Source organism: Platalea leucorodia, assembly GCF_965183815.1.
Source record: "Platalea leucorodia genome assembly, chromosome: 2".
In the NCBI taxonomy this organism is placed as follows: Eukaryota; Metazoa; Chordata; class Aves; order Pelecaniformes; family Threskiornithidae; genus Platalea; species Platalea leucorodia.
In genome coordinates this window covers 27,505,323-27,577,411 of record NC_138824.1, presented here as the reverse complement: position 1 = coordinate 27,577,411, position 72,089 = coordinate 27,505,323, and the positions used below count along the sequence as shown (strand labels likewise).

Sequence of the window (72,089 nt, the reverse complement as noted above, 5' to 3'; positions counted from 1 at the left end):
ATCACAGAAGGCCACTAGGTTGGTCACGAAGGACTTGCCTTTGGTGAAGCCATGCTGGCTGTCTCGAATCACCTCCCTGTCCTCCATGTGCCTTAGCATAGCTTCTAGCAGGATCCGTTCCATGATCTTTCCAGGCACAGAGGTGAGGCTGACAGGTTGGTAGTTCCCAGGGTTGTCCTTTCTACCCTTTTTTAAAAATGGCTGCAATATTTCCCTTTTCCCAGTCAGCAGGGACTTCACCTGACTGCCATGACTTTTCAAATATCATGAAGAGTGCCTTGGCAATTACATCATCCAATTTCCTCAGGACTCTGCGATGCACCTTGTCAGGTCCCATAGACTTACGTATGTCCAGGTTCCTCAGGTGGTCATGAACCTGATCTTATCTTACAGTGGGAGGGACTTTGCTCCCCCAGTCCCCATCTTGTGGTCTATCCACTCAAGAGGCCTGGGAAGAGAGGTTGCCAGCGAAGACTCAGCCAGCGAAGACTCAGCCTTCTCTTTGTCTGTTACCAGTTTTCCAGTCATGTTCATTGCAGGGGTACACTTCCTTTGACCTTCCTTTTCTGGCTGGCATACCTATAGAAGCCCTTCTTATTATTCTCTACGTCCCTTGCCAAGTTCAGTTCTAGCTGTGCCTTGGACTCCCTGACTCCATCCCTACACAAATGGGCAACATCCCTGTACTCTTCCCAGGATACCTGTCCCTGCTTCCGCTGCCTGTGCATTTCCTTCTTGTCCTTTAGTTTGATCAGCTGGTCTCAACTCATTCATGCCAGTCTCTTGCCTTCGTTTCCTGATTTCTTACATGTGGGGATTGACAGCTCTTGCGCTCTATGGAAAGCATCCTTAAAGATCTGCCAGCTCTGTTCTGTTCCCTTGTCCCTGAGGGCAGTTTCTCAGGGGGTCCTGTTAACTAACTTCTTGAACAGCTGGAATTTTGCTTTCCTAAAATTCAGGGCCCTGACTTTACTCTTCATCTGTCCGATATCCCTCGGGACTGCGAACTCGACCAGAGCATGATCGCTGCAGCCCAGGCTGCCTCCAGTCTTGACGTCACCAGTTAGCTCATTTGCATTGGTGACCAGCAGGTCCAGTAACGCATCCCCTCTGGTAGGGCTATTGTCATGGTTTAACCCGACAGGCAGCTAAACACCACACAGCCATTCATTCACTGCCCTTGCAGTGGGATGGGGAGAGAATCGGAAAAAAAATAAAACTCATGGGTTGAGATAAAGACAATTTAATAGGACAGAAAAGGAAGGGAACATAATAATAATGATAAAAGAATATACAAAACAAGTGATGCATAATGCAATTGCTCACCACCCACTGACCAATGCCCAACCAGCTCCCAGGAAGCGACCACACCCCTTCCAGCCAACCTCCCAGTTTTTTGTTAAGCATGCTGTCATATGGCATGGAATATCCCTTTGTCCAGTTTGGGTCAGCTGTCCTGGCTGTGTCTCCTCTCATCTTCTTGTGCAACCCGAGTCTCCTTGCTGGCAGGGCAGTATGATAAGCTGAAAAGTCCCTGATTTAGTGCAAGCACTGCTCAGCAACAACTAAAACATCATTGTGTTATTAACATTATTCTCACACTAAATCCAAAACACAGTGCTATAACCAGCTACTAGGAAGAAAATTAACTCCATCCCAGCCGAAACCAGGACAGCTGTCTATGACCTGGCCTAAGAAGTTATCCTCCATGCACTCCAGGAGTCTCCTGGATTGCCTACAGCTCGCCGTGCTGCTTTTCCAGAACATGTTAGGGCGGTTGAAGTCCCCCAGCAGGAGGAGAGCCTGCAAGCGTGATGCCTCCTGTAGCTGGAGTAAGAAGGCTTCATCAATAGGCTCCCCTTCATCAGGTGGCCTGTCGTAGACACTAACCACAAGGTTCCCTTTGTTGCCTTGGTCTCTAATTCTTACCCACAAGCTTTCAACCTGCTCGTGGCTGTTCTTCAGAGACAGCTCTTTACAATCTATCCATTTCTTGACATAGAGGGCAACCCCTCCACCCCTCCTTCCTTGCCTCTTCCTTCTGAACAGCCTGTAGCCATTGATAGCTGCACTCCAGTCATGGGATTTGTCCCACCAAGTTTCAGTAATGGCAACTAGGTTGTAGCTTTCTAGCAGCATGGTGGCTTCCAGCTCCTCCTGTTTGTTGCCCATGCTACGTGCATTGGTGTAGAGGCACTTCAGCTGGGCTGTCGGCCATGTCACCTTCTCAGAGGAACACCCCTTAATTCCACTGACGTGTTTCACCAGTGTTCCCCTGTTGGCTCCTATTACCTCAGGAGCCCCTGACTCATCTCTGTAAGACTTCAAGTGTGCTGCAGTGTACCCAGCAAGTCTCAGAGCAACAGGCTGAGGGCACTTGCTACTACTCCATCCCTCTAACCTTGGCGTGTCATCTCACAGCTTGTCACAGGTGAGCCTGATATTATCCCCCTCCCCCTTGAAGTCTAGTTTAGAGCTCTGTCAATGAGCCCCGCCAGCTCGTGAGCAAAGACCCTCTTCCCCCTTTGAGAAAGGTGAATCCCATCTGACGTCAGCAGTCCTGGTGCCATGTAGACCATCCCATTATCGAAAAACCCCAAATTCTGGTGTTGACACCAGCCACGGAGCCGTGTATTAATAGACTGGGTCCATCTGTTTCTTGCAGTATCGCTGCCTGCAACTGGAAGGATAGAGGAAAAAATTACCTTTACTCTGGATTCCCTTACCAACCATCCCAAGGCCCTGAAGTCTCTTTCGATTGCCCTTGGACAATGTGTTGCGGCTTCATCGTCACCCACACAGAAGAGCAACAATGAGTAATAGTCCGAGGACCGTACCAGACTAGGAAGTTTCCTAGTGATGTCCTTAACCCAAGTCTCAGGGAGGCAGCAGACTTCCCTAAGAGGCGGGTCTGTCCGGCATATTGGTCTCTCTGTTCTCCTCAGAAGGGAGTCACCTGCAACCATAACTCATCTTTTCTTCCTCGTGGAGGTGGTCATGATACAGGGGGTAGGCCTTTCTGACCTTGACAACACCTCTCGTGTATATGGACCATCATCCGCATCATCCATGGACTGGTTTTCCACATCCAGAACCTCATACCTGTTATACAGAGGTACCTGGGAAGGTGAGGTGGGTAAGGAGGGTGTTCGCTTGCCACCTTGAGCGTAGACTTGCCTCCATTCACTCCTTCCTTTAAGCTACTGCCTTCAGCCTGGCAGGGGGAGGATATTTATCCATAAAAGTGTTGATATAAAATGTAGGAAACATTCTTTAATAAAAACAAATAAAATGAATAGTTGAAGTTTAAATGTGACTAGAGAGTAATTACAAAAAAAGTAAACGGCATATTTGGACCCCCCAGCTTTACAAGGTTCCTTAACAGGCCCTCACACATCTGGGGTGGGGCAGTTCACTAGGCTGGGAAGGGAGGTTCCAAACGGGGGAGAGGGGGAGGGGGGGGATGGGCACAAGCAGATTGGAATGTGCCAGAGGGCCACCAGTCCATCCTAGGAGGCCACCAAGAGTTCCTGTGCAACCCCTGATGCATGCAAAGCAGAGGCCAGTATTTCCCTGCCATGGGGAATCTTCTGGAGTGTTTGAAACTCCCACCTAGTGAGCTCTTGTGAAAATGAGTCCATGGGGAGCTGTGGGATGATGCTGCCTAACTGGTGGTGCTGGGGTGGCTGACCTAGCTCAGAGAAAAGCGACTGGCCAAGGTCTGGGAGCTGGTAACTCTCATCACCTCACTTTTTGCTGAGCCAGTTGAGTTCCTGGGGCCTGGACCATCCCTGCATAGTGGGCCCTGTCCTCTTCTCCTCCTGGTGTCCCCTTTTGATGGAGACAGAGCCTGGGGAGAGAGCCACAGGGGAGACTGTGGGGTCTTCCACTTATTCTACACCTCTTATGTCTCTTTACAGCGCCAAACTAGAGTCGTGCTCAACAGGGTTTTCTTTCCCTGCTGATTCCACCAAGCCTGTTCCCTTGGCTGTAGTTTCATCGGATAGTAAGTAGGGACAGTGGGAATCTTGTTCATCCGTTCATGCACATCACTAATTAGATGACAAGGCATTTGGCTACTTATTGAACATATAATTTACATATTCTTTTTCTGGATTAAGTAAGGTGGCCTGTCTGTCTAGCTAAAGCCAGTTGATTTTTTTCAGCAGGTAAGATGATGCATCATGATTGCCAAGTCCCTTTTAGTCCCTTCCTATTATTCCTCCTACCTCCCTTGCTTCTGATGAGCACCCGTTTCCCTAGGTCTTGACAACCCATAAATGTAATTTATTTTCAGTCAAATTAGTTTTATACAATAGTTTGTGCATGACTTGCAAAGATATGGACAATATCCACAGATGTGAATAAAGCCCTTCTGGAGAAGAGTCAAGCCAGGTTCCTATCAGGTTTTCAAGAGCACAAGGTCAGAGCCCCCTACCCAGGGTCTGGTCTAGCACTCCTGTGTCTCTCTTATGTCTTGTGGGGACAGAGGAAGGGCAGAAGAGAATCACCCTGCTGGGGGCTGAAATACCCATGGAAGATATTTCTGGCAGGAATTTCTCCCCATCTTTATGCTTCAAGTGTCAGGAGCAGAACAATCCTGTGTGGAGTTCCTGTCATTGCAAGAGAGACACAACCAGTGTCAGCATGGGACTGCTGCTGGGCACCCGTCGTGCCTGCGGGATGCCCCAGGAAAGGGCTTGTACATGGACGCAACCTCGATGGCATCATGCATACCTACAGATGGGGAGCACTATCATGTGGTAGGACAGCTTTTACTCCGCGGGCTCCAGGAAAGTAATGTAGGAGGCTTCCCCATCCTGGTGTGCCTGCAGTGTTTATGCTGGGCCATGCTGGTGACCTGGGGTGATGGAGGATGGAAGAGGTGCACAAGGTCAGGAAGTGCTGTTCTCAACAAGGCTCTCCCAAATGGTGTAGAGGCTGACTGCTCCCTGAGCACGGTGCACATGTTCCTCTTTCCATGCTCTTCCTCTGTCCCAAGGGACCAGGCATCAGCCTCAAGGAATAGCCTGGGGCACTCATGCCAAGGTGGGAGCTTGCCTGCAGGGAGGAGCCCTGACAAAGACAGTCATTTTCCAAGCCAGAGCCAGAGATACATCCCAAGCTCCCTGGGAGCCCAGAACAAGTAATTTCCAGGATACTGCTGAGTCTGGAGGGTCCTGCCCAGTTCCAGCAGCCAAAGCAGGGACACCAGGGGCATAAATGAGCCCTCCACATCCTACCTTTGGCTCTGGGAGGTTGCTGGGAGGTGTCACTGTGGGATAGGGCAAGCAGGTTCCTCCTTCACTTGGCCAGCACTGACAGGAGGGGGACAGAGGCACAAGAGGCCCTGCATGAGGGCCATCAGCCCCTACCGGGACTGCCCAAAGAATTGAGAGACAGATCCCTCTTCACAGCCATGGGGGAAGTGGAAGCTGCCTTTGCACCACCTCTCCCAGCAGGTAATGGTGGCCCCTCTCTCAGCACAGACATAGCAGAGCTGGGAAGAGCACAGCAGGCCCCCATCAGAGACATGTTCAGGGGTCCAAAGGCCTGCTCCATACCTTTGGGAAGGATGCATAGATCTGGGCACTGCTGGGTCACATCCTGCAGGTCTGCGCCATGGACTGAGGTTCCTGCTTACGCTGGAACCTCTCTGGAACTCTTGGGAATTTTAAGGTGTTGCCTGGAGCTGACAGAAAACACCAGGTGCTTGGAGAAGGAAGCAACATCCACAGAGCCCTTGGGATGGGATTTCACTGAGGTGCCAGAGGAAAGCAGGGAAACTCACCAGGCAATTCTCATGGGTGCAGAGACTGTCCTTCTGGGTTTTCTGCCCATAAATATTAGGGTCAACACCTGCCTGGCAGCAAAGCATGCATGCAGGACAAAGAAAAGCAAATGCCACAACCACTGAGCCCCTCTCTGAGGCCTGGGAAAGTGTCCTTGAGGGATTCACACCCCTGGACCTGGTTTGTCCTTGCCTTGCTGGGTGATAGGCAGCGCTGGAGCTGCTGGAAGGGGGCTTTGTGGGTTTGGAGAGGAAAGGGGCATTGTAGAAATGTATCCCAGCACATGTTGGGCAGGAGTCATGAGAAAGGCTGGGGAAGGCTATGGCTGGTATCAGAGGTCAGAGTGACTCTCTACTCTGTCCTGTCTGTGTGGTGAGATGTTCTTCATCCAGGGGCTGTGGTTACCTCACCGTCACCGCCAGTCCCACTTCCCGGGATGGGGGGAGATATGGTACCTGTCACCTCTTCAGTCAAGGTGGTCCTTACATTTTTCAGGCCTCATCAAGATCATATTTTCCCCCAAATTGAAAAAAAAAAAAGCAAAATGGCAGAAATTGAATCTAAGATAACTTCTTCCTAAAGTAGTCTTGTTTTTGAAGAGCTGTTTTTGCACTGTACACTTGGCTTCCTATATCACTGTGACAAAGGTTTGACCCTATATAGGGCCATCCTACCTTCCACAAGTTCTCTTCAAGCCTCTGAAAGTGAAACTTTGGTCATGCATACTATCACGTGCTCTAGAGCCGACTTTGAAATATGTCACCTTTTCAAAGGTGCCCTGGGGGCAGACTTCTAAAAGAATTTAAAGTTGGATGGAATTGTAGGTGGAATTCTTCCCATGTGTGAGAATGCATCTTCTAAGTTGCTAAATAACTTTTAGAAAGTTTGCCACTCAGTGATTTACAAATCTGGTATCCATTGAAAGTCAGTAGATTATGTTCATTTTTACTTTGTGCCTTACCAGTTATAACTAGATTCATAAAGTTATTTTTATTTGTATTGGTAGCATCTAGGAAGCTAATCCTTTGCACGCCATTAACACTAATCAATCAAAAGTCTGAGTTTTATATGAACTGTAGCTACTGGTTATTTGCTTGGATAGCCTCAGCGTCAGTCATATAATGTATAAATTTTCTGATATCGATGCTCCACAGCATTCAGCAGCACTGAAGTGAGAAAGTCACAGTCTAGTTATTTAAAGAGGTGATTGCCATGTGTCTAATGGTTTATTAGCTATCATTTTGTTAAAATTCAGCATATTCAGTGGAGTTAAAATGTATTTAATGATCAGCCAGATTTATGCCATCTGTAGTATATTCTTTAGCACTATAATGGCTTCATCTGTACTGCAAAATGTATAAGTTTACCCAGTCACTCCAACAATCTGGTATAAACTTTTATGCGTGACTGAAAAGGAAAAGCTCTCCCTCACAGAAAAAATGCATCCTTTTGCAATACTTATCTCCAAGGAAGATATTTCTGGCATCCAAGATATATAGTACAGTGTTTGGGCTTACACTTCATTATTTTAGGTGATATGAGAAATTATAAAACTTTCTTTTCCAGAGCCAGAAGAATCAAACAGAAATTGTGTTCATCAGCATAACAGTCCAGTAATTTTATATCTTTCCATGAACTTTCAAGAATCTGATTTTTAATTTGCCACACATCTGATTTTCTATGGATATGGATGCTTGTTTTGTTCCATGGTTTTTACTCCTAAAAGCCAATATTACAGTTCAATTCCTATTAATTCAACTCTTCTTCAGCAAGGGTTTATCTGATACTGAAATGCTTGCTTGCAATGAATACTGCCTGTTAAACAAGTAAGCTGTGTCACTTGAAGGTACATCAGGCAGGCTCTGACTTTACCTATTGCACCTACCTCTCATGAGGATGTTGTTTGAAACCAGTGCTAATGCCAACCCACAGCAATATGAGCTGCGTCATGTAACTATAACTTTTAGTATTCTACAAGCACCACAAAATAGGTAGGAATCACACAGAGCCACAGATAAGGTCCTTGTAACATGAAAAGTGACTGCTCAAGTGATTTACTCTTGGTCCTTCGCAATATACTCATGCATTAAGTAGTACAAGTGAGGATGATTTCAAAGGATGGATCTGTAAGTAAGCAATAAGCATATTTTGTGAAGCTATGGGCTGTTCACTGTAGTTATGGGGAAAAAAATGTTTCTGTCATTTTGATTAAACTTGATTCTGAATACAATAACCCCTCCCCCCAGTGATTAAGCTAAATAAAGTATTTCAAAAGCCACTGAGTTGTATTGCTATGGTAACCCACTGAACCACTGAAATAATAATTGTGTGCCTGACATTATACATAAAGATTTCATTTTCCCTCCAAAATACAATACTGATATACTTAATCTTTTCCTCAACCCTTTCCCCACGTCAAGGAGAAAATCAGTTTTCTCTAACTTTGCAGCATTAAATCTACTGATTTGTCAATGTAGATTATATTCTGCATGATTTTGTTTGTGTAATTTTACCTTGGAAGTCATGATCTTTAAACTGAAGAAAATTTCAGTTTAATAATAAAAGCTACAGTAGATGTCACCTCCTATGAAAAGTCACATATTCTAGGAAGGACCAAAAATAAAACTGATGTGCAAATGTTGAACTGCATCCAGACACATATAGTACAGATCAAATTTGATTTTGCATGCCTTGAAAAGTCTAAAATGCAATAAATGTGTTCATACGACCTGCTGAATTAAAATCTAAATCTGAAACTCACATTCATCTACCAGAACAATACTTTTTTGCTGTAAATGTGTTTTAGTGAATCTGTATGGAATCCAGTTAAAGGCTGAAGTTTGATTTCCTTCAAGTTTGTTTACAAGAGCTGCTTTAGAAAGGTGACATTACTCATATTTTCATACCATCTTAGCTCTTCAGAAGACAACTTGTGTATTTTAAGATATTCATGGTGAAGACAGTCTCAAGACTTTTGTCAAAAAGGTATTTATGTTTTGACCCACGTTATCACATTGTATAGGAGAACTGCAGTCTGGCCTCAGAGAGAGACTGAAAATAGATTTTCTATGTCTTTTTCACTGTTCTTTGTTTTGTGCACAAACGTAAACCCAATGAAGGGTTTCACTGGTATGAGACAATGCTTTTGCGCTGAGTTCTTATTAGAAAGGCTATTTATTGGGCTTACTGGGTGAACCCATAATTTTTAAAATTTAAAAACTTGAATACTTCCATTCCTGGAAGAGGTAGTTTGTTTCCTAGAAAAGCTTACACATGCTAAGCTTCTCCAAGGCTCAGACAAACTACCTACTTTTTGGAATGAATGTTTATAAGAAGAAACCCTGATTCAGAACCCATACTGGTTTTTTATTCTACACTTACAATACAGTAGCTTAAAAACACACTGAGAAATCCCTAAAATTTGTGCCACATGCTATAGCTGGTTTTAGGGAAGGGAGACCGAACAATTGCATTGTATTCAGAAATTATAGAACCCCAACAGGATAGACAGGAATGTAAATGGGAAGAAGGAACGCAATGTATCTTGTCATGTCTGGTAGTAGTTCCCTGAATTTAATTTCAGCTCAGGGCAGTGAACACAAACTTGAATGTCAGACAAAGAGAGATGCCTGATATTTCACACCGTGTGGGAATCCAGGGTTAATCCCTCCCTGCTCAGTTTCAGTGGAAGCTATGGATATCCAGTAACTCTTAAAACTCAAGAGTTTAATCTGTGTTTTATCATCAACTTGTAAATAGAATTATATTAATTTTCATTAATTTTTGAGATATGTTCTTCACTGAAAAATATTTTAATCTATTTTTGGTATTTATCACTCCCTTATCAGTGATCAATCTTGCATTCTGTTTATGCAATGACTTCTGAAACCAAGCCACATTGCTTCCAGTTCAAAAAATAATCTGAACTGGAAGTACTTTTAGATCTTGCTAACAGTATTAACAGTTCTATTTCCTGAATTTTTTTGAGAATCTGACAGATAATTCTCAAAAAAATGCATCTACAGACCTAGACCACTTCTCTTTTCCCACTTTCAGTTGACACTACATCCTTTACTGAGCAATAAGACTAAATTTATTTTGCTATGGCATGTGCACTTGAAACTTGAGAAAAAAAAATCATTAATAAACCTGCATTTTAACATCAAATCCATTTCCCTTCCATACATTTCATGACCAGCAGTTCAACTTGAGCAAGTTAAACGTTTAAGTTTCACTGCACCTCAGTTTTGGTAATCCTTATTTTCACATCTTCCAGAAAGCCACTTTTCCCTGTGTTTAACATCACCACCTTATAAAAGCTGAAACTTTTTGTTTCATTTGGAGCCACTCCTTAAGTGTCTCTAAATTACAATCAGTGCAAAGCAATACCAGTTCTTTTATTATTATAGTCTTCTTGATGTGATCAAAAGCCTAACTTAAAAGATCTGTTTCATCTTAAATGCTGATTATTCCCATTCTTTTCTTGATTTCTTATGCAAAGCTTTCTCAGTGACCACACGCCATCCCCCCACATAAATACCAGTATCTTTCTTACTATATTCTAGGTCACAAAGCCAGGCTGTAACAGGAAGGACTACTGGTAGTCAGGATTGTAAAGTCTATAAATAACAAGAAGCTTAGGATTTTACCTTAAGTTGGCAGTAATCATCAGAAAATTCAAAACAGATGAAACAGTTACCATTTTTGTAATATATATCTTCGACACCCCTCCGTAGTGCTCCTGACAATGCAGACACTACAATAAATGACCTTTTGATTACGTAAAAGCATGGTAACTTTTACCTGCACTGGAGTAGATTAAATGACCTTTGAAATCTGTAAAAGCTTTCCAGCAGAGTAAATAAGCATTTAATTGGGCCATTTAGAATGCATATTACTGACAATTTGCTGTCATTTCAACCTCAACCAAAAAAAACTATTTGCAAGAAGGCATGTTAACTAACTAAATGAACTGGATGGTACTGGCTGACTCGTAGGATTTTTTTGTTTGTTTGTTTATTTGTTTCTTTCCTTTAAGCAGTAAAGAATAGAGATTCTGGGTGCACAGTGTAGTTCACTATCATAATGTCTAATGCCAGGGCAACCTTGAAATATTAGTGGGCAACAGTACAAGCACCCTTGATATAGGCTTTTGCTGCTTCCTCGGGACCATGTACTACATTCCACTGCTGCCAGAATAGCTTATTAACTCCTATTGATTGGTTCACTCAGCTCTTATCTCAGTGTTGCACTGATGCTTACTATGTGCTGTATAAGCACAAGAACTCAGTAATATTTTGGATCTTATCTCAGGCTGCATTATCAGATGATGTGCTCATTCTCTAAGGAAGACGAGAGCTGTTTGCCTGTAGCAACAGCATCACCTGCTGTTGCATGAGGAATCAACATGCCCATTTCCTGAGGAGTTTGCCTAATGCTTATTTTATTTTTCAGGGTAACTGGGTTGAACATGCAGATCAAGATTGAGGAATAAGACCATATAACTTATACTGAACTGTCATTTTTTATAAAATATTTCCATACACACATAACTTTGTCAGTAAATAACAATTCATATGTTGGGATGTCCAGAGTCACTTTGACATAGGAAAAGCAGAATATTTTGATGTTTGGGGCTGTAGATTTTTCCCAAAATACATAAAAAGGCTCAGTCAGTGCTACAAAAAGCTTGTGAGAGATTTATTAGAAATAATCCTTCCCTGGGTTTGTAAGTGAACATTAAAGATGCTTTCCTAAAGGAAAAAAAAAATGGCATATTAGATACTAATAATCTTAGTTTAGAATCACATCTAGGAACATTACATTTTAAATTTAATCATTATGCATAAAAATTATAGAATAATTTTGTAATAAACAAAAACTGTAGTATGTACCATGATATTTTAAAATTTAGCAATATCTCTTCTTCCATCAGAATATGGCTATAAAATAACAATTTCTAAGGGGTCAGATTGATTTTACATGTTTTGTTGTTTGTCTAAAAATTAGACACCTATAGCTTCCAAGGATATCCAAGGATGGGTGTTTCCTTACATATTGCAGGAGCCAAAGTATTGATTGGTATCTACAGCTCTGAGTCACAATAATGACAACTTTGAGTCTTCTCCTTCCCTTGTCTCCCAAATTGAAATGGCTTAGAGCTGTCTGTGTTTCTCCATCTAGCAATGCTTTCTGTGATTTAATCCCCATATACATATACATGCTATGTCATGCATTCATTGGGGGATGTGATGGTGAAGAATAATACAAAATTACTTCGCTAAACATCTTAATTAATATGTTGATTAAGCTTGTGAAGGCAGATTAATGTATAGAAAAAGCTTAGTGAAAAACAGTGGAAATATGAGGAGAAAAACCATTTGCAGAGGTGTCCCAAATGAAATTTAAATTTTAAAACAAAAATAATTGGTATTTAGGAGATGAGTCCTTTGTTTAAGTCCTGCAGTAAATGACCAGAGAGAAATGAATCCAGAATTAGTACTGGCTTCTTTTGAACCATAATACAATCATGTTGAGATTTGTTTTCACTTTTGTATATCTTGTTGGCTGAGAGATTTTTGACAAGGGAGGCTAGGTTCAGACAAGAGCAATGTAATGATAAGAAGAATTGTGTAATAGGGAAACATAAGAAGATTCAAATTGTGTAGCTTGGCAATGAGAAACCTAATGAGATTTATGAGAAGACTCTAAAAGCATTTGAATAAATAAACCCAACAGTAGGTGGAAAATTAATTAGCTCCTGCAGGTGTGGTGTAGCTATGCTTAATAGGACGCCCTTAATAAAAGTGAAAATTTAGGCAGAATACCAGCAAGAGGCCCTGTGGGGCTAGTCATTAGGCTGGGAAATAGCAGAGGCAAAAAGTAATAACCCAGCTGATCACCAGAAAACATATGGTATTGTAAAGTAATCTTATTCAACATAGTATATTTATAAGTGTCTATTCCCTGAGAAACAAACCATCCAAGAAAGGATCCAAAGGGTGGGATTCTTCTCACGTGACATTAGGCTGTCTAAATGTTAGGAGTCAGTTCAAACTAGTCACCTCGCCTGCTCTGCTGTTAAAGGAGAGAGGCACTTACAGAACACAAATCATCTGCACCTAAAATCTGAATTGCCCTCTCTCCATCTGGGATAAAAGGGGAGCCAAGATAACTAGCTTTGACTTTAAGATAGCTAAAGTTAGGTGATATGAACCCTGGTTTGAAAAGTGATCACATAAAGAAATCATCAGTTGAGCAGGGTCATGATGTTTCAGAAGTGGAATATACTTTCAGAAGTGGAATATACTTGAGGATACCTCAAAGTAAAACTCTGATGTGACAGAAAATAAGCAGGTAACTTAAGAGGGTTTATTAGCATCTAAGTACTGGTCATAGTGGAGTAAAAAATTAGGAGCCTTCTTGGACTATTTTATTTTAATTTCCCAACAAGACTGACTGTGACTATCAACCCATGCACTCATGATCATCCTCTTCACAGGACCCACCATCAAGTCTTTTCTGGTTTCTTCCTTGAAGTTTATTTCCATTTCTCATTTGTGGTCATAGTTGTATATGGATTCTTCTTCACTAAAATAGGTATGGAAAGGAAAGACACAGCTGACAGCAGCAAAGTTTTGCCAGGGAGTTATGTCAGAAATCCTGCAATGAATGTTTTGTTGATAATCCATCCCCTTGGAAGCACACAATGTTTTCGATCTTGCTTTCAGTCAAACCAAGCTTGATTTTATTCCTTTACAAACTTCTCCTTAAGATATTATTGTTATTGCTATTGCTATTGCTATTGCTATTGCTATTGTTATTGTTGTTATTGTTATTATTGTTATTGTTGCTATTATCACCATCACTATCACTATTATTATTATATTATTAGGTATTTACTTTATAGCTCTTGATTTCTGTGTATCCATGTAAACATCAAGTCCTCTTCCCTCTATTTGATATTTAAAACCCCCAAATTATATGAGTTTGTGGGGAAACCAGGCTGCATCTGGTCTAAGCATTGCTGGGTCCTTCACTACACCAGGGGAACTCCCTTCCCTTGACAGTTTGTGTTGATAGCCAGGCTTACCGTGCTCTGCACTTTTTTTTTTTTAAAAAAAAGTCTGATCTAAATCTCCAGAAGGTACAAATTCTTAATGAATTAAACTGATTATGCTTTACATCTTTATCCCCAGTGGTTCTCTGCTAGATACTCTCAAGGAAACAGAAGCATTTTTACAAGGCTTTTTCATGCTTTTTCATGCTTTTTTGATGGGGTTCCTAAGTGGTGCTGCAGTAAACCACCAGGTGTTAAATAATTTTTTTCCCCTGGCTGCAGCTCCCTTACACCACTCCAAGGCAGATATGCAGAGAAGCCACGTACCCCAGCTGCAACTGGCGCAGATCTCTTTTACAACTAAACCCTTTACTTCTAAAAGGTGTATCACCTTGCACTTACAAAAATCTAGTAATTTCTTATACACGTTACTGTCAGCGTCTTAGTTTGTCCAAAAGGACAACGGATTGCTTGGATTCTTCTAGTACATATGAATGGCATTCCTAAAAACAAACTAGTTTTTAAGAAGCGACACTGTAGGTTACTCCAGATGCAAACTGCTGATCTAAGTAAAGTTAATAACAAAAATCCCAAACTTGCTGAATCAAGGTTTCCAAGGAAACCTAAGGATTTAGGGCTAGGAAGGAGGACTTGGGGAATTACAGAGCATCACTTCTGCACCTGGGAAAATCATGGAACAGATCCTCATGGAAGCAATGTTAAGGCACATGCAAGACAAGGACATGATCCGAGTAAGCCAGCATGGATTCACCAAGGGCAAATCGTGCCTGACCAATCTGGTGGCCTTCTATGATGGAGTCACTGCAACAGTCGACAAGGGAAGACCGATTGATGTCATCTACCTAGACTTCTGTAAAGCCTTTGACAGAGTCCCACACGACATCCTTATTTCTAAATTAAAGATATAGATTTGAAGGGTGGACTATTCAATGGACAAGAAATTGCCTGGATGGTCGCATCCACAGAGTTGCGGTCAATGGCTCTATGCCCAGGTGGAGACCGGTGACGAGTGGTGTCCCTCAGGGCTCTGTCTTGGGACCAGTGCTTTTCAATATCTTTATCAATGACATAGACAGTGGGATAGAGTGCACCCTCACCAAGTTTGCGGATGACACGAAGCCGAGTGGTGCATTTGACACCCCTGAGGGATGGGATGGCATCCAGGGGGATCTGGACAAGCTGGAGAAGCAGGCCCATATGAACCAAATGAGGTTCAACAAAGCCAAGTGTAAAGTCCTGCACCTGGGTTGAGGCAATCCCAGGTATGAGTACAGACTTGGGGAAGAACTCATTCAGAGCAGCCCTGAGGAGAAGGACTTGGGGGTCCTGGTGGATGAAAAGCTGGACATGAGCCAGCAATGTGCACTCACAGCCCAGAAAGCCAGCCGTATCCTGGGCTGCATCAGAAGAGGCATGGCCAGCAGGTCAAGGGAGGTGATTCTCCCCCTCTACTCTGCCCTCGTGAGACCCCACCTGGAGTTACTGCGTCCAGCTCTGGAGCCCTCAACATGAGCAAGATGTGGATCTTTTAGAACAGGTTCAGAGGAAGGCCACTAAGATGATCAGAGGACTGGAACACCTCTGCTATGAAGACAGGCTGAGAGAGCTGGGGTTGTTCAGCCTGGAGAAGAGAAAGCTGCGGGGAGACCTTATGGAGTGGCCTTCCAATACTTAAAGGGGGCTTATATAACAGAGGGGGAGAGACTCTTTTTAAGGGCAGATAGCAATAGGACAAGGGGGAACAGTTTCAAAATGAAAGACGGGAAATTTAGATTACATGTTAGGAAAAAATTCTTTACTCAGAGGGTGGTGAGGCACTGGAAGAGGTTGCCCAGAGAGGCTGTGGAAGCCCCGTCCCTGGCAGTGTTCAAGGCCACGTTCGACAGGGCCCTGAGCAACCTGGTCTAGTGGGTGGCGTCCCTGCCCATGGCAGGGGGGCTGGAGTTAGATGATCTTTAAGGTCCCTTCCAGCCCAAGCCATTCTATGATTCTATGATTCAAGCAACAACTGCAGGATAGAGGGAGCCTTTATTTTCATCTTAAATTTTTTTTGCCCATTTGCTCTTTCCACTGAGCACGCACACACTCACGCAACAAAAAGTAAACACATAAAGTAGTTATAAAATAAAGAAGCAGAATATGTATAGCACATGACCTACATTGTAAATGATCTGAAACATCTGCAGGTTTTAACTGGGAAGACAGTATTTGAAAAACCTTTAATTTCCTTCCATTCTTATTTGCTAAATTTCTGCACATCATCTGTAGAATTAGCCACAAGTGACAAATATGTAGATGCTTCTGTTACTTCAATTTGATGTAAAGGCACTCATTCAACCCCCTAAATATTTTAATACAAAGATTTTTGCATCATATAATTAAACTAATCTTTTTTAGGAATAATAAAACAAATTGCTTTATCATACAATAAATTCTTAGTGTAAACACTTAACACAGCTCTGAGAAAATTACTTTTACAGAGTTCTCTCCACTAGAGGTCTCTAGAGAAATACAAGAAACAATTCAGAATAGCAGAATACCTTAGACTTTTCTTCTTGACACTATTTACATTTCGTGGAAGACGAAAATCAGCACTTATTCTATATTTGTTCCAGGTATTTCTTTGGATATGCTTCTTCTGCTGTTGATAATAAAAAGTCCTTTTACTACAATAATAATTCATATCCATGAGATGTTTTAATGCATTTTATAATTAGATTTTCAGCATTTATAATTAGAATTTCAACATCACATCCCTTAGGAAATATAATATTGCACAAAGTATTTAGCCAAAGGAAGAAAAAATCTAAGGTGGCTACATGGTGGGGTAGCCACCTTGCTAAATAAAGAACAAATTAAAATAAATACTGTAATCATTAGAAAATGGTTACTCTGGTGTGCTGTTCAGCATGCCATTATATCACAGGCAAAACAGAGCCTGGCTTCATTATTTGTTTTTATATCTGGCCTAACATAAACATAAATGAGGAACAGGATTCATGTAGTTTGACTGTTTTTTCTTCTTGATGGTTTTTGCTGTTTTGTTGGTTGGTTGGTTGGTTGGTTGGTTGTTTTTACTGGAAGTTTTTAAATTATAAATTTGTGCAATTTCCATCGGGTTGATGATTTTCAAATAAGTAATTTCCAGTTAAAGATGACCTTTATCCATTTTAGGATTTGTGGATTTTCACACCACTCACCAGAACAACTCATTTAGATTTAGAGATTTTTCAGAAAGTCAAGCTTATGATCATTATGTTTTTCCTCATGCTATTTTATTTCAGTAAACTTTATGTCTGCATTGACTATTTTTTACTAACATTTGCCTCACTAAATACAATGATGTCACCGGGGCTGCTATAAGGTTTAATGTTGATTATCCTTTAATTTGGTTAATTAATATGAATGTCTATTTGCATATTTCTTCATCACCAGTTTCTGTGCTGCCCTATTACCTCTGCCACCATGTTTGATATTAAGTTTGACACATAACAATCCTTCAGATCTTTTCTTCTATACCTCTGAAGGGGAGTTTTATAACATTAATGTATGGAAGTGGGAAGATGAATGGTCTTAGGATCACTATTTGTTCCCATTATGCCCAGCTCCTATCACAATCAAAGACAAGTGGAAACAGAGAAGAGTAAGGTATTATTAATAATAACTACCAGTTTAAGAATTATAGCCTACTGTACTCTATGCAGAGAACAAAGGGGGCTCTCTGAAATTTGAGGTTGGGTCACTAATCAGAAAGCTGGAAAAATCTGGAAATAAAAATACTTGCCCTGCTCAGATTGCTCCTTCTTTTACGGCGGTGGATAGCTCTGTAAACAACAGGAGCTCAGTGCATGCAGCAGCATTAATTTCTACTCATTTTTTAATGCTACTGGTAAGTGTGGAAGAGAAGAACATGAGTTATGCAGAGAATTGAGAGACTCAGGAGGGAGGCACTCCTGAGAAGACAGGTTACTGGGACAGTTCTGGGACTTTCTGAAGTTTGTCAAGTTACTTTAACAGAGTATCCTCTAATTTTTTCATCTGTAGCCTGAGCACTGCAAAGAGTAACCAATGGAGGCCAATCAGCAGCTAGAAATGCCATAGCTAGACATTTAGGAGGTGATACTTCTCACTCTAGAGAGGTGTATTTCTCCCTGCAAAGACCAGAAGGGCACAAAAAGCTCTGAGAGGAATAGAAGGAGCAGAGCAGTGACTTTCTCCTAAAACTTGTAATATTATATCACAGAGTTGACCCGTCACCTCTATGAGCTAATCTGACAGTGGTGGTTTCAGGCATGGAGTTTTACTGAGTTCACACACAGTGAGTCTAGAGATGCTAATACTTCCACAAGCTATCTCAAGTAATTTGCAGGTAGGATGAATATAGGTCGCAGTAGAGAAGAAATCCACCTACCATTTAACCAAATGTCCCTGCTCTTAACCTTAGAAACCATGAAGTGCTATGGTTACGTAAGACATGACCTTAATAATAAAATGTTTATATACCTACACCTAGTTATAGCCTTTACCTATGACGGTATATAGGAAATAGTCATTGTTTCTGCATGCTGCTCCTTGCCCCGTTTGTGTCTGTTCTATAATGAGAGGTTGGTCCCAGGTGTGTCAGTCCAATACTGCATCCATTTCCAGTTACTCACCTCACTACTCTCTCTGGTTTGGAGGAACAAATTACAGCAAAGTACTGCCATTAGAACTCATTTTCACAAAGATCTGAAATGAGCTATAGACTATACCTTGAAATTGTATTCATATGCAAACACTTCTATATATTTTTATATATATATTTGGCAGAATTTTTCCTTGACATGAAAATTGCAAACTCCTGGATTGCAGTCCAAACACCAGCTGTCCCTGGAGACTTAAGACTGTCACTTCACTAGAGGCTTCAGCCTGTTGCTTCACCATTCTGCCTCAGTTCCCTCATTTACAGCTGGGAATTATATTTTCCATTTACTTCACAAGAGGCTCCCAAGGACCAACTAATAAGTATAGAAAGGTATATATTCAAATTTTCAGATACTCAGTGATTTTTATGTGATTACATAAAGCTCTGAATAAAAACATTATGTAATAACAACTGTTATTATTAGAATTAAAATTAATATTTGAGCTAATTATGCATTTGATTGTATAATCACTTCATAATCAGAATGTGTGTTAATAGAGCTTTTTTTTCTCAAGAAAAAAATGCTATTCCAGGTTATTGCCAACAATATTGTTTGGAACTTTCATCAGCTTCACTAGTTAAACAGCTCATAGCTGATAACTGTGAGGACACGGAAAACAAAGGAAAGCAGTGCAGTTCTTATGGGAACAGACAACATCTTCCTCTGGGTTTGAACAAAACCACACGCAATGATCATGACCTCTGGATGCTTCAGTGCTATAAATACCAAATCATAAGTCAAAGTCTAAACTTTTCAAACTTTCTCTGCTGTTGTGTCAGCAGAATAAAATGCTAAGCCTTCTGTAATAAGGAAGAAATTAGTCAATCAGGGATTAAAAAAAAACGGTTTATATGGTTAATGTATGGTACTAATTTAGGTTACTGAAGTTGGCAGCAAATGCTGCTGTTCTAAGGAGGGTGGTATGAAGTTTCAGGTTGATCCTGTGGTTCCCTCCCACCACCTTCCAACATGTATATAAATTGTCAGCTCTCCAGACCCTTTGCCAGTTTTCTCTTCTAGGCTTGCCAGAAGCAACAGAGGACTAAAGATGAAGATCTTTTTCTTATTCACCTTTTCCACTTTTTTGTTGTCTGCTTTTCAACAAGCAGCTGCTTCTGCTCACTATGACAAGATTTTAACTCATAGTCGAATAAGGGCACGCGACCAAGGGTAAGTAACTGGATTTTATTTCTATTTTAAAAGGGGGCTTGTTAATCTTTATTCTCCCCTTTCTTCTCACATTATGTTAAATGTGATATTTCACTACAAATTCTTACTATCATTCAAGTGGAACTTTCTTTCTCAATTAATTTTACAAGAATTGTTCCTAAATAAAAAGCTTTCTGAGAAGTTTCAAAAGGAGACAGAATACTGTTAAACTTCATGAAATGTGGAAAAATCTAAAAACACCACTTCTCAATGAATAAAATACATGCATTTTAGAATCACTGAAGTTAATTACAGTTCACAATTAATGTAATGGGATGTCAGATATGTTTAATATATATTTTCAAATGTTTAAATAGAGTTGACATCTATCGCTCAGTATTTGCTCTCTTTATTCCATCCTAATGAAAATCATGAACTCTATTTAAATGCTTTCTAACATGGGAATATATACTGGGAGCCCTTTGTAAAACTTCTGTTTTACAAAGAGCAATGTGGCAAGCTGCTCGGCAGGGTACCCAAAAGACAATGCTTACAAGCCAGGCTGCTCAGAGACATGGAAATAATTTGAACAGCTGGTGTCAGGGAGACACATGTGTCTAAACATATTTTCCTTCAGTCTTCTTAAGTAAAAAACGTTCTGTGAATAAGAATTGTTTACCATCCTATCTTCCTTTGTTGAATTCCTTCTGCCTGCTACACACACACAACTGAGCTTTTCAAATAAAGAAGTTCACTGGTTTCCCACTGATGTGAAATATATGTTCTAACTTTTGAGCTGATGAATTTTTTTTAATTGTAGAAGTATAAAAATTAGTGACAAAATGCATTTGTTCCATGGAATTTGCCCTTCTTTCTCTTCTGTACACTACCATGCTAAGGAAAAAGTATTCCTCATTTAAAATCTGTGACTCCTTTTATTTACATGCCAATTTACCCTTTGGTCCCCAGTAATTCCCAGAATGTTTACTTAGGTGCCTGCGGTACTCCAAATGGTTGGTAATCAAAATAGCTGATTGATTTACAGAAGAGAAGGTTTCCTTCTACATAAAGAACAAGGCACTTTTCTTCCCCATTTCCGCATGACCTTCAGCTGCACAGATGTGTACAAGACAAAAACCTTAATGAAAAGACCCTGATGGTATTCACAGCTTGGTCCCTGGTGGCTGGTAATTAATTCACTTTGCAGGGGGAAGGGAGAAATGTAAAGCATATTGAGACTTGAGTAGGCACAGCTGGTGATCACTGCCCATCAGAGACAGAGGGTCAAATCAGAATGGAGGGAAATCATCTGTCCCTGCCAGGAGGGTGGGCTTGCCAAGGAACCCAGCTGGGTAGTTCTGGGACCGTGCACTGTGGTTGCTTGAAAACACACCTGCCCTGGGAACTGAATCCAGATGTTCATTTCTTGCTCTTGCTCAATAGAAACGGTATTTGCCACTATTTTATATAAAACTTTTCCAAAGATGTACAGAAACATCTTTCCAAAATGTTTCTCACTCCCACCCATAGCCCGAATGTCTGTGCCCTTCAGCAAGTTATGGGAACAAAAAAGAAATACTTCAGCACCTGCAGAAACTGGTACCAGGGAGCCATCTGTGGAAAGAAAGCGTAAGTATGCTCTGTTTCAAAACTATTCCCCATTCATTGAGATAATATAATGTACAGTTAGTTTGCCTCTGAAAAAAGGAAAGTTTTCTAACTGTTTGTTTCAAATGCAGACACAGGAAGAATTCAGTTCGTAATTTTACAGGGTTACATCTTCTCTTTAGCTGCTTCTAAAACCACCTGGAAAACTGATCCAATAATTGTTGCCAAACATAATCACAAAAGGAGTGGAAAGCCTGAAAATGATGTCATAGTATATAGTTTTTTTAAGTTTAAGAGGCTTCAAAATATTAGTTTCAGCAATGCTTCTCTAAGTATTCATAGCTCTATTTTAAACAAAAAAAGATATGAGGTTAAGTGACCTACCCAAAGCCACAGAGGGACCTAATAGGCCAGTTGTGAAAAGAACTCAACACGACCCAGCAGAGATGTGTGCTTAGACCACACCTCTCCACAAAGAAGAAAAAAATCAAAATATGGTTGTGGATACAGATTAAATCTGGGTGAGTTTGGCATTTTTTTAGAACCTGTGTGTATATTTCAATTATCACTTCTCAGAACACAAGTTATTGACTTCTCTGTGACAAAGTGTCAAAGTCACTACTGCTTTGTCAGCCGTAAACCAGCTTCAGAGTGTGAACACATAAAAACCCCTCAGTCCTGAACTTGATCTGCCCCACTTTTCTCACTTAGAATTAAGTAATTTAACAGACTGACATTGTTTACCCAATGCAATAAACTAATGTTCTTCTCATGTACCACATTTTATCTTGCTGTTATGCAATTACTTGGATAAATTTCTCAGCAGTTGTCACAGGGAATCTTTATTTTTATTTTTCCAGTATTCTCTTACAGGGTCCAAATAGGTCTCAGGTGACATTTTCAGAAAGGCTTGAGTGAACAGGGAGTCCAGTCTTCAATTGCAACTCTGTCTTAGGGTATTAGAAATCTCTTAGTGAAAGCCTATAAAACCCTTCCAAATGCCCAAGTAATATTTAAATACACAACTTGAATACTTGCTGAGAGAATGCATGCCCTAAGACATAAAGATGTTACTTTGTATTGATACACGGTGCAAATTATATGTATGAGGAACTTAAGACCATTTAAAGAAAGATTTGTATTTAAAACTTTCCTAATGAACATCAACCATTGTTTTAGATGTTAATGTAATGTGGAATAGAGATTTTTTTATTTCTGTGCCAAAGGCTTCCTTAACAGGGGTTAATATGGAAGAAAAATATCTACAGTGTTAGCAACATAAACCAGTCAGGATGACTGCCTTTGTAAACAAGCTCTTAAATTCTCTTGAAAATATTTTTCTGATCAACAATAATTCCCTAAATAAACTAGAAAGGAGAGCTTGAACAAGAAGTGACTGATAATTTGCAATTAGTTAGTCATATTTTTATTCTCTTGATTGTCAAAGTCATGAGTAAATAGGATCCACATTTTCCAGTCCATTCTTCAAATTTAAAAAAGTGTTTCTGAATATAGAAACAATGATAAATTGTGGGAAAAAAAATAGATATATTTGGCTTCAAACAGTTACACATGGCTCACATTGAAGCTCAAGTGAGCTTTTACAAACAGGATATTTTTAAGTTAAAACTGCAACTATAAGACTTTGTAAACTTGTATGAAATTCATCGAATGGTTCTTTACAGAAAGTCAAAGAATTCTATGTTGACCAAGAATTAGGTGCAGACACAATCTGGGTTTGTGCTGGGGACTGGGGGGCACAAAAAATGATGCAGATTGTGCATGCATCACTAGCAATGCTAATGTGTCTACAGTCTCTCATGCTCACTTCAGTGCATCTACATATATGAAAATTTCATAATTAAAAAGTATCCTTTTCCTATTTATTTTTTTCATTTTTCTTCAAAGCCAGCTTTACATTTTGTTTCATTTTTCAGCTGGTTCAGCTGGCCTGGCTGACGAACAATTATATTCATAGTTCTTCTTGAGCATAATCCCTATACTTACTAATGTAAAACTGATTAAGACTCCTAAATTATTATTTATGTGAGAGAAATGCCTCCAGTAACAATTTTTGCACTGTTAAAATCAGACATGTAAATCAGATAGTAGTCAGGTAAAGATCTGAAATGGACTTGGACTGTGGTTTCTATTGCTCCTGTTAGGTGTCAGTGGCTCTGCATTTTTTGAGATTCCTGAAAGACGCTGCATGTCATAACACAGTGTTGGAAAGGATCCTTAGGAAAAAGACTGAGCGAAGATGTAGTAGGAGGAAGTTTTTTTCCACTTTCTTTCTGAGAAAATGTTTTCAGTGCCCTGACAGTGTACCATAAATTAATGGAGCTGAGTTATACTTCCGATACAGTGAAACACTGATTCCAATACACAGTCTTGCTTTTCAAGCACTGCAATGGCTTTGAAGTCTCAACTCGAAAGTCCATCTAGACATGAAGAATGATACCATGGCACCACCAGAGCTGAGGAAAAGACCTGATTTTCATGGGCCAAGCTGTCACCCTAAGCTTTCTGCTATTGTAAACTTTATTGGTTACTAATTACTTACATAAGGAGGTTGAAGAAAGTAACAGCTGTAAGTTAGAGTGGACATAGCGCAAATCATAATGAACGTCCTACCCAGACAAGGAATCTGCTTATTCTAAATCCCCAGAAGTTTCTTTGGAACATAATTGACTGTCTGAAATCCTAACCAGTCTCTCCCATTTTGATTTTGGCTTTGTTTTTATAAGCAAATCCAAACAGTTTAGAACTCATTTTTCATACAAATTGCAGATTCGTATGCATTTGATGATGGTAATAATGATCAATTTCCAGTCAGACTAGACTCTGTGTGGTCATTTACCCCACCTCTATCTTCAATTTTTCCAGGACCCATAGGTTTATAGTTTTTATCAGAATCTTTCCTTCTCCTCCAGGTGGCTTTATAATATTGAGTTCCCTTTTCCTTCAATGGATGTGCTACAAGTCATCCAAAATACTTAATCTTTCGTGTGAAGTCTGCCATACCACTTTGGCACTACATTTTATTCCGCTGCAAACACATTAGGAAGAAGGGTACTGCCTGAAAATGACTTAGACTGAAACTTGGATATTCTCAAAGCCAGTCTTGGAAAACATCCTACTCCTGCGGTTTTATTCCTAGATAGATGTCATTTCTTCCCATGAGAGAAAGTCTGCTCTCAGCACAAATCTGACAGAGAATTCATTACTTTGCTGAGCTCCAGAAGCAAAATGAGTTATGCAGTGATAGATACCTTCATGTGTCAGGAAAAACAGTTTGAAGAAATAGGCAGTTTGGACTCATTGAACTAAAATCAGGTAGTGACTTTGTTCTCTTCACTGACTAGAATTTAGAGGAATGTAAGCATTTTACAGAGCCTGTGTAAGGCCCTAAGCAAGAAGCCTGCTACAGCCAACCAGAGGAAGACATTGAGCCGTCAGGCTTGGTGGATTTGGGCATGAAAGTCTACACAAAACTATCACCTCTCTTCTCCCTCCTCTTTTTAACATTCCTACCATTGTACAAGCACTCACAGAGCAAGGCTAGAGGGGGAAAACGGTCTGTATGAGAGTAAGTTAAGTCATAGAACTCTTGAGGGTTTTTTTGTGCCTGTAATAGAGCATCTGTTATAACTTAGTCTTAGCTGTTAATGGGAATTTTATACTCTGTGTGCTCAAAACAGAAACACAGACATGACTAAAGAGGTTACTGTAATAAGAATGCTAATCCAAAGGACAATGGCTCTTCTCATTTTAATATCTCCATGTAAACAAGTCCTCCCTAACTTGTATATATGATCTATAAAACGTTAATTTAAGAATGCTTTTATTATTTACACTTCCTATCCACTGCTGTAAATTTCCAATTGGGATGCAACTTAAAGATTTGCTAAACTCAAAGTCTGTTGGACCAAAAGTCTTTCCACTGTTTCTCTGAAGTATTTTATCTCCATGCCAGCAAGCAGTAGAAACAGATGAGTCATAGAGCTGATCTGAATAAACTGAAAACTGGCCCTGGTAGCCAAGAATAACAAGGACATAAGGTAGTGTTGCTCTGCCCCTTTTTCCTTTAGAATATAGTCTCTAGGTGAGGTCAGAACAACTTTGTGCTAAAAAAACCCCAATAACTAATCAACAAAAAACCTACCCCAAAACAAACAAACAAAAAAACACCTCCAAGAACTCAAGAATGCAGCATTGCTTGTTGTGTGAGTAACTGCTTTCTTCACTTGGGCACCATCTTAAATTGAACTAGTAGGGAGATACATATAAGGATAACTTATAGTGTGAGATGGTACTACCCCTGTGTAATGTGTCTATACAGGAGTGGAGCTGAAGAACTGCATCTTGCATTGCATTTTATCTGGTTCTAACCTTATCTTGGGATCCTCCATACAGACCCCTTTTCTCCTGTTCCATCTTTCTCACTACATTTTGAGCACAGCTGATACATGGACCTTCTAATTGCAGTCAACTGTAAGGGAACATGAATGCTGTAAGTAGGAACTTACAGTAACCCTTGATGACTGAAAAAAGCCTGGGCTGTACATAACAAGTTACATGGTAAAAAAGGCACTGATCTTGTAATATTTGGCTGAAAAAGCATTTTCTTTCTTAACTATGCTCTTCAGCCAATTTTCTGCCTTTCATTAATTGTGTCATTGTTGGATATGGTAAGAAGACTAAACTTGCCATATCTTATTCTATGCTTATAACTCAGCTTCCTCTTTCCTTTTTCCAAAAGCTAATTAAGACTGCAATCTTTCATAGCTGCTTATGGGGTGAGAGGGAGATATTTTCTATTCCATGGAAGGAAAAAATATTTTCTCATGACAAAGTAGTTCACACAGTTGCGAGAACATTCTGACTCCTATTCTGCTACACAGTTTTCTTTAATCGGATTTTTTTTTTTATTAGCTTCTGGCAGGTATGCAACAAGGAGCAAGAGTATACCATTAATTTCCTCATTAGTTAGAAAATCTGTAGCCTAAACTGTATGCTATTCTTGCATTCCCAAGAAATAGCCATTCAGTGAATTGCTTTAAAGAAGGAGATGTATTTAAAAGAACTGTACAAATACTTTAAATATATGGCTTCTCACTTGAAAAGATGCACATGGCAGAAGGGTGAATATGTCAGGTGTGTATATGTACATGAGGGAATGGAGACAAAACATTTTCATAGCACAGGGAAAGGAAAGACTGTTTTTAAAAAATATTCTTTAAACATCACCAGCTCTATCAGATTGCTGTCAATTATGGAATTATAATCCTCACTTTTAAAATCATGCTTTGTTATGCTAATGTTCTTCCATTCTACTTTCATTTTTTAATCTCTTCAAGTAGTTTGGATGTTGAAGGTCTTAAGTCCAACTTTTCATTTGAATAAGCTGTTCATTTTAATGTGCTTGTGGTTAATGTTTTGTCAGCTTTAGTTTATGAAAAATGAGAGAAGTGTACACAGCTGCCACCAAAGAGTCTACAAATTAAAAGCTGGAATGTAGTGGTAAAGACTCAGCAAAAGCCTTCAAGGAGTTACTGTTCAGAACTCTAGCACTGCCAACATCAGCCACACCTATAAAAATAAATCTATTATGTAAAACCGTGATGGCAATTTTTCCTTGTCATTCACAGTGTACCATAATTTGAAAAGTAATATCTGAAGTCTAATGTCTTAAAGTTTATGTTTTAGACTTTGGTAAGATTGTATAATTTGTTGGCATTCCCTCTCCCAAGGAGCCAAAATCAACTCTGTCATAACTTTAGTGAATTTGCACTTTCATGTAAGAGAGGAGTATTTGTCAAGCAGATCTATGGTAGAGCTCTTATTTCTGTCATATTAACTAAAAAGATAATATATCTTATAAGACTATCAGTGCTAAATTGAGTGCTACAGTATAGAATTATCAGTTAGCCCTGGTTTGCTGTTATGTTAGCTTACACATATTCAAGAATGAGAATATTTTATTGATACCATTATATAACAGTTCCTGGTCCCTGGTATTGCTAAATTCTATGTATGCTGTGATGACATACTCTTTTAACTCTGTTGTTGATTTCTTGTAGTCTGGTTTTCATCCTCACTACATTTACTAGTAAACTGGTGTCCATCTATCCAGTCTTTAGTGTCCTCCTTCTCTATAACCTGCCTTATGTCTGTTCTTAACTAGTTCTCTCCCTCATTCCTGAGCTTCTTCAGTCTTCCTTGAAAAACTGAAGCTCTGCCATCCCACTTTCTGTCAGTGTACAATCCACAGGACTTTCTCCTAAATACCTGTTTAATTCCTATATCCAGTACATAGATGACCTCATGTAGTGTTGTCATTTTAAATTCTGTTCAGTTCATTTAATTTTTTTCTTTTTCCTTTACAACCACTAGTTTCTCTCAATGTCCTCACTTTCTTTATTTTTACTTTTCTTCAATCTCATCTAGTCTTTTCAAAATAGACTAGTTAAATTAATTTTCTTCAGCTGCTGTTCTAGTCACATAATCTTTTAATAACTCTACATGAGTTCCACATACCCTCCAATGTTCCTTCCTAGCAACTAAACTTAATGATGGCACTCATTCTGTAAATTCAAAAGCCTTGCATTTAGTAAAATGCAATCAATTTGTAGTCTATACAGAAAAGGTTCAATGATAAAAAAGGGGTGAAGATCTGGAGAGTGTACTTAGGAATGAAAAAGTAATAATAAAAAAAAGAAAAATTAGACTCAGCTAAAATTAGTATACATTTGTCCTGTATGTTATTTAATTATGCTTTTGTCTATATCCCACAGAACTGTCTTATATGAGTGCTGTCCTGGCTATATGAAGATGGATGGTATGAGAGGATGTCCTGCAGGTACAAGCTTATTTTCATATGGATGAGTCAGTATATGAGAAGCATTACAACACAGGAGACTTTCAAAGGTGGTCATCTTGAGAAATGATTGCCTTTTTTTAGGAATTACTGCCTGAGAATACACGGCTTTATTTGCACACAGGCAACACAGTTAAAAATCAGCCAGCACTGAATTTGATCATGCAGTTTCTGTTGAATTTCCCAGCTCCCTCCAGTTGCTGGATGGGAGAGGAACAATAGTGTCTTCAATTCCCAAAGCTGCTAAAGAAGAACTTTTATTCCAATTCCCATCACACCCCAGAATAACCTAAAGCATACCAGTGAGGTCAGAAACCCAGGACATAAGGTGTGGCATATCTAAATTCTGTTTATTCCTTTGCCTGAGAAGACTTGAATCTTATTTACTAGAAGAGTGTTATAGTCTTTAAATAAACTAAGAAGGAGTGAAAATGAAGACAGGAATTCTTGATTTCTCATATTATCTGTGCTATTCTCTTTTGCATAAATAAAATTAATTGCAGCAGGGAAGAGTAATCTGAGAAGGAATGTATTTCACAACTTTAGATCCCTATATCTGAACTAATCCTTTTACATTCAATAATAGTTAGGCATATCTAAGGCAGATTTCAGTTTGTTTAATTAATTAATCAATTAATCTCACTTTAAATGTTTACATTAGGATGAGGTCAGTCACAGTCTAGAATTGCCTGTTCCTCTCCATGACCATAAAAAGAGCCAAGAACAACTAGCTTGCATGCAGATGCCTCACTTCTAGATGCCTAGAATTAGGAGAGATTAATCCTGTTCTCATGTAGCAGCATTTTAACTGTGATACTATGGCCGTTCTTACTATCTTGATGAATCAATATATGCACAAACCACACACTGGAAGAAGAGCAAGAAGCCTCACAAGAAGAATTCTGGTCCATCATGACCAAATCAGACCCACTCCATTGAAATATTTGTGATTATAAGTGGAATTTGCTCCTGTCCTCAATGGATAACCTCCCATTTCAGGTTGGGTTTGCACAAAACAAGACAACTCTTCTAAAGAAAAATTTTAAAATATTCAGTTTTGTTTGATTTAATTTTTCATTAAGCAAACAAACAAACAAAAGGCAGATCTGTTTGGATGGGTTTTGAGTACGTTGGCAATGGAGTTTTAATCCAAGCACATTGTTTTAATATTGATTTAAACAGCTTCAGAAAGACAATACTATTGTCCAACCAAAAGAAACAAAGTAGATTTGATTGTGACAAACTGGATGACTGAAGAGTTTACAGTATTCTTATCTGACGTTTGTTTTAGTTGCTCCTATTGATCATGTATACGGTACACTTGGTATTGTGGGAGCTACCTCCACGCAGCAGTATTCTGACATATCAAAGCTGAGAGAAGAGATTGAGGGACGAGGATCATTCACTTTCTTTGCACCAAGCAATGAAGCCTGGGAGCAATTAAATTCAGTAAGTGTGTGTGTGTGCACACGTGTACATGTGTTGAAGTGTGTTTCTCTTTCAGCTAATGTCATTTTAGCTGCGACAGCTAGTCTATGATAAGGTAGACTAGAAACAGTATCGGTATTTTAAATATAAAAGGGCATTACACAAGTTATAATAAAATAATTTGCATGTTTGACATGCATTGCTGAAGCTAGAGAGTCTGAATTTATTTTCAGGAGTACTAAACAACTCTAAATGTTTCTTATTTAAGTACCTGCATGACAAATATTAATATTGCTAGTGTTATTAGCATAGTTTTAGGGAAACTGACAGGAATTCCAGCAATTGCATGATGTAGAGTATAATTGTACTTTGTCACTGATTCAGGTGTCCTTCTTTTAGTAATGTTTTTAGTTACATAAATATTGAATCAAAGCTCCTCCAATGACTTTGTGATTAGACCTCTTGTCTTCCATTTGTGAGCAAATCAGACTAAAGCATAATTTAAAGTAAGTAGAGCCAGATTGATAGGTATCAAAGCTGTGTCTCCTAACAGGAAATATCCATTGTTGAATATACTGGAAGAATGTTTTGAAGCTTCTAATTAATTAAACTCCTTTCTTGTTCAGGAAATTCACAGGAATTTGGTTGACAATGTAAATATTGAGCTGTATAACGCTCTCCACCACCACATGGTAAACAAGCGCATTTTGACAAAAGATCTTAAAAATGGCATGACTCTGGTGTCTATGTATAATGATCAGAAATTGCTTATTAACCATTATCCTAATGGGGTAAGTCAATTATCTTTTTTTCTCTCTAATATAATTATTCAGTTATAGCCATTACTCTTTCTTTTATTTACTTATATAGCTAAGAAAATAGGCTATAGACACTTTAACATCTAGCAAGTCAGTTGTCACTGACAGAAATAAATCAATTTTCTCTTGAAGAAATATTGTCCACTGTGTAGATTAATCACTAAGAAAGAATAAACAAACGTGCTGTTTGCTGTTTAGAAATCAAAGTTCAAATGAGAATGAAATTTCTTCCTAAAAGACAAAGCTTTTTGTGGCCAGAATATATGATCATAATAAATTCAAGAGCAAAATCTACTATTAATCTTTATGTGTTTACAAAATAATATTAAATCAGATCTTTTATTTGAATTGGAGTGCATGGTAGCAGCATTTAAGATTGTAGGAGACGCGCATCCATTATGTGGCTGGAAAAAAAATCATTTTTATAAATGCTAGAAATCTCCCAGTCAAGTCACTCATCTTTGTTGCCTTAAATGCATCAAAATGTTTATGTTCGACTATAGTTTACATCAGTAAAGACCAATACAATCACCATATTAACCAGATATGGAAAAAAAATGAATATGAGATCAGTGTAGCCTGAATAAATCTGCTGCTAGCTTTCCAGAAGCTTAATCAGCCTTTCAAATCTTACAAGATTTTACTTAAACTATAAAATAAAAACTGAAGGAACAACAGTGAATACATAATGTACAGTGCATACATTGCCAATCTGCAAGCATCAGGTTCCAAGTATATGATCAAATTAATGTTTAATCTTCTACTGTTTGACTTCAAATATAGGTTGTTACTGTTAACTGCGCCAGGGTCATCCATGGCAACCAGATTGCTACCAATGGTGTTGTTCATGTCGTTGATCGTGTCTTGACCGCTATTGGAAATACCATTCAAGATTTCATTGAAGTCGAGGATGATCTTTCATCTCTTAGGGTAAGTGGACAAAAATAAAAAATGATCCTCTAGTCTTTGAGGTTTGTTTTTTTGGGTTTTTTTTTGGTTTTTTTTCCTTTCTTTTCTATTTGTGTATGATACCTGGAATTAAGAAGGGTTAGTTCAGTAAGAGACGGAAATAAATTAAATTAAGAACTCCAGCTAATATTGCAAATCTAGCTATATAAAAAGGCAAAGTATATTTTACATAAGGAGTCTGCTTCTCTTCTTTTGTGGATCAAATAAGACCACATCAATAAAAAGTGTGTCTTCTCTTCAAGCACTGAGGTAATGAAATGTGTGAGCATAAATTACAGTGTCTGGTGCTAGATAAATAAGAATAATTTCAAAATGGACAATAGGAAATGGTAAAAAACCCAAATAAATTCCAGAACCTGACTCATAGCAAGTTTCAGAACACCAGTAGGTACAATTTTTCTTGCACAGAGGAAACAGGGTTTTTTTCTGTCCAAGTTTCTAATTTCTCATTCTCCTAGATGTGTCTGCTTAGTGCAATGGGATTTCATGCTGCACATGTTTAAAAAAAATATGGCATGGTTTTGCAAATAGCTGTTGTCCTTTTTCCTCCTCCATTTCTTCAATAAATACAAAAAATATTTTAAATGCAGAGCCATAGAGGTGGAAAAGATGCTCTGAATCCCTCAAATCCAGTCCATGACAGTTACAGGAAACCACGGCATTTAATCCCTTTAAAAAAATGAATATAAAAGCCAACCCTTTCTAATCTACAGTTGAAAAAGAAGCCCTCTCTATTTCATTTTTTTCCTGTGCATTCTTTCTTGTATCTCTTCTATTTGGGTTTAACTTTTGTGAACTCTAAGCAGACTTTTTCACCTAATCCTAGATAAGGTCTTACCTCTTCCTTTTATATTAACTTGCATACCTCCCTAACCCTGCTTGAAAAAAATTTACTGGTTTCCAGGATACATGCTAGCATCATGCTTGTCTGTCTTTCAGTTGCATCACATTGCACTCTGCCTTTCTGACTTTTCAAAAGGTGAAGTCTCTGTTGATAGCACATACACCTGCTAGTTCCTGTGTGCATGCCTCTGCACTTCATACTGCTTTAATGACTTTGGCTCCAAAAGCAAATGTGTTAATGAAACCATTAAACAAAATCAGCCCCAAGACTCTAATACGACATTTCTTTGAGGATGGTTATTCCCATCTTCCAGTTTGCCAGTTTCATAGGTACTTTATCTTTCTGTCTTAGGTTGAGCTAATAGTATTTCATATTTAACTGAGCAAATTCTTTACTCAAGTCCAGGTGTGTTCAATTTTACATACATTCTTTTTCTAGAAATTCTGTTCATTATTTATATTTGCATACTCTATCATATTACCTTTTTAATCCATCATATATTCTCACAACATCTTTGATTATTTTTCCTGCATTGTTCTTTTTCTTCAGTCTTTGATTCTAATGAGGACAGGTTGCAGCCACCAAAGAAATACATATTATTATAGTATTCTCTTTTAGGATTAATCCAATAATGGAAATGGCCAAATTATGAGGTTGTACAGAGGAGATTTATAAGCAAGTTAAGATGATATATTTAAGGAATAAAAGGGAAAATATATTGTTTTGAAAGATATTGAATTGGGTTTTATTTATTTCAGACTGCTTACCTCTTCTTCATTACTAAAAAGTAGAGAATTTTTCATCAATTGTGTTTAACTTTACTTGTTTGATGTGCAGAGCTGATTAACATTTTAGGGATTAAAAACCTGGAGATAATTTTCCCTGGCTTCAAAGTCTGAGACAGAACAGAACAGAATAGAATAGAATAGAATAGAATATTTCAGTTGGAGGGGATCTACAATGATCATCTAATCCAGCTGCCTGCCCAATTCAGGGCTCACCAGAAATTAAAGCATGTTATTAAGGACATTGTCCAAATGCCTTTTAAATACTGACAGGCTTGAGGCATTAACCACCTCTCTAGGAAGCCTGTTCCAGTGTTTGACCACCCTCTCGGTAAAGAAACGCTTCCTAATGTCCAGTCTAAACCTTCCCTGGTGCAGCTTTGAGCCATTCCCACTCATCCTATCACCTGGGAGAAGAGCTCAGCACCTCCCTCTCCACTTCCCCTCCTCAGGAAGCTGTAGAGAGCAATGAGGTCACCCCTCAGCCTCCTGTTGTGATTCAAAACCTCCTCCTTGTATTTAACCAAACTAGTCATACACCTGTAATACATTCTTTATTATTTCAGGGACAAATTATTAGCTTTGATAGACTATTGCTTTGATCTAATTTGTCAAAACCTATATGTTCACATTTAAAAATTCAGGCCATAATAATAAAAATTTCTGCCCTGTTGTCATGTCTATAAGAATTTATTGATTACTGTGCACTAAATTAAGGAAGTAACTCAGTATATCAAGACACATTTTTCCCACAAAATTAATTTTCTATTCCTTTTTGTCAATTAATTTTTTCATGTTTCTATAACACTGTTCTCAGTCTAGCATTAAAGTACATGGGGACTCTAGGTGAAACTAGACAGATAATGTATTTGGTAATATTTTAAATAACCAGCATTAAAAACCAAATTTATTTTCTAGGCTGCTGCCATCACATCAGATGTTTTGGATATTCTTGGAAGGCCTGGTCATTACACACTCTTTGCTCCTACTAATGAAGCTTTTGAGAGACTTCCAAGGGGAGTCTTAGAAAGGATCATGGGTGACAAGGTGGCTTCTGAAGGTATGTAACTTTTTTTTGCAAATGAGAAATACAGGTGAATAGATCTGGAGGTAGAAACTACATTATCCTAGTAGCTCTGAAATTAAGCAGCTGTACTTTCATACATATAGGAGGAGTTATTTCTTCTGTCTTTGATTTTTCCAGTTACCTAAGGATTCAAATTCACTGAAAACTTAGTTTCCAAAACAGTTTAAAGGAAACTGTGAAAACATAGGCACACTGATGATTCTAATAGGTCAGCTGCATTGTTCTGATAGAGATTCCTGCCTCTAGAAATGCAGGGCTATCTGAATGTGGGACTCTCATATCTTTCTCGTGAACAGCTTTGTCATATAAAAAGGACATGTTCTTGTAAAAGGCCCATTCTGCCCTGCAAGTTGAACTGAATTTATACTATATATTCTGCCAAACTACAACAGTCAGCACACTTATTCTTCTGAGAACCACAATAAAACGAACTAATAACTGAATCAGTCTGTTATGTGCACAGTAATATAATGGACCATTAAGAAATGGAAGGTTACATTTCTATTGTCATTTATGAGCTCCACTGCACTAACCAAGTTCTCTGTCATTTCATTATAGCCTGATTAAGTCACTGTGCAGTATCTCAATGGAGAATGGTGAAAAGAGGGATCTGGGCTAATTTTAATGTGAGGCAATGACTAAAATTGGAATCCTGAAATAACATGGCATTTTTGTTGTGGCTTTTTTATTATTTTTTTTTCAGTTTGCTTTCAGGAATTTTTGGCTGATTCTTTTGGTACCCACAGAGGATAGTACACTGAATCTCACTTATATAGTAAGACCACAAAATATAAATCTGGGGCTGACTTTGCATAGCCTATAGAGTTTTGTACTTAGAGGTCCGTTTGGAGCATATCCTCTGCAGTCACTGAGTTATATACTCTGTTACATGCAGATCACAGCAAAGCCGGTATAGTTTTCATAATATAAGGGATGCCAAAGATTTTTGACCATAGATGTTGTTTAGAGGCCTATAGTATCAATTCTCATATAAATAACTTTCAATAAAGAATCTATGAATGCAAATAGGAAAATATGATAGATAAGCTAGTAAACTATAAAAATAGTGTAGATGTAATAATTTATCCTACAACTATATGTGAATTATATATATATATATATATATATATGAATATATGTGTCCAAACACCTATATGTGGACTTCCTGCTCTTTTCTCCACAGCTCTCGTGAAGTTCCATATTTTAAATACTCTCCAGTGCTCTGAAGCCATCACAGGTGGAGCTGTCTATGAAACCTTGGAAGGAAACACAGTTGAAGTTGGTTGTGATGGTGAAAGTCTGACTGTGAATGGAGTGAAGATGGTGAAACGCAAAGATATCGTGACAAGCAATGGCGTTATCCATCTTATTGATGAAGTGCTAATTCCTGATTCTGGTCAGTGATGTGTATGAAAAACTTCTTACACTGAAGGTGTTTTCTACAATCTTACCTAGATTCCCTCAGATATATCATTATGGATAAGCATGGAGAATTGAAATCTGGAAAAGGAATAAATTGTGTGTTAAAATACCTTTTCTTATTCCTTTATTTGCAGCCAAGCAAGTCATTGAGCTTGGGGGTGCCCAGCAGTCTACTTTTAAAGAGCTGGTGGCACAGCTAGGACTGGCATCTTCTCTAAGACCAGAAGGCCAATACACTCTTCTGGCACCACTGAATGGCGCTTTCTCAGGTTAGTAGCCTTAAAAGATTATGCTCTGAATGTCAAAATAAACAAGAATATATGCTACCCTGACAGTTTTCCAAATAAGCCCCAGTACTTGTTCTAAGTCCCAAGGAAAGAGAGCAATAGAGAAATAGAGATACTTCATCCTTTCAAAATACATACCATACAGAAAGACAAACCAAACCTAACCACCAGGCTGCACAGCTTGTTTTTAGTGGTATCATTTGTTAATGGAAATAGTATCACTAAAATAAGGTACAAAATATGCACAGCCAGATTGTGGGAAAGGAAAGATATTAATGAACTGCCAGTTCCCTTAATATTTGCATTACTTGCACTAGATTCACAACTTATTTATTCTCAAAAAAATTATACAAGAAGGATGGTATTTTCCAGTACATTAAAGCAGGGAGAAACTGTACAAATATACTATAAAACAGGTGTTTGCATATTTGCAGAAGTGACCACATGGGCATCCTGCCCTTCCCCCAAGAATTCAAGGGTTCACTCACCACCACAGAAAAAAATTTGGAAAAAAAAGTTTTTAAGGTGCACATGCAAAAAGGAAAAGTTCTAATAAGAATTTCAGCAGTAATTCAGAAGATGGAGCAGGCTGACCTATAAATCATCTGTCATATTATTTATAGTAATTAATCAGCGCTATGTCAAAAGTTCATGTCTGAATTTAAGGAATGGCAATTTGCAGAAACTACTTAACAATTCATTTTCTGTGTACACAGACCTGCCCAAGACTTACCTCAAGCATTTCAAAGAAAGATTCAGTATTTCCATGGTCTTTTAAGATAACATCCACAGCTAACCTTATTTGAATAAAAATTCACTATATAAATCACTATATCTTAATATCTAAATGGCTTTGTAGATGACACCTTAAGGATGGATCAACGCCTTCTTAAAACGATCCTGCAGAATCACATTATAAAAGTGAAAGTTGGGCTCAATGAACTGTACAATGGACAAGAGCTGGAGACAATTGGAGGAAAACTGCTTAGAGTCTTTGTGTATCGCACAGTAAGTGAACAGGACTTTCTAACAAAATGTATCCCAACTATGAAAATGAAGAGTCATGAAAGAATAAAAGACAAAGCTGAATGAAACCTCCAACATTTACCATTATGAATATCTAGCAAAAATCTTTAAGATTTTAAGCTAGTAAAATGTGAAAATCTGATCTTTATCAATGGGAACTTTGTTTGCATGGAAGACTCTTTGGGAAAACCAAACAAGATTCCAGATTTGGCACTTCATTAATCACAAATTTTTAAAGCTAGATTTTAGAATTAATTAAGGACATTCTCAAAAAAAAACAAAAACAAAAACATCAAGTTTGGAAATATTTACACCATATTACTCCAGATTTTGCTACTTTTGCTTTCTCAAGTGATACCAGATTTCCTGGCAAGAACACACAATTTGACTGTGGGAAATAGATATGAATATTACTTTTAAATTTAGGAGCCTGTTGGGAAGTATGCATCCATCACATTTTCTCAAATATGTTTAAATGTGTACCATTATGTGAATAGCTACACTTTTTTCTCTTTTAATCAGGCTGTTTGTATCGAAAATTCATGCATGGTCAGAGGAAGTAAAGAAGGAAGGAATGGTTTTATTCACATCTTCAGACAGATCATCAATCCAGCAGAAAAGACACTGCATGAAATGCTGAGAAATGATAAGCGTTTTAGGTGAGTAGCAGTTTTGACAGCACTGAGATTTTCCTACAGAGGGTAGCTGTATACACAACACAGCTGGTCTGAGAAATAGTTGTGGACTGTGGGTTGTTGGATTTTTGGGGGGCAGGGAGGGCAGGGAAGGGGTTATTACCTCCTCCAAAAAAAAAAAAAGGAAGGGAGGGAAGAAAAAAGAAAAAATGTTCTCCTCCAGCTCTATGCTGAAAGGGCTCCCAGACTTTATGCTGGAACGGGTGTTTACAGCACATAAGAGTCAGTAAGATACCAGAATGAGAGGAGTAAGAAGACAAAAGGGATTGGATGATACATCCAGAGCTATAAATGCCACAGAGTCTGGAGGTTTAATTAACAAGCAGTACAATTCTATATGGCTGCAGCATGATTGCATACCCTTCCAGTACATATTTCTGTCCCCTTCCTGCAAGTATCTCAATACTCCTAGAGAGAACAACTACCCTTGGCATCCTCCCTTCATCTCTTTGATCTGTGGGGTTTTAGTTGATGAATTCTGCTCTGATGCAGGCTGCCAATATTTTATTTTTTTTTTCAAATCCTTTTTCTTCAGTCTGCTACTCTTAAGACCATCTTTTTTTTTTTTTTTTTTTTTTTCTCATTTTCCTCCTCCACTGTCTTTATTTTTGGGAAATAGAGTGTTTGAAGATTGATACTCTATCAGAAAAAAAAAGGGAACTAAATGCCTGGACCAAGGTATAGTTACTACACTTCAACAGAATGTATTTGTGTTTTGTCTGTTTGTAAACAGCGTTTTCCTCAGTCTGGTGAAAGCTGCAGATTTAGATGATGTTCTGTCACAGCCTGGAGAATGGACTCTGTTTGTTCCAACAAATGATGCCTTTAAGGGTTTGACTGATGACGATAAAGATATATTGATAAGTAAGTAACATAAGAAAACTAGAAATATAAGCAAATGTAAAATTGATAAGAAAGGTGGCTAGTGCATTTCTTACACAAAAGATGTCTGATTGATAAAACAGTTTACCTTTTGCATAGAGCAGGTCATAGGATTTCCCTAAATTAATTCCTTCTTGGGGGATAGAGAAAACACCTTTTTGGAAAAAAACATCCACCCTGAATTTAAATTTAAATTTCAGTCCTTGATATATTATTCCAAGGTGTAATTACCTTCCAATTTATGTAATTTCTTTCCACCTTACACTTTCAAAGTCTGGAGTTATATAGATTTTTCACAAGATTTAAAAGTAGTTTCTTTAATGTCATACTTTATTTCCATAAGAGAAGAAATGCACAGTAAATACTTCAAATCTCCTGCAGAATTTCCTACTGGAGGGGTAGACTGTGGCCACAGCACTATAAATATTTTTAGTTTATTTGAGAGTAATGTAAATGTGCCTGTGCACAAGTGTGGGAGGAGTGGTTGCCTTGAATCCCACATCCAGAACGTCAGTCACATTTTCCGTTCCTGCACTTTTCAGATCAAAGTTTGAAGACATGAAGCCAAATCCCATGAATCCTTAGTGACTTCAAAGAGTCCAGCTCAGAGCATTGATGAGCAGCAACCCCAGCTCTATACATCCTTTAACTCATTAATGAGGCACAGTGAATTTGAATTATCTCTTCAGCCATTTAAAATTCTGATAGTAGTCTGAATTACCTTCTAGTATGATGTGTCTCTAGTGACTAATAATAAATTAACAGATAGCCCAAATGACTAACATTAGATAGCTATAAAATGAAATGAAGCTTGTCTCAAGGCTGTGAACTGAAGTAACTGGATAAATGTCATTGTTCTGTTTTTATTGGACTATATAGTTATTTTACTAACTAAGATTGAGTTTATCAGGTCTATCATTTTTGTTTTCAATTCAAATCTTGACATTGTACCCAAGGCCCATGCCATTTTGGATTATTGCTATAATTAACAATACAATTATATTAGCTGTCCTGCTTTTCAAGGTGCTTTATGTACTGTCTTTTCCTATAATTGTGACTCTGTTTCTGCTTACTTTCCTTGGCAGATGAGATTATAATTTACCCTTGTTATTTTTTTGCAGCAGAATGTCCATTTTTTGTGTCAGATTACTTTCTGGAATTCTATCTTGGCTTTCTTTAAAGATATTATGTTGCTTTCTCCATAAAAATTTAACCATAAAATACATATTTTTTTTGAGGAATATAAAGAAATACTTTGTTTATCTGTAAGACGAACACAAGACAAAGTTTATTTTAACCAGTATCCATTGTGGCATAGAACAAAGGTAACCTGATAGCTTGTGAAAACAGCTTTTGAATGGCCATGTTTAGGCTTTGTATGTAACTTGACACTATCTATGAATGGTCCAGTCACAAAATCTTAGTGCTCATTTTAGTAGGAAAAAAAAAGAGCATTTAATTGCGTTTCAGTAAAGTGAATTGCAGTAATATCAGTGATTAAAGCAAAAAGCAGAAAAAGGAACAGGTTCACTGAAAGAGACACCAGGAAAAATTATAACCAGACAGTAGTTCCATTGCAGTTTCATCAAGGCTGAAACTCCTAATTACAATGAATATCAGCATGTAATGCTAATATGAAACTTCTAACAGAATGGTCACTATTCCATGTAATGGCAAGCAGATGTGTTTTAAAACTACTCTGCGTGGTACCCTGTCTCCTGAGGAGGTTGTGGGTATTCCTACAGCCCATCCTATGACTCTGAACATCCATGGACCCAGAGCACCAGAGCGCCCTGTCAGGACATTCACTTGGGCTCCAGAATCCACTTCCTTTTTAAGACAGTCTTGAAAATGTTGGCTTTTTTTCTTTTTTTTTTTTTTTTTTTTCTTCCCGAATAAGAATGTCAAACTTTGAAATATGGAAATCATCCCTAGAACAGGGGCTTTTTCCCCTTTCCCAGCTTCTCCAAGCTGTGCCTGTTCTCTGTAAGAACAGACAAAAACAGCACTCCAAATGACTCCTTCTTTTCTGTCTGAAGTAAATGGGAAAAGATGTATGTATGTATATAAAGAATTGTGAGTTATCCCCAGTCATCTCAGAAAGGTGTTGCCACAAGAGAATAACTATATTAATCATTAGCTATGGTTCCCTTTAATTACAACAGTGTTAAGGCTGGAGTTTATCTAGTAGCTTGGTGAAATTTGATACTGCCAGCTGCTTAGTCGTCCTGAAATTACTGTGTTTGCAGATGAATTGTGAAGCATGTTTAAGAAAAGGGAGAAAAAATCTGATTAGAGGTGCAAGCAAATAAGAGAAGATAATACAGAAAAACAGGAAAATGCTGGCCACTTTTCTGTTCTTTTGTATAGGACTTCTCATAGCACCTTTATGATTATGTTCTGAGTGTCTTTGTGTCATATGGTTGGTTTTTTTCCTTTTATCATCATTTTAACAGACTCAAATTGTAGGTGTTCATGGTAGTTTCTTTCATACTATGCTTAATTCTGGCTCAAGCCTGTATGAATCCTTAGAATTTCCACAAAGAACTATCCATTACCATTTAATTTTTACTCCCACTTTTCTTTTTAAATAGGAGACAAAAATGCTCTCAGGAATATTCTTCTTTACCACTTGATACAAGGAGTTTTCATTGGAAGTGGCTTTGAGCCTGGCGTGACAAACATTCTTAAAACCATCCAAGGAGGGAAACTCTACTTGAAAACAGTTAAGTGCTGAAAAAGAAGTCTCCCTGACACAGCCTTGTAACAGGGATTTGACATTCCATGTCTATCCACATTACAGAATAGGATGCATTTCTCTGAAGGTTATATTATGGTTTGGGCTTGGTTTTTAATGTCCCTGATAACCTGTGTTTTCCTTTCATCCTTTACCAGGTGAATGATACTCTACTGGTTAATGAACTGAAATCAAGAGAATCTGATCTCATGGCAACCAATGGTGTTATTCATGTTATTGATAAACTCCTGTATCCAGCAGGTGAGTATTAATTCATGGAGTTTATACACACTCTTCTCAATCTGTTTACATGTTATGTAGGTGCGATAACTTAAAAAAAGGAATTACTTTAAAGAGACAAATCCTATGTGGAATAAGAAACAGAAAATTTACCTTACTACTCATTTTGTGGAAGAACCTTGCTTGAAACCCTGGCAACTCTTTGAAATTCTGTGAAAGTCAAGTATAGGGAAGACAAGATGCCATAGGCTATCTTTTCCACCAATATAGAAGAATGTATGTATACAAGTACACACTTGTGTGAGTGTTTGAGAGTGATTACATCTCCTGATCACTGTAAATGAAAGTAAAATGAACACAGACCTATGTTTCCTCTTACATGCTTATTTCTTTTGTCAGATCTGCCTGTTGGAAATGATCAGCTGCTCACAATCCTGAAGAAGTTGATTAAGTACATTCAAATTAAGGTACTCTTTAAATAATGATTCTTTCGTCCTTTTGGCAGGATCTCTGAAACCGTGTACCTTATAATTCGTTAGTGATTCTCTGGTCCCTCTGTTTCTTCAGCAGACAACACGTTCAATAGCTCCCAGTTACCAAAACATAGTCATGAATGATACACTGCACGCAATAGTTAGAATTTATGTTTTTCAACACCAAATAATTGTAGAATATTTGCATTTGGATAACTCCAATGTGAACTGGCCCAAATTTGCTCTTTGGTTAAGGTACACTTTATCACCCCAGCAAAATAAATCACTTCTAAATCCTTGAGGCAATCCATCTTTGAAAGAAATATTGAGTGGATAAATTGCTATGTCATTAAACCCACCAGCCTCAATAGCCTGTGGAGAAAAATAGGCATCCTTACGTATCTCAGCTATACTCTTGAGATTACGTTCTCCCTCAACAATGAATGACAGGACCCAGGCAAATAGCATAGCCTAACTTTTAGATCAATGAAGCAGTGAATCCTACCCACACTCGTTCGGAAAGCAGAAGGCAAGTTCTCTTTCTTTTAAATTTTAAAATTACTTTTTTGTATTTATAGTTTGTTCGTGACAGTACCTTCAAAGAGATTCCACTGACGTTTTACAGTAAGTTAATTTTAAATACTTCCAGATGGGTTTGAGATTGCTTTTTAAATGTTGCCAACTCCAATCTTGAATTGTAGATCTTTTTCTCAATCAAAAAGAAAACAATCTCTGGTAAATTAAGATGTGCCAATGAAGCACAGGAAGAGAAAGACTCAAAGTAGAACATTTCTGGCTTTTGTGCTACTTTTTTTCTCTTTTCAGATGTGTGACAGGGAAGTAACCCTGAAGTAAGCTGTTCAAACTCTTTGGGGTAGGCAAGATACATGTGGAAAAGATTGTTTTTCAGTTTTTAGCCAAGGTTCAGTGCTTGGTGTACAGTAGAGTTGTACTGCCTCTCTCTCTAAGATGTAGCATTGTACTGTGCTGACTCTCCAAGATGCAGCATTGACCAAACTCTGCACTGAGATGCTTTCTTTTTCATAAATACTTCTAGATGGACAGAGTGTACCTGTTCCACCTGTTTCCCATACGTGAAAATATGAAGCTTGTGTGGGAGGCAGTTGTTCTGACCGTTTTCTCTTTAGGGAGTAAATGTAACAAAGGAACCTTTTTTGCTCTCTTGCAGTCTTTCTCAGGGTTTGCATTTAGTTTCTGCATATAAAGTACAATCTGCTGAAGCAAATTGTTAGAAGACGAAGATCCTGCTGAAGCTTTGGCTTGTGAGGGAATATGAATTTAGGCAGATAATTAAATTTCTATAGGATTCTACCCACAATTCTCAGAAGAAATGGAGACCATCACATTAGGCTTTTGAAAATTGAGAATGGTCTCACTGAAGTTAAAAGACTCTTGGAACAAAAAATGGAATAATCTATCTTGATGGCAAGCTGAATATGAGTCAACAGTGTGCCCTGGCATCCAAAAGGGCCAACCGTGTCCTGGGGTACAGGAAGCACAGCATAGCAAGCCAGTTGGGGCAGACGATTGTCCCACTCTACACTGCACTGGTGCAGCCCCACCTCAAGTACTGTGTGCAGTTTTGGGCGCCTCAATATAAGGACATCAAACTATTAGAGTGTGTCCAGAGGAGTGTGACCAAGACGGTGAAAGGTCTTAAGGGCAAGACTTATGAGGAGTGGCTGAGGTCACTTGGTTTGTTCAGCTTGGAGAAGAGAAGTCTGAGGGGTGACCTCATTGCAGTCTACAGCTTCCTCAAGGGGAACAGTGGAGGGGTGGAGGTGCTGATCTCCTCTCTCTGGTGACCAGTGATAGGACACGAGGAAATGGAATGAAGCTGCGTCAGGGGAAGTTCAGATTGGACATTAGGAAAAGGTTCTTCACTGAGAGGGTGGTTGGTCACCGGAACAGGCTCCCCAGGGAAGTGGTCACAGCATCAAGCCTGTCAGAGTTCAAGGAGCATCTGGACAATGCTCTTAGTCATATGGTTTAGTTTTAGGTAGCCCTGTGATGAGAAGGGAGTTGGACTTCATGATCCTTATAGGTCACTTCCAACTGGAGATATTCTGTGATTCTATGATACTATCATCTCCCACGGCCAGTGAGAGCAGCATAAGAAGCAATGCCTGTAAACTGAAGTAAGGGAGGTCAGTGTCAGGCATCAAGAAATTTTTAACTGTTGATTAGTTGAACACAGGAATAAGAAGGCTGGGACTTCTATCAATGAAGGCTTCTCTGCTAGTGAATGGATATGAGTCAAATAATAACAATCTATATCAGAGATGTTCAATGAATACTTGAGTCTGTCTTAGGTGTAGAGGGACAACTTGATCTCCCAAGGGCACCACAGTTGTGCTCTCTGTGATGTTGTACCAAGTGTAAGAACAGTTCTGAATGTCAGAGGGCTTCCTCTGTTTACCAGGTCAGCTCCCTAATGAAAAGAAAAGGGCAAGATTCGAATTTAAGGTACGTCAGGGAATTGTGCAAATCTTTATGCAGGGAATTGTATGAGCCATTATTTTTATGCACCTTGCATTATAATGGGTTTCATGACCAGTGAGTTTCATAATGCACAAACTAAGGCAAATAGCATGCAGGCAGACTCTGTCTGCGGGTGGCTTGTATACATGACCATTTAATAAATAGAGCCAAGATCCATACTTTAGATCCTTTTGAGTTACTTTTCTGTCCATTAATATCTGTGATTTTATCCACATCTTTATGAGCAGACCAAATCTAACTGATCATTACCATCAAGAAACTGTAAGAATGGAATGTGCTTTATATTCCATTTTCTATACTTTCAGAAATTAACATAATTGAAAGCAACGTCCAGCCCATCATCAGAAAGGAAGGTAAATGAGGCCCTTAGAATATATATTTCTGTATATTTTCATATACATATACAGAATATATATTCTATATATTTCTTTAACAGGATGCATTTTTTTCATAACAACCCCAGGACGTTCAGCACTTTGCTGGAAAAGCAAAGATACAAATATTGCAATTAGAACTGGCTGAAATATTTTGTACAAAAAGATTTCCCACAGTTGTTCTCCCCAAATGGATTTTCTCCTTTTTCTATGGGCATTTTTAAAATATTTTTTAAATAATCTTTTTTTCAAACCATTTCTTTTAAGTGCCCCAAATGTTACTATACTTTCAATAAAAACATTTCCTTTTTTAAATTAAAACAGTTATTTTAAAAAATGAAGTAGATTTGTTTCTTATACTTTGAAGAAAAAAAAAAAATCAGTTCATTTTTCTATAGTTTTCAATCAGTTCTAAATACCAATATCTGTCAGACGCCTGGAAAGGACAGTTAGCCAAACTTTCTTTTTCATTTTCTTGAGGCAAACGCATGACTTAAAGATTAGTGGTGGGACTGAAGAGAACAAAAAGTGGGGCTGGGACTGTCAAAATGACTTGCGATCCATAACTTAACTAAAACATCCATTGGTTTCACTAAACCAGGTACACTGCTAGTGAGCTCCATTTTCCCACTGAAATAAAAATGCTCAAAGGGAATCTGGTTGAGCTCAACTGAGGAGAAAGGCAGTTAAAAATGTCTTTTACAAAAATTTTATCCAGAGTGTTTAATCATTGTTTCTGGGGGGACTTCCTCTCAGCAGAAGTGACATGAGCTTGCTTTTTCAGCAGCTGGTCTGTGCTTCATTTAGGATTAGATGCCATCTAGCATATATGCTGATCTTTGTTGCCTAGTCTCCATCATTAAATCAGATCCACAGAGCAATATAAATGGACAGATGATTCTATCTAATTCATCCAAGATATTTTAGAAATCTTCCTATGATGGTGAATCACTCTCTGAAAGTACCTGTTCTTCTATGTTAAATCCAGAGACAGAGCATTTAGTTTAGGTGATTTAAATGATGTTTAGAAGTTGAAAGCTGACTGAAACAAAACCTTCTTTTAAAGAAAAAATGAAATGTCTGAGCACTTCTATAGTCAAATGTACAACAAGTGTTATTCACCAGAGAGAGAAAAAATAACTTCATAAGTTAGTGAGCGTTGAAGAGTTACTCCTTCCCATTGCCAGTACAGTGTTTCTGCTTTGAGATGCACTCCAGGGAATGACCTCTGGCCAATACAGCCTTTCTGCTGATGATTCAGAAATAGACTCAATAAAGCCAATTCTGGCCCTTCTGAGCTTGCTAGTAGTAGCAGTAGCGAGTGTCAGCTCCCATCAAAACTACATAAGCCCACAATTGCCTGTAGAAAAAAGCTGGCAAAGTTGCACGTTAATTTTTGCAGCGTACATCAGGAAGTTCTAGCAGATCATGATGGAAAGGAGATTTCAGTAAAAAAAGAAAAAAACATCCCCTCCCCAAGTTTAGAGGGTGATGTCTGTCCTTTCTTGTTTCAATGTTTTGTACTTGATTTGTGCTTCCACTGTCAATATATAGGCAAGTTAAAAGGATCTAAAGAGTTAAATCTGATAGAAATCCAAATCTTAATGCATTAAATGTCCAAAGGATTGATCCTAGATTAGGCAGTATAGCAAACCATGGCTTTACCTTTTGTTTTGTGTACATCTGCTGTATCAATCACATAGGAAGGTATAGTAATTTAGAACTGTAAAAAAAAAAAAAAAATTATAGGTGTTCATAAATATACCTTTGGCATGTTTTCATTGATATTCATCACTTTTATCAATGTATATTAGTATTTAATGGATTCTAAACATGCAAAAATGCCTCTAAATTTAAAACAGAAGCACGTGAATGAATCTTGTAAGATTGTTTCTTTAAAACATTTATGAATGTTTTTCAGTCAGACTTGTTAGAATATCAAAGAAAAAGCAATGAGTTGTTCAGCTATTTAAAATCCAGATTAGATGAATAGAGCTCTATAATGACTGGGCATCGTTATGATCCTACCATCTCATCTGCAGCAAATAAATGAATTGTTTAGCTCTAAAGTCTGACTTATACAATCATCTTCTGCTGCAAAAGCAAACAAAAATGTATGCTTGGATTTGTTCCTATTGAAGGACACTAGTTAGCCTGAATTGTACTGTTTACAACAGTTAACACCAGGCACACATATTAAAAAGCTATTGTTAAATCCTGATCAGTAACTTTAAAAAAAAAAAAAATCTATGCAGTATTGACTTCTACATAAATTCACATAAAGGAAGATTTGAAAGGATTTTTAAGGAAAGTGAGAGAGGTGGACTGTGTTAAGTTTCTAACTCTGAATGGGGAATAAGGGAAGAGTGTGTTACAGCAGCTTCTTAAGTGGAAGATGTTGCTGTAACACTTGTTACAGAACCATGTTATTCCTGCTAATTGACTGCATCAATAGTATGTTCCTAATTTATTTAGTATCTGCTCCTCCAGCTTGTCAGACAGAGATACATTTGGATCAGCGTGGTCTATAGGGATTGCACAAGATTAAGAGGTTTGTTTTGGCCATTAAAATCAAGATGATCTCTCACATGCAAATCAAAGAATGATAGCCATTAATGCTGACAAATATCCTTACAGCTGTTCCAGTTGATCTCTGAAGTTTTTTTTCTTTTTTCTTTAAGCTGGATCATGACTGGCCAAGTCTTGGTAGCTTAAAAAGGAAAAAAAAAGCAAATAACATCCCCCAAAAACAACAAAATAATAATGAAAAAAAAAAGCAAAACAACATAAGGGAAGTCTGATTAAAAGACCTAGTTTGCTCCTGGATATCTATACAGTTAGTAGGAAATAATATGACAAACATTCCCCTGTCTAGTTCTTTTCTAAGCTTTCACACAATAGCTTGCATGCTGATCACTAGCAGAGCAACAGCTGTAAGATTCCAGCAACGCTGGCAGAGTAGGCTTCTTACCAATATGTATAGAGGAAGACTTCCTTTCAGCTGCTGAGGATCTGGTTTTTTGCCTGAGACGTGTCAACAGATGTTAAAAATATCAGATATACAAAAGTAAAAAAAAAATTGTAAATATTAAGTGCACAATAGGATCTAAATTTAAGATAGCATGGGAGGAAGTGCAAGATTGTACAACATTGCTGCAAATGGCTTCTTAGATTTAAAAAATCCTCCATTACAGTCATCTGGTTTATTTAGGGCAGGGGGGATAATGTTAGCTTCATCTCAGCCCCGTGGAACACCATAAATATTTTTATGACTATTTGTAACGTGTTGTTTTTTTCCTGTATCACAGACCCATCTATCACACAGCTCACTAAATTAATTGAAGGGGAACCTGAGTTCAAAATAGTCAGGGAAGGGGAGACAATAACTAAAGTGATTCATGGAGGTTGGTATGTTTTCAGCAACTCGATTAATTAAAATTTGAAACATTCACTATTCCCAGTCAGTTCCTACTTTATGTAAGTGATTCATGTGATACGTTAGACAACTGTTCTGTTTTTAACAAAACCTTCGGAAGAGTTGTAATTTTATTGCATCATTTCATTCTCGCTTCTCACGTATTTCAGAAAATTGGGTTTTTTCAGAAAAACTGTGTTCCATAGCTACAGTCAAGACAGTGTTAGAAATGCTCTGCATGCTGACATAACATCTGTCTCAGTTAAGAATTATTTGCCATTTGTTGTCCTGCAGTCAAAAATGCAGTATGTGATTCTGTGATAGAAAGGCAATTTTATCAGGTAGAGGTAAACTTTGCCTTCTGCTTTGCTAGGGCCATTGAGAAGTTCACATCTATGCTGCTTTTAAAGGAAAAACAGCATGTGGCCATCCTAACTTTGGAGGAAACTTAGTTCCTGGTCTCCTCTGAACATTTTTATTTTCTGTAAAATATGCTATGGTATTTCCTTATGTGCTCCAGTAAGTTTCAACATCTCAAAAACAGCACTTGTAACACTGTTCATCACTTGATTTTGTCTTCAATTTAAAAATCCTTGTAGAACCAATTATTAAAACATACACCAAAATCATTGATGGGCGACCTGTGGAAGTGACAGAGAAAAAAGTAACAGAAGAAAGAATTATTCAAGGTAAATTATGCTGAGCTATTTTTACTTAGTAACGTTCACCATTACATACAAAAGTAACATATCTTAAGTTCTGTCCTAATGCCTAAACTGCATTTCCTGGAGAGAAATGCCTAAACTGCATTTCCTAGAGAGATTAATTTTCCCTAGTGCTTCCCACTGCCTATGTAAAGCTCAAATTCTGGCTGTGTGTGCTACACACACATATGCAGAAATGAAAACAATATTTTAACAGCATGAAAAACAATGAAAACAATGAAAACTTTTTTTTTTTTCTGCTTTTGCAAAATTCTTGCTACCATTTCAGGATGAGACTGCTTTTGTTGCATTTTTTTTGATGGCTTTCTTTAAAAAGAAGACCTTTTTTTTGTGTGTGTGTGAACTTTTGGGTTGTATATCTCCAGGTAGGTTTCATTTGACCAAAGGCAGACCTTCAGTGTGTAGATACCTACTTTTGCATGTCATCCCAGGCTCCCTTAACAATCATTTCAGAAAAAGAACTTTTCTGTTTCTCTGTAAGGAGGGGCCTAAATTGATCTGACATCCACAAGTTAGACATTTGTATTCAGCTAATATAAGATAATATTAATATGCATCTGTGTCGTTGATCTTCTCCCACAGTAACTTTCAAACTCTGTGGCCAATTTCAATTATCTTTGACCTACTACAGAGATATTTCTCTAAGAATCTTAGAAACTTCCCAGAAATTGAAAAGTGGAGTGAGGCGTATTTAAGCAGTCACAAATTCTCTGCTAAGATATTTTGATCCCCTTGGTTAAATACCAGTTTGAATACAGACATTAAAATTCTGTCTGCCAGAGCAGTTGTAAGGGAAAGACAGTGTTATAGGAACATATTGACTTAGCAGAAATCTTAATATTCAGTTTATTTAGAAAATCTTAAAATTCAATTTAAGAAGTCATTCAAGCAAGAGAGAAATAAAGAACCAGGCTTAAATTATTCTCATACATCTATTTACTACAATGAAAATAACTGAATGAAAAACATTGGTGGTTTCTGAATAAACCTGGGACTATTTTTCAACACAAAATTTCTGGGGGAGAAAATAAAATACGATTTTCTCATTTCTCAAATTCAAGTTTCACTAATATCCCACATAAAATTGTCAATATAATGTAAAAAGCCAGTGTTTCAGGCCTAATATTTCCTTCTCTTCATTCTGTAGTAGAAACTGATAAAGAATTTCAAATGTTAAGCTCTCAAATGATTCATAGCAGTAATAGAAGCAACAACGTTTATTTACAACCATGGATCCAGACCCTTTTTGCACTTAGGAAATATCTGATCTATGACCTAATACAACAAAGTGTTTAAAAGTGTGTCTTACTTTAAGAATCTGAGTGGATATTTACTATGTTAACTTTATCTAAGTACTTTCCTGAATAGCTCTAAATACTATTTGTAACCCTCTGTCAGTTTAATTTGGGACACAGTGAAAGATAAAATGATCATAAAAGCAGATTAAAGCATGTTAACCATGGAGCCATCCTAAGTGTTAAATAGGAAAAAATAACTTAAAAGGCAATCCTGTAATATCTGATTAAAGTCACTGTCTTACACATCTTTTTTCCAGGTCCTGAAATAAAATATACCAGAATTACTGCAGGTGGTTCAGACAATGAAGAAAAATTAAAGAAATTGCTTGAAGAAGGTTAGTATCCTTGTTTTCTTTCCTTCCTTAAAAAAAAATATATATATATATATATATCTTAAGTAATTACAGAATGGATACTCCATGTTTTCAGCAAATATTGCAAAATCATACCCAGAGATTAAACCTCAGTTAATCTGAGAAATGTCCAGATCTAATGTTCTAGTTTAAGTCTGTGATCTTCACATTTCAGTCAGATCCAGAGTTGAGGCTGCCTGGGTCTAATATATAGTATGCTATGTTTGTCATAAAATATGGTGTTTTCAGTGTTCACATGGAATTTGATATTGCGACAGATGAATTTTGTAGTTCAGCAAAATGTTATGACAGGATTAATTCAGTAATATGTTGTTAGAGGATTGTCAAATGTTTTCTGTAAATCAATTTTTTGCCATAACCTGTATCCTATCAGAGGTTACCAAGGTGACCAAATTTATTGAAGGTGATGGTCATTTACTTGAAGACGAAGAAATTAAAAGACTTCTGCAGGGAGGTAATTCAGTGTATTATAACTAACCTTTTTGCAACAGGTTATGATAACTGAAACCCCTCTCAGATATGTTGATATCAACATTTTAAAGACTGACCTAGCGGAAGTGTAATTTTAATGGGAGAAAAAATAGAATGCCATATATGAAGTGCCAGATGCCTGTGAAATGGAAATAAGTACAAAAGTTTGATTAATCAATTTTTTTTTTATATATTGATCATGGAAAAAAAAATTATTTGGTTTTTTTTCAGTCTTTAAAAAGTTACCTAATTAAAACTCAGGGGAGCAATGAAGATTTATTCCACTAGCTGTGAACTCCAGCAAATTTAAATCTGTGAAAAACTTATGAAGTGGAAAGTATTGTAACAGGCCAAATTCATCTTACTTATCAGTTCTTCAGAAATGAATATTCATTGCCCTCAAGTTAATAATTAAAGGCATGTTTAGCATCCTTCTTTCAATGCTTACAGGTGATGGATATCAAGGCTTTAACTTTAATTCTCTTCAAATATAGCATTCCAAGGAATGGTTTTCTTTCCTTCTTGCTCTCTTACTTCTAACAGTTTTGGCAATATATAACCAGTAGCTGTAGAAAACTGGTAAAAAAACCTGTGCTTATGAAATTAATCTTTATCTATGAATTTGGAATGTTCTCTGCTTAATGTAGATTAGAAAAACTATCTATAATAGCAATGTGGAATAAAAAAAGAGAATTCAAGTGTTCTGTTTTTAGTCCATGTCTGTGTAAACCTGATTCAGAAGCTCAAAAACATGTATGGATGTTTCTCTTGGCATAAATTAGCTGAGTCCACTTTATTTTATGTTCATTTTTTAATAAGTTACAAACGTGAATACCAGTGAAGTAGCTCACAGCCAGCTGTGTTTTCACTGAACTAAATTTTGTAGTCCTTCAAAAGCACTATTTTGTGGATGTGACTTAAACTTCAGTCAAGTAAAAAATTTAGTGATAGCTGAACAGCTTTCCACCAAACCATGCTAGATGATAAAACAGCTAGTGTTAGAGAAAAGCCAACATATGGCTATGAATACTGTTGATTGTATTTCTTTCTTCTGTTTTAAACATCTAAATCGTAGTTTTACAGATCTAAGTCAGGATTTGCCTATAATCACTGGAGAGAAAGAGGACCTTCCAGAGGATTTTTCAACTTATCCTATATTAAGTGTACCAGCTATGTGAAAAGAGTTGCTCTCTGGAGATGCCTATTTCAGTGTTGAATATCTAAAAGGAAAGTTGAAAATGAAAGAAATTATAGCAAGAAAATCCCTCCATATACTGGACTATGTCCTGTTGGTGTCAACCAGGCAATAAAGAGCAGGATCAAACTTTATCTGTAGAATTGTTCAAAATTCTGGTGACAGGTCTGATGCCAGAATCTAACAATTACAATTGTAATTGCAATCATCTTCAGTTACAGATGTATACCATTAAATAGATATAATCTGTAGAGATACAACTTACAGTGATCCTATAGGTGTATGGAAAAGAGAGAAATAGTTTCTCTGTAGTAAATTTGGAAAAGACAATATTGTCTCTTGAATTCTTGTTGTTTTTCCTTGCTATTATATGTTAGTTTGCATAAGCATCCTGCTTTACAGAATGGACCAAACAGGCAGATTTGTCTCTTGTTTTAATTTGATTTTTCTCTATCTTTTCCATTATTTATCCAGTCAGCTACCCTTGACTGCCATGATAATACCTTACCATACATTTAGCCAATAAAAGCAGATGCACATGCTGTTTTATGGCTGTTGGTGATAATGGTGATAATTGTTTACGGCCCTCTTGTCTACATCAAATTACTTCTGTTTACTGAAAATTTCCTAAGCATTTAAATCCAAGTCCAGTCACAAACGAATGTGTTACCACTGTCTAAAGTAAAAAAAAAACATTTAATATGGGCTGTAATTCTACTCATACAATATCCAGCACTGCTTATTACAATTGGCAGTCTTTGCTGAAACAAAACTTCAAGCCAAGATTACAATGAATGACTCTCAGCCCTAGAGAAGGAATCACCTGTGGCAGGGCCAAGGATATCAGCAGGACCTTACAGTATGAATAACATGGTGGCCTGCATACACCTACACCCTCAAAATGACATTGTTTCCACTGAAGGTTCCTTGCATATGGAAAAATGCTATGCCAGATTTAACTCATTTGTTTTTGATGCTTATCGTAGCTGGAACTGAGTACACCAAGGTTACTAAAGTAATTGAGGGAGAGCCACAGATTATCGAGAGAGAAATCAAGAAAGTCCATCTGGAAGGTTAGTTTGTCTAAAAATCCAGTATCACTAAGACCTGCTTTGTCTGCAGTGATCATTCCAGGTGGGATTTTATGGTATCTATTCACAAAAATTACCTAGGTCTGAAGACAGTATTTTAGCAAGAAGAGGTTTATAATTGTTTTGGAAAAGAATTCTTTCACTGACGTTTCAGAGAAAAATGTTGAGGTTTACCTTGTGGCTAAAAGTAACTAAAACATTTGGCAAGCATAGTAGACAAGAGGAAATGTCTAACCACTAAGCTTAGGTAAAACATTTGAAGGAACCTGCACCATAAGAATTGCCTTTTCTCTAAGCAGCACATCCAGAAGAAGAACACGTGAGTTGTTTTTAACTTGAGTTATTTCTTGTCAGTGTTAACGTGATCTGTTGATGTGAGGGGTTCTCAGCTTGGTGAAGGGAGGGTAGGGTGGGGGGAATATAACCTCTGGGGCTGAGTAAATATTTCATAGGGTCTTGGAATTTCTCTACCCTTATCCTGTTGTTAAATGGGGAAACTCTTGGGTTTGAAAAAGCTGAATGGTGTCAAGGTCCAAAATGAATCTCTTAAAGGAGCCAAACACAATTCAGCCTGGCTTTGTACCCGGAGTTTGTTCTTCAAGTTTGACAATCATTTTTTAATGATCTTCATTCAAAGTTAAGAAATAGCTTGTTTAGGGTTTCTTTTGTATTTGTATGTATATCCTTTTCCAATTCTAATTCTAATAATGCAGAAGAAGTTATTCTGGCAGCCTTTGAACTAAATTCACAGGAAAAAATATTATGGCTGGTGGAGAATGAAGCTAAATAAATATGTTTCTACTTTTTAAATTTCTAAGCCTATGCTAAATGCTGAAGGTATACCATAGTGTTTGTATAACTTCAATGTTGAGTAGTACAAGGCATGCAGGGAAGTCAGCTCTTGCCTGAAAATGACAGACAGGTGTGATCTTCAACCATGAGGTTTATCTGAAAGCATAGTTTTATGGACAGCGTATAGGTATGGCAAGCATACTTTGGATGGACCGTGTACTGTCCTTGTCAGGGCAGTGTAGAGCTTGAAATTTTCTATCATTTTGGTGCAGACATTCAGTGTTTAGCCTCAGCTGTAATGAGGTGAAGCTTGTGTCTCAGGGCTATGCATTTATATACCCTGTACCTCAGGATGAAAAGACAACTGGCTGCAGCTGGTTAAGTGAAGATGCAAGTACTTCATGGTTGTAAAGAAGGAAAAATACCGCAGTAACATTTCTGTGACAGTAACAGAAGAATTCTCTCTTATGCTTGTGAAATGTTTTTCCTCCCAGTGAGGAGACATCTGGTTTAAAAAATGTCTCAAGGTTTGATGAGAAAGAGGAAAAAGTGTCCATAGTTTCACTAAGTCAGTATTTTGGAAAATAGATATATCTGCTAATGAGGTTGGTACCTATTCAATAGCCCTTGCTCTACTCTGCCCTTTAAAACAGAAGTCTCTGAGAAAATTAACTGAACTCTAAATGTGGAATCATAGTGTGGACTCACAATTCACTTACACATCAAGCCCCAAACACAGCTGGAAATGTGGCCAACATCTTGTGATGGTTGAGTTTCAAGCATAGCACTTATAAATAATTCCTGAAATAATGTCTATACAGCAGACCTGGACATCCTCTGCCAAAAGCTGAGATGGAGTCCTGGGCTGTGCGTTAACCAGAACTTGTACGTCACTGACAGTGTCAGATGGTGTTTGCTGAAGGAAGAGCATGGGCAAAACGTCCTGGCACCTGCCTACATCCTGTAACCATCTGTAGGAGATCAGTGTGAATAATGTATTAATTCATACTGTTAAAATGTAAAAATACTTTTGAAATGTTGGTAAGATTTGATGGACGACTGCAGATGACAGAAATGTGTGAATTGTATTATAAGCATTCATGTTTCAGGTGATCAAGTCAACATGTTAAGGGACAAAATTCTTAATTTATTGAAAACCTTAAAGAACAAACTTTGCAAGTCAGCAATGGGTTTCCAACATTTCTAATGAGCTTTAATTCAAAGGCTCTTAAAAGTAACTTCTGACTGCAACATTTCTGTTTTCTAGAAGCGCCTGTACGGAAAGTACAACCAACCAGGAGGACACAAGGTAAAAGCAAAATATATATTTAAACATTTTAGCATAAATCAAATATTATTCTCAGTTACATTAAAAGTCAGGAGGGAAAAAAAATACCCTTAAGAAAACAGAGTTCAAAAGGAAAGAGTGGCATGTATGCTTTTAAAAAAAGAAATTTAAAAAAAAACTTGGCATTGTTAATTACTGGGTTTCTAGATTTTTTTCTTACATACATTTCTATCTGAAAACAACTTAGATTACATGCTTTGGTCAAACAGTATTTCAGATTAGAATAAAGCCATCAAAGTGAGATCTGACTCTGGAGTCTATCACTGTGAAAATGGCACTGTGGGATTCCCCACCACAGGTTTTGTAACTCACTGATTCTACATTATTTTGATCCATTAAGAAGCTGAGAGATCATTGTAATTTCCTAGCTGCTAGCACAAGAAAGATTCAGCATCAAGCCTCATCTTTCCTCTTCACATGCCTGTTTCACAAGTAAATACAGTATATAGTGTAACTATATTATAAATAATTATAGGTAATAATTATGGTTCTTCCGTTTTTCCCAGGGGGAGCAGCAAGAAGGAGGACAAGACTAGCTTAACCCTAAAAGCTTTCCAAGATAGAATCCACAGAATTACAAATTAACAGCATGGTCTTTGAGAGGAAGAGAAGCTGTTTTTTTAAAAATGAGAACATTAGAAAACAACGTTGTTTTGATAACATAACGTAAACTGAACCATGAATCCACAGAAAGATGTGAAGCTGCAGATACTCACTGCTAGCACAGTGTTCACCAGGAGGAGTAGTCCATTGGGGGTGCTTTAACTGCTCTTGATGGTAAGCACTATGCAGGGTGGGATCCTGGAACTGCTGAAGGCCATCAGCTTCTGTAGAACCAGGATTCCTTCTTATGCTGGCTAGTAAGTGTTTGCAGGATTGGATTCAAAAAGCGCAGGGAACAATATAGAGTGTATTTTTTTATTATTATTATTTCCACTAAATAAGGAATATAAATGAAATTAGATCATTTCTAGAAAAAATTATTTCAGGTAAATTTTAGAGTAATCTAAGGAAACATGAGATGTTAACATAGCACTTTTGGTTCAGTAGTATTGTATGCTTTTTATACGTCAAAATTCATCATGTGTTTAATGTCATAATAACACCGGTAACGTTTCCTTTTCTAAACAAACAAATATGCCTTATATTAAATGTATCCTTTTGTTGTTGTTGTTCTACATTGCATATCCAAATGTCTTCTAGTAACATGGCTAATGGGAGCTCTTAAAAAGAAGAAAAGCAAACATTGTGAGCTTCTTGAAATGTATTTGAGATCATGTTGACTTCTTTATTTATAAGAAAAATCATTCCCATTAAAGGAATTCTGTACCAATACATATACTGAGATTCTTAAGTGTTTTCCCACTTTTTCCTAAATGTGTCTTTTCATTATTAAAGTGGATTATAAAAGGGATAAATAAAATGCATGCAAGCAGTTAACTCAGCATGGAAAGAGGTTTTACAAAAATGAGGCTAGGTCTGAAAGCTTTTATATCAAAACATGCTTTGCTAATGTCTGGTACTGATGTGGAGTTGTCTGTAAATTATGTCAATTTTATAACTCCAGTTTTGTACTCATAAAAGTTGTTTGCCTTTATTAACAGAAGTTGGAAAACAATTACTCATGGAGTAGAAAAAAATGTGTTCAAAGTGCCTTAATTCTGCAGACCAAAGTTTCAGAGGGGTTATCCAATGTGCTTTTATACTTCTATTTTGAAACAAATACTCAATAAAGAATTTGGCTGAACTGTGCTTGCTTTCATTTGTAAACACTTTTTTGAATAGTAAAGCAAATTCTAAATATTCTTAAGTTTTCAGTGTATGTTAGTTAAAAAATATGTTTTCACAGGAGCAAAATGATGCTTCCCTTTCTCACTTAGCACATACTAATGCACTTAAACTGCATCATTCTCCTTAAACACAATTAAAAACCTTCCCTAATTCCATAATCACATACCATGAGCACTGCTCCCTGAATGATAAAGCTATCTGAGCACTGGATTGATATGTTGTGTAGCCTTACTGGGATGTGAGACTCTCTCAATAAGGTAACCTCAGTACCAACTATCATAGTGCTTTGGTGGAAGGACAGCTTTTAACCCTGGTAAGAGCTAGATAGCTTTTAGGTGAGAATGAGAGCTCTTAGGACTGCCTAGAGGGTGAACTGAAGCTGTCACCTGTCCCCAGGGCCTTTGTCAGTCATTAAATCATTACCTTTAATCTGCTTTCTTCACTGCTGTGCCACTGTGAGCTGTTGGTCAAGTGGGATTTTAAAGGACAGTAATTATGTTAGGGGAGGAATGTGTCTGTGCTCTCCTCTCCCAAAAAAAGAGTAGGAGGTGAGGAAGAAAATGGAATGGAACTGACAGATAAAGTATATACAGGAACTGGGGAGGAAGCAGGAGGAGGCAAGAAAATGGATTAAAACCAATCCTGTGGTAGGACATTTTTAACTTTTCCAGTGGGAATAAATTTCTAACATACTAATTTTGGTATGTTTTCTGCTTTGATAACATTTTAAAGCCTCTGGTAGTCACTAAAATATCTTCTGTACTTCACCCTTCATTAATATAATCCAGGCGAAATACGACAGTATATAAAGGGCACTCCTCCATGAACGATTGTTTCCCTGATACACTTTGTCCCACTGAGTCCTTCCTTGACCACAGAAGGTGTCTGCCCAGCTGCGCTGTACACTGACATTTCTTTTGATGGAGTGGCTTTTTCTATTTATGTGAACAAGAATCCGTCCACAACTCCATGTAGAAAGAAAATCAACATGTTCTTTTAATGGTTTTTCATATAGTTAGTCATTTATGTCTCAGCATGCACAGCTTTTTACTAAAGAGTAGATTTGGAGAACTTTTGTGACTATGACTCCTCCCGCCCCATTATCTATTTCCCCTCACCTTATAGTAATTTAAACTAATGTAATGTGATTAAACAAGGAATTAGCATACTACCAAGTCAGAATGCTTACTAATAATAGATAACTCACTCTTTTCTTTGGTGATTCCTTATAGTCTCTTGGGGATTTATAAGCAGGAATGACCAGTTGAGTTGGTGATGGAATTCTCACAGTGCTTTATCTGCTTCCTTTGGTATCTTGTATGAAAAACTGATGCCAAAGACTTTGTAATGGGCAGTGCTCCCAAATCTGTCTGTTTTGCCAGCAGTAGGTGCAGACAAGTGATCTATAAGATCACTAAATATTCATGTTTGCTTTAAAAATATTGAAATTTTAGAATTACACATTTAATTGTTACCTTGTGATTTTCTGGAAACTAGAACTTGTATCTACATGCTTTTATTTGTGATGTAGGAGTGTGAATATTCATAAATATTCATAATTTGACAAGTATTGAACAGAGGAGACCATGGTGAATGTTTTTCATGTATCAGATAAGATGAAAAAAGTGGAAGCTACAAGGCAGAGACATTACAGGTGCATGTCAAAACTGCCCTGGATTTAACAATACTTAACATTTAAATATCACCATATACTTAATTCTTCATCTTTGTTCTTCATTATCAAGGCCTTCATTGTCTGTATTTGTCAGACTCATAACAAAAGTGCTCTCATCTCCATTCATTTAACCTATGCCAGATAAAAAATAACACAGTGGGAGAGGAGGAATAGAGGGCATTGAGGAATATCTACATTGATATCTGTGAGAGAAAGCCAATCATAATGTTCTAGGAAATTACAAGTCCATGCCCCAAAGCTATGATAATACAGGATTCATCCATAGGCCACTAGAACATGGCAGCTTGAAACTCTGACAGCCCACAAAATGGATATCATCATAGTAGCAAACCTGGGGTTGATGGAGAAGGACCTCGAAATCATCACAGCAATAAACTCTTTTTCAATGTCACTGCAATAGTTCAACCACAAAACTGGTAAGTGGAAAGGAAGCCCTAAGGAGTAAAAAGAATATTGCCAGGGTTGAGATTTATGACTGATGGTTTCAACAAAGAAATTTTTTCAGTTAAAGCTGAGGTGCAGATTGATGTTTATAAAACAAATATGTCAGAGGAGAAGACTGAAAACTTGAGTAGCATCTTATGACCATAATTATTGTTGGAGGAGACTTGAGTGGTGAGCAAATACCTGACCTAGCAATGGCAGAAAATAGGTCTTATTCTAGATCACTGAATATGCTTTTTTTGAATATAAAATGGTTGCTTCTGTCCTCTCTTCCTCTTTCTCTCATCTCCCATGTGAAGTGACCAGCAAAGATGCCTGAACACTTCTTTGGCATGGATCTATGAAGTCAAAACATTCCTAAACTGGTCCTCTGAGCTTTGCAGTCATGTTAACTCTGCTTAGTTTGATACATATAAAGCCCGCTTCCCAAATTTGCCAGTGATAAAGAACAAGACAAAATAACTGAAATTGACTTCTCCAAAACAAAACTTTGTTTATTCTTTCCCTTAAATGTGAAAAGTAAATGGATCAAAGACATAAAATAAAATATTAAAAAAAATAAAAATAAAATAAAAGCATCACCAAAAATCATATGCTGTTTCATATAGATTTCTGTCTTCTGTGTTCAATACCCCTCTGCCCAATTGATCTGAAATATCCTGAGGTCCAAAATTTAACAGATGACTGACATCCTTGTACAAATCTTTACATACTCTTATACATATTCCTGTCAGTGTACCCTCACTCGTGATCACAAGATTGATGAAACAAGGCCTGAAAAAGGAGAAAAAAAATATTCTTAATAATGCCTGATTCTTTAGTTACATGATTCAGCAAAAAGTTTCATCCAGCCCTATATCTTCCTCTCCAGTTTGAACAAGAGCACTGTATTGTACAGCCTGACATCTGCATCACAGGGGTGTCAGCCTTAAACTGCTTATGCAAACTTTTCTTTTCAGGATTCACATTTTTAAGCTTAAATAGTGTTCTGTTAATCTTGGTACTGTCTAAGGAAAGTAAATTTTACTATCTCTATAGATACAGGCTTTGGATTTTATCTTGCTTTCTCACCCTTCTGTTGTTTCTTCAAAGATCCTTAGAATTACCTGTGGTGGCACCTTGGTGCTCTCACCATGGACCACTCGCACAGCAGCTTCTTGACACAACTGTAGGAGCTCTAGTAGTAAAGGCACATGCAATATTTGTAAAAAGCCAAACAGAACAAAACTCTCACTGCTTTAATTCCACCCCCAACAAATATATCAAAAGACGTTACAAAATTTAAAAATGTCAATGTTGTTGAATATTTTTTAAAAAGTGAATAGGAAAAATGCCATCTGTGATATTCTTCTGCATGAAAAATTGAGTAACTCTATTCATTAGTGCATATTAAATGCCTACTTCAGCTATGCACATTCGGTGTTGGCTTTCTTTTTTTCTTTTTTTTTTCTTTAACCAGGAACAATTTTCAAAAATATTGCTTTTCGAGAGATTAAACTGACATTTTATAAAGACCTATGATTTGCATCATCTCATGGACTTTGTGTTTCAATTAAATGCCATTTGTGTAAAGTGGAGGCTTTTGAAATTAGCTATACACCAAAACAAAGCAGCAGTTTTTTAGAAAAATACTAGACAGAATGTTTTCAGGCTATATATTAACTAAAAGAAGGGACAAAATAAAAGACTTCTTATAAGAAAACTGTATAGTTACAGTTGCATTCTTCTTGCAGACTCTCTCAGAGTGGTTAACAAGTATTGGTCAAACTGACAAAAAGTTATTCCATTAACATTGCTACTAATTGCCAAACAGTGTTTATTACTAACAATAAAATTGGTTAAAACACTCAAAAATCCATTTGTCTAATGATCTAACAAACCTGGAAATAAATAATAAAAAACCAAAGGCATTCTTTCTGTTTTAGTACATGTGTTTTGAGATTAATGTTTAGTAAGAGGAGTATTAAATAGAAATTAAATAGCTGTTCTCATACTTGGAAAATACAAGAAAATTAGTTACTTTTTTTAGTCAACAGATCCCCAAGCATCTTACAAAAAAAAATCAACATCTTTGTCCCAGTTTTATAGATGGAGACACTTAATCACAGAAAAAATGAAATCCTCTCTTCCGAGTTCCAGTTCATTTCACCGTTTTCCAGATCACACTTCTCTGGTTTCCTCATCACTAGCTAACATTTGATATCAAAATGCTATAAAAAAAAATTGACATCTTGTTACTCTGATAGTGGTACTTTTTGTGGTTTTATGAGAGCAGCTATATTAATAGGACAATTGATAGAGGTGACATGACTCCTGATCTTCTGCCTCTGATCCATTTGGGTGCTCCACGGACAATGAACAAACTGCCTGTCCTTTGTCACTCAAAGTGAGAAATATGTTCATATATATAAACTGGAGAAGAGAGATGATACTATGGTAGTGTCAGAAAGCTCCATCTATGCAATACTACTGCATGGGAAGGGAAGAGTGCCAGGCTAATACTTACAGTTGTGCCTATGCTAGCAAACTAAACAGAGAGGGGAAACAAGCTGGAGCACTGACATTTGGTGATCCATGTTATTTAGCTGATAGTATGCTCCTTGGACTGGGTTTTGCTATGACAACCACGCAGTGCCTGGACATAGTTCAGGGTACAGTGAAGAGAAAGGATTGTTCCCAATAGGAAACATGGACAATGCCATCTTGATTTAAGCAGGGTGGAGTACTGAGCCCCATGGAGAGCCATAAAGTGCCACTTTCCCCCACAGTCAGGAAACAGGCCTTCATCTTTTTTTATTGGCAAGTATAAATGGTGTGCATAATACCAGTCTTGTGACCTGTTGTGGGCCAGATGGCCACCTTCTGTCTCTATTCCTCTCCTTAATTCCCTGTTTTCAGTGTTTTACCCATATGGAACTTGAAATAGCCTTTCTGCCTTAAAAAAGAGACTGGCTAAGACCTTGTTTGTACTTCATTCCCCCCAACCGTAGCTCCTCATCGCTCTCCTTAGCCAAGTGTAAGAGCTGAGCAGAGTTGCTGTTTCAGGAAGGCCAAGGTGCATCTCTGCTTCTTGGGAAGGAGTAGTAATATATTTTAAAAATAAAATCCACCACCTGTGTTGACTACGAATGGAGATTAGATTCCTCTCACCTAACATGGAGTGTCTACAAGGTATGTTTCTACATCTGAGGTAATTGCCAACATTTCCCCCCAGTGTTAATGGCAGCCCCAGCACAGTCAATAGAATTTAGCAATTTAGGTTCATGTGAGCAAAACCAAGTATCTGCTCCAGGGTAGAGGGACTGTAACCTAGACTGTCTGAACATCCATTGCATAAAAAGGGGTGCTAAGGTGGCAAGCTCAGACATGGACTACCCTACATTGCAGCAGGTCTCTGTTGGATGAATAATGTTCAATGAGTTTTGAGTCTGCAAATCAAGTTTCTTACATGCAAGATTCTTTCTTTTGCAGAAATAACTATACAAATCTACCAAGTAAAATCAAATGGATAGTTTGATTCCTTTATAAAGACAATGGTGTGAAATCTTAAATAATGTCAGAATTTTTTTTACCATTTCCTTTTTGACAAATGAAAACGTGCTATGCAAGCGACCATCTCCAGTGTAAACCTAGTATCTCTTTTCCTGTCATTCATCTGTTAAAAGATCTAGAATAGCAACACTGAAATAATGAATTCCACTTTTTGTCCACAAAGTATTTTAGTAAGATAATTGGTGGAGGCAGCAGTCCTGAGAGATAAATGTGTATTGTGATTCGTTTTTTTACTGTCTGAAGCTCAGAATTGCTAAATGCCAATCCCAGACGGAAGGTCTAAGAAGAGACACCAAAGTCTAGGCACAGCTCAAATAAAAGAAGACCTGATCCCTTTGAGTACTGAGCTGCAGAAATTCCTGATGATAGCATGAGATACGTAGGGCCTCCTCTTCGTAATTGGGCCGTGTGTGATGTAGAAAGTCTTTCTGAAATTCATGATGGCACAAGGCTTCATATTCAGTTATCAAAGCAAGGTTTGCCTCCACTCCTCTTCTGCTTTATGCATCACAAGTGTGAAGATTTCAAAAGCTCACCTTCTCCTTTGTGTCACCTTTCTCCAAATGCATGTTTTTAAAGCATTTCAAGAAAATGCTAGTATGAAAGTATAAAAGCTTGCCAACATTTGCCAAGGGTTGTTTTTTTCAATATAACATTACTCTAGTTTTGACATATACAAAAATTTTTGCATCAGTATATTATCTTTTAACCAGCACAAATTAAAAATTCAGTGATATATGAGGTTTGTGTTTAACTGCTAGCACAGAAGGGTAAATATTAGCTACAGATTCTACATGGAGGGGAGAATAATTCCTCGTGGTACAAGTAATTAGCAAAAGATTGGGATGACGCTATATCATTAGGAGACCAGCACATTGTTGATTGAAAGGTAGCAGTACTTTTTTATTCAGGAGATTTTTCAGTCTCCTTTACAGACATAGTAGTTTATTCCTAATGTCATACCAGATTAAAATGCTTCTTTTATTGCTGCTTTAACTGGTGTCTCTTAAATACCAAGCTTTCTTTTATAGATTTCTTCCTTGTTAAACAGAAGTAACCTCTATGATGGAAGGTGCAACTTGGAGGAATGGCATCAGAACTTACACTTCGGATCATAAAGTTCACCCATCCTCATGTGTTGGGTTTTGCATTCTTGCTTCACTTTCTAATCTGATGCATCTTTTGCCTGCTCAGATTTCTTGGCTTTTGATTTTAATTTCCATATCTATACTGCTAAATAAAAACAGAACTAAAGACTTTGCTCATGTATTTAGATCCAGTGGCACATGCAGTCTGCAATCACACTACACAGCACTTTGTCCTCAGCTTCTTTTACCATCTGGTGCCCCTGTGATGTAATTTTCTTGGCAGGGACTGGGGACGAATGCCTTTTCCCCCCCCCTCGCTGATTTAGAATGTGTGAAATGGCATGGTGCTTTTGAGGATGCTGTTTTAACATGACACAATTTTGCATTGCATGCACTGTGGTAAAGTGTACAGGAGTTAACTGAGAGTGCAAAACCTGCTGGGGCACGGATGGAGGAAGAGAGAAAGCAAAATCTGTGCAGCCTTGTCTATGCTGTCTGTTGAAACATTTCCTGGAATCTGTTATTCACAGATTAATGCATGGGATTGGCTCAAAAAGTGGAAGCTGGTGTGGGCCAAAACCATGCTATGGAGTGCTCTATCAGCAGAGTACTGTGTCCAGTGCTTTGTCTTGTTCCCATATACTATTTATAGTATAGATGTAGCTATGGACTAGGATAGTTGGAATTCGCTCTTTATATACTGTACCTCATGTTTAACTTCATCTGAGCAAGTGTAAATTAAGTGCTGTAATATTTGTATAGGTCTGGAATATTCAAATGGAGGGGTGGGGGGGAGAAAAAATTACTAGTTTCAGACATCCTTTTATCAACTGCCCTGCTCGTTTTTCTTTTTAATTTCCAATAACTAACTCATCTCTGGTAACAAATATGTGAGATTCACCTGTGTGAGAGGTGATCATTTTTATCTTCAGACCACATTGTTTAGGTTATTTGTAGAAAAAAATATAAACTTTACACTTCCCCTGGACATCACAGAATCACAGAATGTTTGAAGCTGGGAAGCGCCTCTGGAGATCATCTAGTTCAACCCCCCTGCCTAAGTAAGTGCAGCTAGAGCAAGTTGCCTGGGCCTGTGTCCAGTCAGGTGTTGAGCATCTTCAAGGATGGAGAGTCCACAATCTCTCTGGACAACCTCTGTCAGTGATTGACCACCTTCACAATAAAATCGTTTTTTCTTATGTTTAAATGGCATTTCTTGTATTTCATTTTTTGCCCATTGCCTCTTGTCCTGTCATTGCTAACCTCTGAGAAGAGCCTGGCTCCCTTTTTGTTACACCTTTTCTTCAGGTATTTACGAGCTTTGCTGAGATCCTTCTGAGCCTTCTCTTCTCCAAGCTGAACAGTCCCAGCTCTCTCAGCCTCTCCTCATATGTCAGATGCTCTAGCCCCTTCAGCTTAGTGGCCATTTGCTGTACTCACTCCACTAGCTCCATTTCTTTCTTGTACTGGAGATCCCAAAACTGGACACAGTACTCCAGGTGTGGCCTAACCAGTGCTGAGTAGAGGGGGAGGATCAGCTCCCTTGACATGCTGACAGTGCTTTTCTGAATGCAGCCCAAGAGGCTGTTGGCCTGCTTTTCCATGAGAACACATTGCTGACCCATGTTTGATGTGTTGTCCAACAGGACCCAATGTCCTCTGCAGAGCTGCCTTCCAGACAGTGAGCCCACAGCCTGTACTGGTGCCTGGGATTATTCCTCCCCAGGGGCACGACTTGACTTTTGCCTTTGTTGAACTTCATGAGATCCCCATCGTCCAATTTCTCCAGCCTGTCTTCTGAATGGCAGAACAGCCATCTGGTATATCAATCAATCCTCGTTCTTTTGTAGTCTCTGCAAACTTGCTGTGAGTGTGCTTTGTCCCATTGCCCAAATCATTAACAGAGATGTTAAACAATATTGGGCCCAGTACTGATCTCTGGGATATACCACTATGAAATGGAAGATGCTGCTGGTCATGGTGTGTTGGATGTTTAAGCTATGAGGAGCACTGCTTACTGCATGCCTGCTTTATAATCATTCATTTCATTGTAACTCCTGTTGATACTTTTTAGGGTTTCTTTAATCATGTCTGGGTTGAATCACAGGCATTTATCCCTCTAATTGCTAGTCCAATCATCTTTTAATTTTTTTCTCAGCAAAATATTTAACAGTTTTTTGAACAGTTGTCTTTCCCACAATGGAACATGTGGCCTGAGTCAGGGCCACACTGAAGCCATGTGATGAGAATGTGATGCTAAATAGAATTAAAACAGCATGTTTACTAATTGAGAAGAATACATGAATGCAAAAACTACTGGCAAGAGATGGGGACATTTTCAGGGGTATAGACAGGAGTGACTTGAGGTATGATTTGGAGAAGTTTACCCCAGGCTCTTCAAGCTGTTGACTGTGCTGCAAATAAGGTCTAAGAAACCTCTTAAGGTCATCAGCGTCCCTGCAATGCCCCAGAGCTCAGGTGCCTGCCTGTCACTGTCAGTCTGTTGCCATGATCTATAACAAATCCAGACCCCACAGTTCTCAATGGCAAGTACAGATCAATCTGTCTACAGACACTTAGATCCATTTGTCTGAAGGACTTAGCATGACTTGTTTCTGTCCTTTATGAAGACCTTGATTACAAAGTGCCCGTATGGCAGTGGAAAACATAGATGGAGTGGTGAGACTGTTGAGCCCCCTTGTTCCATCTCTAGAAAAAAGCAGCTATGATTTAATTAGGAAAGACTGTTCTTTCCAGGGAGGGCAGAAGGATAGCTCATTTCAGGAACCCAGCTGGTCAGAGACAAGAAATACAGTAAGTACAATTTTTAAAGAGGAATCCTGGCAAAGAGCTTTTTAAAATAAGCTGTATATTGCTGCCTTTCTTTTCTTTTGCATTTTCATATAAAATCAGGTATGGATGAGGTTGTCTTTGGAAAGGTTTATTCTGTAGTGCCAAGACCTTGGCAGAAGTGCATTTGATCACTGCAAGGCACACACCTCCTGTGCAAGTCTGCAGAAGCCCCAGGAGCATTTCCAAGACAATGGATTTTCATGTGTGTCCCAAATATGCCCTAAGTCTATTGGGACAATACCTGAATGTGTACTCTCCTCCATCTCCAATCCTCAGCAAGGACTCAGAAAACATGAGCCAGGGAGATGTCATGCCAGAATCCAAACAGAAGCCAGTCTGGAACAAAACAGCTGTACATCAAATGTGTATTTATTATTTCTCCAGCTGCAGATCAGAGAAATTACAGATGGAAAAGTGTTATTAGATCATGTTATCAATCTCCTTGCCAAGGCTGGATTGTTCCCCACTGTTACAGTCCATAATGCTTTGCCCAGGCAAGTGGTGCCTTCCTATAGTCATTCTCTCACACCCTCCTCAGAGCCACTTTCCCATATTTTGCTCCCCTTTCTGGCTTAGGTGTCATCACACAAGGCAGGCATATTTTATCAAGTACTCCTTCAGCAGAAAAGACAGCTGGATTAGCTATAACAAGGATGAACATCCCTGTTAATGTGACAGTAATGAACTTGCTCATACTTTCCTGAAACATCTGTACAATTGGACATCTATTTTGGTGTTGAACAAACTATTGACTTCGATTTAGTTTGTGGATGGCCTCATATGTCTGTTACTTTTTTTTTTTTTTTTTTTTCCTTCTTAATGATGCCATAATAGTTCAGGATATGCAATTCATGAAATCACAGAATCACAGAATGTTTAAGGTTGGAAGGGACCTCTGGAGGTCATCTGGCTCAAACCTCCTACTCCAGCAGGGTCAGCTAGAGTTCTAAAAAATACTTAAAGACTCAGTTGCATTTGTGAAAAATTTCTTATGAGCTGGAAGTGCCCCTATGTATTTCCCTCCTTTGTCCTAAAATCAAATGCATTTTTCAAACACCTGAGAACCTATGAGAACCTGAGAACCTATTTCATGTAATTGTTGACACTCCTCATGAATCAAGTAGAGTTATGTCAGTAGAAGTGTGGCAGCGGATGACTATAAAATTCAGCATTCTTTTCAGTTTCATTGTTGAAAATCTTTCTTACTGGTCTGAAAGTCATCATCCCCTGGCAACCAGGATACCAGGGCTGCCCCCAAGAATCAGGCAGCAGAAAACCATTTCAAGTCATTTGGCTCTTGACATCTAGACCCTGAGATTCAAAGTTCAGGAAGCCCCTAGGCCTCTGGTTGCACAGCCAGAATTGCCTGTGAGTAGGAGCACAGTTTTCTGAAATAACACAAGAAAATCAGCTGTATTGGCTGATCACAGAGAGACAATAAGACATATGTGCAAAGTATATGCATCTGCAGTTTGTTCACTGGGAATCTTTAGATTGTGTCTGCCTCATCTATCCATATAGACTGCGTACACAGTCACCACAAATTTATCATGCTGATAGTTTTGTGCATTTTGTAACTGTGTACTCAACTGCAAATGTCAAAATTTGCCGCTCAGTTCTATAGTATGATTCAAATGCACTTAGGACAACAACCAGCCACTCTGAAGTGCTAAGTGAAAAAACTCTCATCTAAATTTTCAGCAACCAGACTCAGATGCTACCTAGGTGCCTGTGGCTTAGAAATGCTAAAGAACCCAACCAAGCAATTAATCATGGACTGTCCTCTTTCTGCTCAAGGATAGTTCAATGGTAGATTCTGTTTGTTAAAATGCACTACACTGACAATGATGACACTTTCAGCACTAAGATCCTAGACCCAGTGCTAAAAAGCTCTTTTGAATCTTTTGTTTTCTCCCTATCCAAAATTCCAGGTCAACAAGGATCATGACAGGGCTTAGCTGGTGACATTTATGACTCACTTTCTAGTATTGCTGACACACCGCCATCTAATCAGATCGTGAGGTTATGATCTAACTCTTTGTGGTTTCTGTGTGAATGCTATTAAAAATATTTTTGCAGTGGAAAATTACCACATAAGGACTAACAAATGTTGACGATACAAACCAGACTTTTTGTATGTCTTCTATTCCTGGATTCTCTTTTGTTCATAGAATCATAGAATCATAGAATACCTGGTTGGAAGGGACCTCAAGGATCATCTGGTCCAACCTTTCTAGGCAAGAGCACAGTCTAAACAAGATGGCCCAGCACCCTGTCCAGCTGAGTCTTAATAGTGTCCAGTATTCATTTATAGGTGATGAGACACTATCAGAAGCTGACCTGGCTTCACTCTGCCCCTTGGTCACCATGGGCCTCTCAGGGAAACCACAGTGTGGGGAGGAAATCCCTGTATGACCCAGGCTTACCTGAACATGAGAGTGATGGTATGAGATACTCTCAGATCGCAGAACGTTATGATCAGGTTAACTAACCTCCTCCCTAGTACATGGCAGAGATTCCCCTATGTTTGTTTCTCTGCACTATTCAATGTGGTAAACCTTTACTTCTGCAATTTAATTATTTAGGTCTCCCGCTATGATACTATTATTGCTTTTTTATTCTCTTTGTCACTCTCAACAATCTACAAGAAAGCAAGGTATTTTTCTTTAGGCAATGGGTATAGCTGCAAGTGACAGAGAAGTTTTCAGGTGCACAAGCCCTTTGTCAGGGCTGAAGTGGAAACATTCATTAACTGACACACACTGTACCAGAAGGATAGGTCACTTCATAAGCTTAATTTGGGAGATGCAAAAAGTATGGCTGGGACAAAGATTTTACCAGCTGTTTGATTAGAGATAGTAGGTGGGTATTATCTAGGAGGAGACAACCTACTCCTGCAGACACCAGTGGGAGTTTTGTCATTAATTTTAGTGGAGGCAGAATTACATCATAGTCTTTTTCCTTTCTTTTTGTACTGTCTCTCCAATCTTATTTTATTATATTACCTAAAGAGGAGGAGCTGTGGTTCTGAATCTGAATAAAACCTTTAAACACATGATGTCAGTGGGTTGATATATCAGATAGTCTTGCTCCCAGCACTTGCTAACTACAGCAAAGGGACCTGTGGGTGGGAGGTCCTGAAGGGTGGGTGGTTTGGATGTATATCGCTCTCCCTTTGGACTTACAAACTGAGGTAGATGCCTAAGTCTGTCATCTGCTCTACAGTAAACAGACAGATTATGAACCTGCAGAAGTGACTGGCCTTCAAATATCAGTGTGAAAAATGGAACATTTGGGTTATGGTCTAAGATGCTGTTAGTTAAAACACAGCTTGATGTAAATTACTCATGTTCAGGGTTTTTTTCAAGGGAATAACTTACTGAAACAGCCGTGTAATTGGGGAATCTGATTTACTGATGTTGCTTCTAACAAAGAAAGTCTCTGTTTCTGATAACGGTGTTCCAGAGCTCCCTGAAACAGGCCCAGCTAATTCACTCTTAGGATTTTTTTCCTTCTAACCCAATCACCCTTTTCATCACATCAGAGATCCTTAGCAGCTTGTCAGGAGGTCACTTCTGTTTTCAAAAATACTTGTAAGAGGTTAAGGTGAACATAACGGATTTCAGTCAGGTGACAGACATGGTACTGTAACAATTTACAAATACTGGATGCAACCTCGTTATGGGAACTTTTATGGTGGGATTATGAGGGTTGAAAGAATGGTGTTACTGAAAAAAAAAAAAAGAAAGCAAATAATACTTCAGGATAAGGCATCCTTGAGCAAACATATAGGGATCATTGCAAGACAACTGAAGAGCTACTGATAAGCAGAATATGGACTGATTGTTTTGTATTTTTATGCAATCAAAAACTTATCTCAACAGGTCTCTCTGAGTTCCCTAATTGTCCTTTGCATAGAAGTGTTAGTCTACTCCTAGGGTTTCTTTGGAGCTCCCTCTAAGACAAAAATTGGTTATGACCAGCTGATAGTTCACTCTGGGTCCTCAGTCCATAGGCACTACTGAGCTGGCATACAAGGTGTGCTCCCTCTGCCCTATGTATAGACATCCAGCGGGCTTTCCATCTTCAGTCCCTCTTGTGTGATTTCATACCATAACTCATGACATTCAACACCTGCCCTCAGTTTCATGACATGTTGTTTTTCTGGGTTGTAGCACAGACTTCACATTGGTTTTGACACTCTGGACTGAAAGGCACAGACCAAAGAATTGCAAGGTTGAGAGAAAGCTTGGAATAATGCACTGTATGAATGAGTCAATCCACTGTAAAGGAAGCTGTCTCTGAACAACATGGATACAACCACTGACCTCATACAGCATGACGTCCCTGAAGCAGATTCGTTCACTTGTGTGTAGCTACTAGCTAACAGCATAGTCAGAAAACCTATGGGCTGAGAAAACACAGGTGCTCAGGCTTGATAAGAAAGCAGCACAAGGCTGTTCAGGCAATCACACAAGGCCACACAGAACTTCCTGTGGAGACTGCCTGGTTAAACATTGCTATCTACTACAGCTTTCAACACAGTACACATTTGCCCATTTATTTTTTAACACTTTTCTCTTACACTCGACCTTCTTTCTGCTGTTAAAATTAAGTAATGATTTGATTTGGAGAACATCATACATATACCTGAACTGGAGAACTTGGAAGAGCTCTCTCCTTCCAGACCTGAGGGCATATTTGTGACACTGTTACTGAAACTGTGACAAAACCTTAATATATACCATCATCTCACATGCACAGGTTTTCCAATAAAAGGAAATCCAAACACATGTGCCCAAGAACAATGATATCCTGTATCAGGTAAGCTGGTGTGGGCAAGCAGTGGACCAAGACTTTGAAAGACCACAGATCCCACCCACACAGTTAAAATCCATCTCTACCCACAAAAGCAGGAAAGGAAGGGTCTCAGGGGTGAAATGCAGCTGAGGAAGTCAGGTTACCAGAGTCTGATCTAAGGATAGGTGAATCCTACAAGTCTGCACCAGAAGAGATGAAGACATGATGTTTGCTTGATTACAGGGGTATTTTCAGGCACACCATAACATAGTCAGCCAGAAACTTAGTAAAAAGACCAAACATTCCAGATAATCCAGTACAATCTTCATATACAGGGATAGTTCTAACATACTCACCGAAAACTCTGGCATA

General features: G+C 38.1%; 1 protein-coding gene across 4 annotated transcripts; it reads left to right on the top strand.

The window, feature by feature from the left end:
• The first annotated feature begins 19,600 nt into the window (after positions 1–19,600).
• Positions 19,601–57,192, top strand: POSTN (periostin). 4 transcript variants are annotated; one of them, XM_082304990.1, is made up of 24 exons: positions 19,601–19,727; positions 21,237–21,335; positions 28,112–28,176; positions 29,486–29,643; positions 30,249–30,413; positions 31,224–31,370; positions 33,957–34,098; positions 35,309–35,521; positions 35,682–35,816; positions 36,694–36,842; positions 37,383–37,519; positions 38,289–38,419; positions 41,032–41,162; positions 41,333–41,435; positions 41,814–41,881; positions 42,466–42,511; positions 44,716–44,763; positions 48,093–48,188; positions 48,799–48,888; positions 50,480–50,557; positions 50,970–51,050; positions 53,249–53,335; positions 55,413–55,454; positions 56,000–57,192. In XM_082304990.1, the coding sequence occupies exons 1-24, from the start codon at positions 19,606–19,608 to the stop codon at positions 56,032–56,034; spliced, it is 2,568 nt and encodes an 855-aa protein (XP_082161116.1). In that variant the 5' UTR covers positions 19,601–19,605; the 3' UTR covers positions 56,035–57,192. The 4 variants fall into 4 exon arrangements, with proteins under 4 accessions (XP_082161116.1, XP_082161117.1, XP_082161118.1 ...); XM_082304991.1 differs by lacking the exon at positions 44,716–44,763; XM_082304992.1 differs by lacking the exon at positions 53,249–53,335.
• The last annotated feature ends 14,897 nt before the right edge of the window (positions 57,193–72,089 follow it).

Coding starts and splice junctions, on each gene's coding strand:
- POSTN (XM_082304990.1), top strand. CDS start 19,606: ATGAAGATCTTTTTCTTATTCACCTTTTCCACTTTTTTGTTGTCTGCT. Junction 35,817..36,693: donor ACTGAATGGCGCTTTCTCAG/GTTAGTAGCCTT, acceptor ATGGCTTTGTAG/ATGACACCTTAAGGATGGAT. Junction 36,843..37,382: donor GAGTCTTTGTGTATCGCACA/GTAAGTGAACAG, acceptor TCTTTTAATCAG/GCTGTTTGTATCGAAAATTC.